We start from the raw sequence: 71,818 nt of genomic DNA on the forward strand, positions 1-71,818 counted from the left end.
AGCTTACCGTGTGACAGTGCTCTAGGTCGTGCCGGCAATCTTCGTCCAGAAACTTCAGCAGAGAACTGGTCTTTACGTTCAACGTCAGAAAGATAGTGAAATCGTCCTCTCTGACGGTAATTTGTCTATCTTCTTGTTATCGATTTATAAGTTTGTTCCTAGATGTACACGTCCGCAACAGCGGCTAAACATCCACGTCACGAAGCCGGCCCGGAACATTTGGCACATTTATTTGACCCTGTTCCCTCTTGAGCGCCGCACCTGTCTCAAATCTTTAAGGGCACATCCCCCAATCGCTATTTTTCAGGAAATATGTAAGTACACGAAAGAATAGGATCATATTTATTTATTTTTTGAGAAGCTATCAGCTTGGGAAGAACGCAGCGGAAACGATCCTGTCCCACACTTCCGTCGCATTATAGATAATGTGACGTCACATCCGATTAGACAGTAATTTCGTATGTTTAGTCAGCAGAAGTATGGTCGATCAACCTGAGGATGTTATCGACGTAACACATTAATTTTGTAACGCTGATATCATAACTGTAATTAGTAATTGCTTAGTAATTAATTAAAATCTAATCTGCACCGGGAATCGAACCTCAATCTCTCGGATCCACAGCCGAACGTTTCAACCAACTGCGCCACGCCTGGGATTGTGAAACACACATCACAATTCTCCTTGTCTTCCGTGAGCATGATAGTTGCGATGAGAATGACACCGCAATTACAGATAATGACGATGATTGCCGTAGCAATGATAAAACCGATGCGTTTAGTTTTTAAGGATATTGAGAGCAAACGTAATTTACCGTGCGCAGAAACAACGCTCCGGCTTTCGAATTTCTGCAGTGTAGATTCCACAGTTCTCTGGGAATTTATTTCGCCAAAGTAAATCACTGTATATAACTCCATTCTTATCAAGACGAGACGCAGTGGATGTACGCACTATCTGTACTTCTGTTCGTCCCTCTCATGTATATTTTTTTGCCAAGATTTTCTTGCAAACAGGAAAACGAACCGAACAGGTCATATTGCCTTCCTTCGCTAAGCCAAGAAGCTCGGGGCTTACTTAAACTTTGTAGCTTGAAAGCCCGCCATTCGTGAAACGAAAGGCACAAAATTTATAGAGCTTCCGATAACCAAATCAGCAAGCTCTGTGGGAAGAATGCGTGGAGTGTAGGACAGGAAGATAGTCAGCCACCATGGTGAATAGTAGCAGGTCTTTGGATCTGTCTCACGAATCGCTAGCACAATCTGATCCACGACTTCGTCGAGGTTGTTCCGTTTGATCATATCGAAGCTCAGGCTGGTCTTTTCACACCAGCGTTGAATCTCGTCCACGTTGTAGTCGGCTATCACCTCCGCCGACTGCTGCTGCAAATCCTTCTGCGTCAGGTCAATGTCGCCAAAATTTTCCGTGATGCGCGTCCTGCGAAGAAGGATAAGTAGAGAAAATGCAGTGTTCGACAATGATCACTGTTCATCAAAGAAAGCGCCTTGTCTGCCTTCGATCGCTTACTGATGCGGTATTTCTACAACGGTTTGGAATAGCTCCAGCTCCCTTACGTTAATCTCGAGCATATGGAAAGCCAACAAAGCAAAGCGCAAAAAACAAAAACGAAAAAGGACGAGGTGAGGACAGGGCAAAGCTTGTCCTGACTTCATCTCGTCCTTTGTCGTCTTTTTTTGCGCTTTGCTTTGTTGACGATGAACCAAAACGCACAAACATCTTTCCTTCTGAAGCATACGGAAGGACCTTGCACACAGAGTCGCGTCAGCAAATTAAGAAAAGTAGGAAATAGTCTGCGCGACGAAGAATGCACAAGGAATTGGTTTTATTAACATTACTTTATTTCTACTTTGAACTTGGTTTATTAATGGACTAATTTTATGGATGGAGGATAATTAAATAGAAAGTTGAAGAAACAACAATACGCCGCTGGTGAGGTTTGATCCCACGACCTCCGAATTTCGATGTCGTAGGATCAAATTCCCCCTACATCAGTCTGTTTATCGGCAATTTAAGTCATACATTCACAAACAGCGGCGCGCATATGCTGAAATTACAGTGATAATATGTTGTGGGTATTCTGTAAACTATGAATCGCACAATTTTTTTTTAAAGAAATAGACATCCACTTTCAAGCCTACGAGTTCTCCAATCCTCGGATGAAACTAGCCATTGAGAAAGGTATTGCTTATCAAATTTATTTAGGCTATATGATACAAAGTGGAAGACTGATGCTGCATTACAGCTCTACAAGTAGCGATGCCCTTGATTTAATAAGTGGTAACAGAATACAAAAAGCTGCATGTAGGCTAAACTTGTATAATAGGTTTTGAAACCTTTGCATAAGCTGCAGTCCGACCTCAAATAGTCTACGACGCATGTGTAATCACAAGCGCGATATATGAGGCGTTCACCAATCCTTTGCGTGTACGTATCACGCATCTGAAGCATCTGATAACATAGCAAGGCGCGCATGTTTAGTAATTGCTCTATGCATGATTTCTGTCAGGCAGTGTGATAGGCTTGAGTAAAAGCTCCTTCTAAATTCTGATACTGCCCTTTTGGACTCTTTGTGAAGGCACTGAAGAGGAGACAATCTTCCACTTATGAAGACCTGGTTTGAGGCATCGGTGCCTTAAAGTTTGACTGTGCGTCATCAGTTCAGTTCAGTCGTTCAGTCGTGTCCGACTCTTCGTGACCCTATGGACCATGTCACGCCGCGCTTTCCGGTCTCTCACTATCTTCCTAACATCACATAACTTCATCTGCAGTGCCTCGAGGATGCCATCTAACCATCGCGTTCGCTGTCTACCCCTTCTCCGGCGACCCTCAACCTTTCCCAACATCAAATCTTTCTCCAGGGACTCCTCTCTTCTCATCAGATGACCAAAGTAGCTGAGCTTTAACTTTAGAATTTGACCTTCCAATGAGCAGTCAGGGTTTATGGTCGACAATATTGACTGATTTGATCTTCTGGCAGTCCAAGGAACTCTCAAGAGTCTTCGCCAGCACCACAATATGGATATAAAAACGCATTACTGGGTTGGTATATGTAGGTATGGTATGTATCGGTGCGGTATGGCAAGGTTTAATAAAGTAGGTAAAGTATGATGTGGAAAGGTACGGTGTAGAGATATATATAATGAGGTGCGGTGCTAAATGATACAGCATTGTATGGTATATTTATAGAGACAGTGACATGAAGCCAGCGCCTTGTGTTCGATAGCTTCAGCTTTTCAGGAATAAGCTATTATTCATCGAAATTATTGCAGCTGGTAATAGAGAGATTTAGCATGCCGTGATCCGCGATCCGGCACCGTGACACTCTACCGCTCGTACAAGCTGATTGGTTCCGATGCGCCAGGTCAATGTGCCGACATCAAGTATGTGGCGCCATCTATCGACATGAAAGTGATCTAGACAGGCGCAATGGAACGCGCCGTGGCGGATCACGGTAGCGGATCGCGGATCACGGTGTGCTAAATCTCTCTATTAACAATGATATATGCTTTGTTTTGACATTTAACATCCAAAAGCGACTGAAGCTGTAGGGTAGTCATAGTGGAGAATGCGAGATCATTTAGCCGCCTTGAGTTTTTTAAAGAGCACCGATATCGTACAACGCACGGGCGCCTTACATTTCGCCTCCATTGAAAAGCAGCTGCCGTGACCGGAATCGAACGTGATATCGCTTCTGAATATTTGAAAATTTGCTTTTTATAAAAGGCATGTCTCTTAAGGTACAGCTGCATTTTTGGCGACGCAGCCAAGGTTAAACATGCCAACATTCCTGCGCTGAGGAATACAGTCCACAAATGTTGTTAATAGCTTAGTTCCGGTTATTTAGGGGTTATCTGGAATAACTGTACATTTTCAGCGGTATAGCTGCGCGAATAAAATAGTTATTTTATTACGACGAGTTGTTTAGACAAGTCCAGTGACAAGAAGCCTTCATAGATGGCGCCAGCTACACTAGCCACAGGCTATAGGCAACTGCACAGGGAGGAACGTGCTATAAGTAGCCCATTTGGGGTCCGATTCGAGGTTGGGCGCCACAGTTAGGGGCGCTTGCTTAATTGCCAAGTAAAGCCCTCACCATTATGGTATTATACGCTGCTTCATAATTTATGAAAATCAGGAAGGACCATTTTCCAGTGAAAACATTAGCTGTGGTTTAGCTTGCGGCTAAACCTGGAGTTACTCGAGAGCTATTTGTATGGCTACGCTTAGTTTCGGTTTCAAAGTTAAGACAAGGCTCTCGCACATAGTATAGTTTATTCTATGTTTTAAGCTTTATGACATAGGGGAATCATTTCCCGTACGAGCACCCCTTGCCTCCCGTCCTTAACCATTCTCATTCTGGTTCAAAAGACTTATAGTGATATGACATCGTCTCTACGTCGATCTCCCGGGTACACCGCCATCACAACGTTCGAACGAACCTTCTCGCTGTTGTCGTTCGCCTCTACAAACTACTGAGTTACCTGTCGTCGTCTTCTTCCTCTTTTGCTTCCTCTTCTTCATCTTCTCCTTTTCCTTCTTCTTCTTTCTCTTCTTCTTTCCCTTCTTCTTTTCTTCTTTTCCTTTACCTTTTTCTTTCTCTTTCTCTTCTTCTTGTTCTTTTCCTTTTTCTTCTTTCTCTTCTTCTCCTTCTCCTCCTCCTCCTCACGGACAGGTTCGGACAGGCACGGGGAAATGGCGAGACTGTGACCAATGTAGTTCTCGCTACAAAACATTTCTTATGGAGGGACTGTCCTCCTAAGCCCCCCACAAGTATACAACGACCGCATTTCTTCATTGGCTTCATTGATTTGTGACACGCTTTGCCAGCCAAAACTACCAATCCACCAAGTGCTGAATGCCCACCTATCAACCTTTGGTTAAGCTCATCTGCTGTTTATGATAGTTTGTTAGGTAACGCATATCATTTTTCATAAACTTAAATCAAGATTCGCGGTTAACGTGAATAGAAACGCAACGCGGGGCTCACTTGTATACGCACGGCTCGATGTTGATGAAGTCTACTCCTTTTCGTCGGCACTCTCTTCGGAGACCGTCCACCATCGACACCAGTGCATGCTTCGTCATGCAGTAGGGCACTGCCATTGGTATTGTATAGTGCCCTGAAGATGAAAAAAAAACAGATTTTTGTTTTCCGCTGTGGTAGTTGAAGGAGGGGGAGGAAGATGAGGAGGAAAGGCAGGGAGGTTAACCCGTAAAAGCAACCGGTTTGCTACCCTGCTCTGGGGGATGGGGATGAGTGGATATAAAAGTTGTGAGAGAGGGATAGTTGAAGTTAGTACTGTCACATAACAGGCACGCCACATCACATCACGTCACAGTCATATCATAGCAAACTCATAGTCTTTCGATTAGGCCTGTGGTTCTCATAAAGCGGAGCTGTGCCTGGGAGGCCTTCACCGCAGACGATCGCCGTGGCCAGGGACCTAAAATCTTAGTTTATACTCAATGGGCGTCCATCTAGATGCTCCAGCGTACGGCATAGACACTGCCTTTCCTCACTGTATATCGGGCACTCACAAATAATGTGGCCTATAGACTCGTCATTTCCACGGTTTGTACATGCAGGGCTGTTTGCCATGCCTATCATAAAAGAATACGAGTTTGTGAATGCTACACCTACCCACAGGCGGCACCGCAAAGTTTCTTCGCGTCGGGGTAGGCCAGGTGGAAGGCCGAGCTTCAGGTCAGGGTCGAGGAATTTTAAGCGGCAGTTCGCAAACTGTCCAGAATTCCACAAGGAGAGTGTGTGTTCCCGCGCAAGTGGAAGTTGGAATTTTAGTGACATATAGGGCGTGGTAAAATGCTAACAATAGCGGTCGGGTTTTCTAACTGTCGGCACAGCTGTAGAATGACTGCTTGTTTTGTGCCGAAACAGGAACAAGCGACAGGGTCACGGTTAAGGCTCAGCGAGTTCTTCGTCACGTCATACATGACGTCAGTGTATCCAGGCCCTGCGTGGCACACCCTTGAGACGTAGCGTAACGTCACTCCTTTCTTGCCAATAAGCGTCTATCGTAGTAAAGGATTTGCGCGGGGCGTGATTTGCGTTGCACCTGTCCAAAGGCACGTCCACCCATTAAGTGGAAAGTTGTCTCTAAGAGTTGGAGTTTTAAAAAGCGCACAAAGGAAGGACACGCCCTGTTGTGGAGTGTATTACATGACGGGATATTTTCTTCAGAAAGGGCGTTAAACAGGCGGCAACACTGCAACAAAGCAAGCACACAAGATTACAAGCTGGCGCGTTGGCATCCCTGTGGCTTTCTTATCTTCGTTTCATCCTGCAGTGTGAGACACTCATTGGTATTGATAACTCGGCATTATTGATGAGGACATCACGTGCCGGAATCGAGTGGGTGTAATTTTCAGACTATATTTTCTCAGTTTATAAGCGTCTGTTGCAGTAAAACAATCGCCAACGTTCCCTGAAAGAGGGAACGGCTCAGCTTGTATTGAGAACAGTAACTAGGCAGCGTTCTGCGAATTGCCCCGCTAAGGAATGTCTTTGGCCGAACAAAAACGCTGAAGAATTCATAACTAGTCACAGCCAGAAAGTACTGTAGATATACTTCGCAGCATACCGTATAACAGCTTGATTCTTACCTAATGGGCTGTTCATGACAATCAAACGTCCTTTGCTCTTTTTGAGCATTGGCAGAAACCTTTTGGTGACCCGTAGTGCTCCGAACACATTGATGTTGAATAAGTTGATGATGGTTTTCATCGTGAGCCACTCTAAGAGGCCATCGCTCCGAATGCCAGCGTTGACTACGACGGACCAGAGCACTGTCAAAGAAAAACAATGTAAATGGGACGGGGCCGCCTAGTTGATATCATTCGATGAAAATGCGTTGGCATTAGGTCCACCTCCTCTCCTGTCACTGCTTCCTTTATAATTATTACCTTGTGTTCTCATATTTTTATATCGTCTACCGCAATAAGGAATAGTACACGGAGTTCTGTTAGCGCGTACATTGCCGCGGCTGCCGGTTGTCGCCGCACAAGCCCACTTGTGGCTTCGGTGCTTCCGTTTTTGTATGTTGTTTTCGGTATAGTGAATAAAGGTTATTATTATTATTATTCATATTATTATTATTATTATTATTATTATTATTATTATTATTATTATTATTATTATTATTATTATTATTATTATTATTATTATTATTATTATTATTATTATTATTATTATTATTATTATTATTATTATTATTATCTGTCTACTTGTCAATATTATTTGCTCAGCATTGCTGAGAAAACTGTTGAAATAATGATTTGATGTAGCTTTTGCTGACTCATTCTGGGCCATATTTATTTTTGATAATTCATTCGTAGTTACTTTATGTTTCTTAACTGAATCTTTGTAATTTCCTAGTTTTACAGTTATTTTTTCTTTATTACTTCAGAGAAAATGTGCGCAATGTTCACGTTTGTGAGGAATTCTGATCCTTAGCCGGTGGCTATAGTTTCGTATCCATTAAATAACTCTACATTTCTAAGTACTCTATTACGGCTGCAACATATGAACATTTTAATACTTAGGGTGTGTGAACTTTCAAAATTGCATGCGTTGTTTGGAGCAGTTGCAGTGTCTGAGAGGGACCTAATGCTGCTTGGGATAGCATAACACATGTTAGCGCTAATAAATACTACTTTTCAACGTCCGCATATAATGTGTTTTAAATAGATTGCGGTTACTTCTATCAGCGGGCCTAGCCTTTCTTTCAGGTAATATGATTATGGAAACATTACAAGGTGTATTGGCCTGTGTAACACTGCTCACCAGAAGTGCAGTTTTGTACTTTCGAATTATGGGGCCGTATGATATTAAAGTCTGAGAGTGGTTGAGATAATGAGTGCCATGGTACCGATGCTATTGCTCCTAAGTCTCGTTTCTACAGAGTAATGAATGGGTCTGGGTAAGATGCGTAACTGAAGATGCTTGGATTCAGTATGGAAGGAGACAATGAAATGTACTAGAACACACGCAGTACATCAACGCTAAAATAATTTCTCGCTTCAATTAATGAGGTGCATACAAATAATAATTTCTTGCACAGTGTTTCTTTGTGAAAAGCCTAATTAAGAGAATAATCAAATATTATTCTGAAACAGTACATATTGTCTCATCGAGCATGCATCCGACCTTTATTGCATATATTTTAGGCGCCTGTCTCCTCCTAGTGGTAAAAACTATAAATTTAGTTCCATCATTATAATTAGCAGTCTGTTAATAGTAAAAAATTATATTGCTATGATTTAAAATCAAGCCGGCACACAAGAATTATTGCGCCGAAATAGATGAAGCGCTTACGGGATGACCGTGGGTGGAGATCTTTCCTTTCAATCTTCCACCCTGTCCCAATATACTCTGACTGTGGTCGAATCTGCAGAAGCAAAATAACTGCGAACGCAGGGGCCCTCCGTGCGTTGGCGGTCGAAAAGTGGGCGCGAGGTGAAAAGAACGGTCGAAGTGCACGGGGTTGTCTCGTGTCTGCGTCCCCGCGAGGAGACACCTAATTGCAGAGTTGGTTGACCGCATCAGTTGGGTGGCGGAGGAACAAATATACATTTTTTAAATTTTAAGAAAGGTGATTGGAGGAAAGCAGGTGGAGTATTCAGTCCGAGATCCTAGTGGCTCAGAGTGTAATTCAATGATGGTGGTGACCGCCTTCCTGAGCTTCAAGGGTAGCGCTCTGCAGGGGCGGCACTCGTTAGCTGCCCCTTTCACTACTCCAGACTACTCCAGGGTAGGATCGCGCCGCTTTGGATGTTGGGATTTATGCGTGCATACGAACATGTGATGTATAGTGTAGCGGTGCTTCACTCAGACTAAGCTGAATAGCACAAGCTTATACCGCAGACAGATGGCGTTGCCGCTGCGAACCCTGAACGCATTGCCGTAAGGAACGCAGTTAGGTGCGGTTTAGTTGGCTGGCTGAAAACTTTGTATATTGCAAGGCATTGTTTAGAACTGGCTTGATCATCTTTTATCCAGTTTAGCCTTACGGGGATGGAAGATATAATAGAAGACATTCTAGCAGAAAATACGGCAGATACACAGCGTCCATGACATTGCTCCCGATGTACCTGTCTGTAGTCTCTGCTGCGCCCATACGCTGTCGGGTCCAGTTTCTTCCCGAAAATTCCACTCCACCGCCCCAACACAGCTCATGCACTGCAATCTATTCGTAGCGTGTTATGTGAGCCTGATAATGAGCCTTGGCCACTGAGATTTTTCGGAGGCCACAACGGAGATGAAGGGTCAGGGAAGGCGTCGTGAGCACGCACTCTTATCACAGGAACTGAGGAAATTGAAGGGGAGCGTAAAAAGAGTTTGTCCGAACAGTCTAATAAGGCAACAGCACGGTGATTCTATACTGTGCTCACATGAGTCCTAGCATGGTTGTTGTATTTCGTGATGATAGCCGTTACGACGTTCAGTTCGGAATACCACTGTATATACGAAGAAGTCGTTCTAAGAACAATATCTACAAAACCTTTATTATTCTCTGGATCTTCTAGCGCGAAAACTAATGTTAAACTGTGGCCTGGAAACCCTGGGCAAGCTTTGTGTACTTAGAAACTTTTATAAGGTCATACTGCGCTTGCGCGCACACAGGTGCGCATTTATAAGGCTTATAAAAATGACACTATTAAACGTAATCTTCAGAAAACAATAGCTAATCTCCGCCGAAGAAACTGCCACATCGCGTGCGTATAGGCGACAAGGATGAGTCTCTTTTAACGCATGGGCATTTTCCTAGTATGTCCTATACTGCGATAGCCTCGAGGGCGCGATCGTATCCTTGAATTTGTACTAGATCAAGCCGCTTTTCCCACTTCCTGAAAAGCCTGTACCTGGCTTTTTTCATAGATGCCGTTCGTGTCCAACTGCTTACAACACGCACTCGTTATGGAAGACGCCCTAACCAACAGAACAACTGGCCTTGAGCTGCATCGCCGCTCACCATTTGATGCGTTCCGTCACTAACCAGTACCCGATCTCTACCAGCCTCTGCCATATACCTCGGAAATCCATATTGCGGTATACTGCACGCCAGGAGCTGATCGAGGGTGCTTATTAAATTTGTCACTTCCACTGCTACTGGTAGCCGTCCTGTCCTCGCTACTGTGAGCCTGACAGTGATTCCCACTTCTTTTCTTTACCTGAACATGGTTTTCGAGGAATACATAGGCGACGGGAATCCACGATACACTGAACAGGTACGAGAAATATTTAAGCAACTTCGACTCTCGCCCTCGCCGACGCGAGCTCCATATCCTGTGCATCATCCGCCGTCATAGGACCGGCCAATTTTTCCTCATCTTTCTCTTCATCTCTATCCCAACACTGTTCTTTCCTCGTTCGACTTTATACCTGCAAAATATTGCATCTGCACTGCAAATAAACACCTCTTTACTATTTCATCGTAACAATACAATACCGATAGAAAGAGCAATAGGAAGAGCGTTCACTCAACTGCCCTTCTCGTTTGGTCGTTATTATCCAGCTGGATAACATTTCCTATTGCACAAAGAAGGAGACAGAATTTCAAGTTCATGATACGCTACTGCGCATAGTATATTGTTCAGCACGGAAATAGTCGTGCGTATAGATATCGAGGAATCGGAATCAATGTGCCCTATCGTATGCATACTGCAAGAAACACCGTTGCAACTCTGCAAAAAGTTCACAGAGACAAAAGTACAGCACTCTATACGTTGCTTAGGTGGAGAGTTTTGTTTTCTATAACTAACTAGCAGTGCGCGCGGGAATTGGCGTTGCCATTTTTCGTGTATTTGTTTACTTTTCGTGTATTTGTGTACAATATCTTCAGAGATCTTCAGAGATTCAGAGATATCCCAAAGATGGCTTGTGAATATAACTTATCCGTAAATATATAGGCGAGATTTAATCTTAAAGGCATGCCGTGGTCCAGGCGGCACTAACCATCAACCCAATGTTGGTACTGTGTTAACAATGAACTGGTACTATGTTGGTCCATGCATTTCCAACACAGTACCAATACTGGACCAATGAGTCGTGGTGCCTGGGGACAGCGGTAATGGCTCCCTCCTCTTCTTCCCTTGCGTATCATCGCTTGCGTTGTTGCGTTTGGCGGCTTGCTTAATCACGACTTTCTAAAATTGCACCTCTATCATCCAACACACACTCATTATAATACAGTCGTAAACTACTACATAATGAGACAACACGACCTAGGTATAAAGGTATATTAAACAAAGCCGTATGAACGTGCCTGAGTGGCTTAGAATGAGCTTGTTTGACTGGGAATCCATGGGACCCGTAGGATTCAAATCAGGTCTCACCCTCCAATGTCGAAAACGTTATTCGATTTACCACCTATTGCCAACTCGGTGACGTCTTGTTCCATGATGTCACAAAGCCCACCGATCAATCAGTGCTCGCTCATACCACCTGCCATTTACCGCCTGCTTCAGCGAAATCGATCATAATGATTTTTCGCACACAGCGATGACAACGCAAGATTTTCTGTACAAAGCGGCCTTTAACGCAATGACGTTTAGACGAATGAAAATGATTTAATAAACACTAGGTATGACTTAGTTTGGTTTGTGGGGTTTACAGTCCCAAAGCGACTCAGGCTATGAGCGACGCCGCAGTGGAGGACTCCAGAAATTTCGACAATATGGAGTTCTTTAACCTGCACTGACATCGCACAGCGCACGGATATCTTGTTTTTCGCCGCCATCGAAAAACGGCCGCCGAGGCCGGGATTCGATCCCGCATCCTTGGGAACATTAGTCGAGCGCTGTAGCCACTGCGCCACCTCGGCGGAGTAATAAAAAATGAGGTATCGAATTATGTTAAGTACTTTTCAACAGAACGGGCTTTCTAATGTTCAAAATTAAGTAAACAATACGTTCCTTTCAGTGGAACTTGCTATCTTAAAGTGGACTGTACGCTTCGGTTCTTTAGCTGAAGCCATGAAATAACAGGACAAAAGAGTACGTAAAAAACAAATCCCGCATCTGACCTATATTTCCAGCTCTTGCGGAGGTTTTCAGCGACAGCTGTCAGTAATTGTACAATCCGTGCTCGTTTTAAAAAACTGCACAGCTCCGAAAAAAAAAAGCGTCAATACAGTACGCGTGAAATGCTTATTGTAATCGAAATGTTATAGCCAGGTGGACATAAAGCAAAAATTATGAAGTAGAGGTCCGTTACCTCGAGAGCCCAGTTCTTTCTTGATCCTGACGAAGGATGCTTCCACTTCTTCGTCTCGGGTGCCGTCCAACTGCAGCACTCTGACGTTCTTCAGTCGGCTCAGCTCCTTGGCTCCCTCGCATTGGGAGTCGCGACACCCAGCGAACACCAAGAAACCCTCACTGCTAAGGCGCTGGGTCAAAGCGAACCCAAAACCGCTACCGCAACCTGAAAATACGCCCACATCAGTGAAGAGCAGGGGATGTTATTATATACCACTCATAGCTGATGTCTTCAAGGCTACGGTTCACTTCATTCTTGTGATAGCTTTAACCATTTCAAGCGCAATTTGAAGTGTGTGCACGGATAAGTGTCAGATTTTCCAGAGTCTGATACACCTATCAGCGAGCACATTTCTGTGGTATAACCTAGCACTCTTCATAAGGATATTCGAGAGATCTTTGTTTTCTACGAAAACTTGTACACAACATATCTGTAAACTGTCACCTTGCGTAGAAATACTTGAATCATACTTGTCTAAACCCTTTCTTCGACACGTTTTTCAATTCTAGCATCACGAAACCTCATGTGGGCCATAGGAGACGCTGTATAGGGCTCCCAACTTGTCTTGACCAGTTCGCGTTCTCAAACGCATGCCCACAACACGCAGAACAAAGCTGACGTTTTGTCCATCGTACTCGCGTCTTTCAATGAGCAGAATAGCTGAGATTTCTTCAGTGGGGTCCTCAGTTAAACACCGAACCACGTGGCCTATTCAAAACTTGAGAATAAACCTAGAATCTGCAAACTAGGCATTAATCGTTAGACCATCTTATTTCCACATGTGAAGAAGGCACTGTCGCGGACAAGCGTCTGTGGACCACGCTAACTGCCACCAAAGCCCGTAACTTTCGTTTCAGTCTCAGATCATACTCGTTGACGTAATTGTTAAACTTTAGTTTTTTCATGGGTCCTAAGAAATAATATGGCTATTCCTTTACATCGTACTTGTAGTCCAAAATCACTTAACGTGCGGAACAGAGGCTTTTATCCCGAATAGTATATACTTAACATTTCATCATGGTCGTTCACCGTGTTCTTCGTGCTTTTTTTATGACGGATACGTTATTGTGCCCTTGCATGCTGACGTTGGAAGGCATTTGAGTAGACAGCATATCATCGTTGCACCTTATTGGCGGTTTTTCGTGATATACATATCTTGCTTTGCCCTTTCCAAGAGTCAAGCTAAGGTTGGGCTGTGCGTTATAACGGTGCAGTTTTCTGCATTGCCTAACAATGCATCTGAGCATGCAGATTCTTGTGCTAAAATTTGTTCAAATTGGGAGTCCGTGCAGCTGTACTAAAGAAAGGACGCACCACTAAAATTTATATAACCCATATTTTCCTCTCAGACCGGGTGAGCAGGGCTCTTTGCTGCCTCTTCCTAGTTTTGCCTTAGTTGAATTGCCGAAATAATGTTTTATCCTGGGCAGCACAGCAGTAGGTTAATTACTAGCGGAAGTACAACCTATCCATTCACTCTACTCTAAGGGCAGATTATCTCCTTGAACTGGGAACGTTTCGGTGTTGTTATGTACAGACGGATAAAACAAGCAGTCGGGCGCGCTGCTACAGCCCCTAGCAGCGCACATTTCCTCCGCATTCTTGGAAGCGCAAGTAGACGACCCATCCCCAAAATTCTTACTCAAGGATCACAGCTTCTGGTTCCCATAAAAAAAAAAGAGAGAGAGAGAGAGAGCTTTAGCAAGCAGTTCACGTTCCCACTAAAGGGGATAAGGAAAACTTTCGATAGCTTTCGAAGAATGTTTCGATTTAGCTGATGCCGTACTTTGCAGTGCGGCCGGTGAGCATACGCGGAGGAATGTGAGTGAATATCGAGTGTCTGGCTTTGAGAGTTACTGCTCGAGCTCATAGGATCGGCCAACCTTCCTTTAGTCACATAACTTCTCTTTTCTTGGATCCATCATAACGCACGCGTTTATTCCCCATGACAATAAATTTAAGTTAAAAGAAGACTTCTAAGGAAAGTTTCTGCGAAACAATGTAGCAATTTCTGTCTTGAAGGAACATTAGGTATCCCTTTTTGAGATGCATTGAAAATACGTCATGAAGAAATGTGCCGTATTATCGCCATATTTAGCGATTCCTGCAAGTATAGAGAATTTAGCAGGCATGAAGACGCCTGCCAATGTTCCAAATTCAAAATTCGCGTTCAGCTAGAGAAAGCGTATCACATCATAATTACATTCGTTGGGTGGTTAATAACATTTGGTTGGGCATTTTCGCACTGAATTAAACGCAATGCTTTTTTTTTTTAAATTGCACATAGTGTGGGCGAAGTCCAGGAGACTCACCAGTGACGAGTACACTCTTCCCATCGCTTGGAAGTTGTTTCACAAAAAATACTTTCCACGTAAGCCTTGCGAGCCAGTGTGCTCCGAGCAGGATGATGGAGACGGAGCCCACAATATTTCCAAGTCTTTGCAGAAACGGCACATAATCCCACAATTTCCATAAGAGCATTGTGAACGCCAGTAACAATGTCCATGAGGTTCTGATAGTCGTAACTGATACCAACAACACAGAAGAGCGCACACTTACTACAGGACAAAGCAGCTCCGCTTACCAGCCAAACTACGTCGGAAAGAGAACGTCACGGCCTCTTCAAAATTTGACGCTAGTACATAACCGTCAGCTCTATGCTTAGCAAGACTGACACTGCCTTTCACTGTGCACTCTGCTTAGTGAAACAAGTGCGCTAGTTTCCTGCTGCGATCGAAACCTGTTAAAGACAACACAGATTTAAAAAAAAAAAAAGAAAACACGCTCAAAGGTGAACAAATATGGTCTCCAACAGGTATTGAAGACACGACAGTGATTTCGTTGCCTGCTTAAGAGTGTCTGGAAAACAGGTTCTCATGTTCTCGAGGTAAAAGAAAAGAACGCCCAGTTTCGTCGCGCTGGTTTTATTGAGATTGCAAACACACCAGCACGCTACAGCAACGTATAGTCCTGGGAGGGAGAGTGGTGTATAATGTGCAACCTTGTTATGCTTCAATGTTGCGCAACCTATCTTCAGTGCCCGCTGTTGAAAGATGTGCGAAGGAAGCTTTATTTATATATGGGGACGGCAGATTGTTCACTTTGATCGTGGCGTTCCTCCTGGCTGTAGATTTAGCAAGACGTCGCAAGAATTGATAACGAGGTCTCAGCAAGTGGTTTATGCCCCTTCTTCTGTGGACACCAGATTGATTCAGCGAATTACCGCGTTTTATTAGCCTTTCTCATGAAGAATAAAATGGTCAGCTATACATCGCCTTCAAAAAATATCGTTCTGCGAATGCAGGTTCTACAATGTTTGGAACCCATTTACTTTAGGCGGCCCGTTTTCTTCTTCATATGCCTTTCCTGTAATATTTGACGGAGTGTAATTTACGGTGAAAGCACTCATTTAGCCGTCATACCTTGAGTAAAGTACTTGTATTGTGCCTCAGCCTACTTAGCATAGAAAATGTTTCTCTTGATTGCGCGACCAGCATCTAGGGAAAAAAGGATTTAAGGACTATTACGATATTCTCTAAATTGAAATAATTGAACGCAGCTTTTCTGCGATATATTTAAGTAAAGGATTTGTGAGACGCATGTGTGTGTGCGTGCGAGCGTGTGTGCGTGCGTGCGCGTGCGTGTGTGTGTGTGAAGCGTGTGCGTGTGCGTGCGTGTGTGTGTGTGCGTGTGCGTGTGCGTGTGCGCGTGCGCGTGTACGTGTGCGTGTGCGTGTGTGTGTGTGTGCGTGCGTGCGTGCGTGTATGTGTGCGTGTGTGTGTGTGTGTGCGTGTGCGTGTGTTTGTGCGTGCGCGTGTGCGCGTGCGCGCGCGCGCGCGTGTGTGTGTGTGTGTGTGTGTGTGTGTGTGTGTGTGTGTGTGTGTGTGTGTGTGTGTGTGTGTGTGTGTGTGTGTGTGTGTGTGTGTGTGCGTGCGTGCGTGTGCGTGTGCGTGTGCGTGTGGTTTAACGTCCCAAAGCAGCTCAGGATGGGAGACGCCGTAGTGGAGGACTTCGGGAATTTCGACCACCTGGGGTTCTTTAACATATGTATGCATGTATGTAAAACTTAAATACCTTTATTAGTGCTCTTCTTAGCGGTAACGTCGTCGGGACCACAATATCTGATCGTGAACTGCACAAATAATAAAATAAATTGTAATATGATTGCCGAGAGCGTATATGCTGGAAGTACGCATCCATTGAGCGGCCGTGAAACGACAGTCCGAGTGCATGCGGTTATTGAGATGTTTGTGATTCGCCGCTTTCCTGCAGATCCTATCTTAAATCTCTCGCGAACGTTTCGTGTAAACCAGGGAGACTTAGTACTAACGAGTCAACGAGGAGCTCTGGAAAATGATATACATTTCACTTCCTCCACCGCCGCAAACATCCAAGGCCGCACCGGCCGTGCCTCCCGCAAGCTCTCCACGCCAACGATACGCTGGATCACTTGCGCCAGCGCCAGAAGAGTCTGCTATAATTTATTGTTTACCTAAATAACAAGGTGACTGTCAAAAACAACTGTTCCTTGAAGATCGTTGACCTTTACCATGTTGTTGGTAGGATTGTTAATTGCAATTCAAGCAAGTCTCTGCTCACAGCCAGCTCCGCCGGTGCCGCGCGGCTCTGCTCCAGCACGCTTGGTCCACTAAGGCGTCACCGAAATTATTATATAGTTCTTTTATTGATACAATAGAATCAGTACTAAGACAGTTCCACGAGAGACCGTTTACTCTACAGCTGAGCAATTCTAAAGCGCCGTCAGATGTACCTCCTATGAGAAACTGATTGATTGATTGGAAGGGAAAGACACGGTAACTGTCTCACTTGTTTTCTGTGGACACCTCAACCGAGCTGTAAGGGAAGGGAGGAAGGTGGGAGTGAAAGCGGAAAGAGAGAAAGAGGAGCCGTAGTGGAGGGCTACGGAGTAATTTCGACCACCTGGGGATCTTTAACGTGCACTGACATTGCAGGAAACAATTTAGGCCTATCAACGACTGGGCAGCTGCTCCCGGCGGGAGCGCCGTCATCTGCGGCGCCAGTTGGCGGCGTGGCTTTGGTCAACCCGCGGCATTCACTGCTGTAAGTGTTGCCAACTTGTCCTCTACTTTGATGATGCAACTGACAACAAACGTGTTTTCACATTCCGCTCATTAATACGCCGCGCAAGCGATGCTGCAATGACTTCAGGACGGAGATACGTTGTTGTTGCGCGGTCGCGAACGTACTCGAATGCTGAAAGAAATTGCTGCTGGACGGTACTGCAGACACTGCTTGTTGTAAGTGCTTTCCTTGAAACGTGATTAGCGTGCAAAGTATACGTTGTTGAAGGCTCGAAGCGGCCCAGCTTGATCGTACGCTTTTCGCACTCGGGCGGTCAGCATGCATGCCGATCGCACTGCTTGGTTAACGACAGCAATGGTTACCGGTGTAACCGCGGTCAGCGCTGTCCACATATTAGAATTTACAAATGCGATATGAAGGCAGCGCAGTACTTAATGCAAATAGGCACTATTGAGAGAAAATATACACGGCGTGATCGAGTAGATGCGTCGCACTTGTAATAATAATAATAATAATTGGTTGGTTGGTTTGTGGAGTTTAACGTCCCAAAGCGACTGAGGCTATGAGAGACGCCGTAGTGGAGGACTCCGGAAATTTCGACCACCTGGGGTTCTTTAACGTGCACTGACATCGCACAGCACACGGACGCCACTCCGTTCACAGGAAGGGAAAGGCGCAGTATCTGTCACACTTGCTATGTGGACACCTGAACCGCGCCGTAAGGGAAGGGAGGAAGGTGGGAGTTAAAGTGTAAAGAGAGAAAGAGGAGCCGTAGTGGAGGGCTACGGAGTAATTTCGACCACCTGGGGATCTTTAACGTGCGCGGACATCGCACAGCACACGGACGCCACAAGCAGTGTGGCGATTCTCTTACGTGTTTGTTTACACAGTTACCCTTTCAGTTATAAAATATAACTGAAAATACATGCATTGTGGGCTTGGGTGCCGCTCGGCGGATACTTGGCCGCATCGACGCCCGCGCCACCTAGGACAGAAGTGCCGCTGAGCGAAAGAGTACGGAATTAAAGGACGGAGAAGACCGTTTATTTACATTTTTGGAGGATCAGTGAAAAACAACGATGCACATACACATACAGAGTAAATATTATAGGGTAAGTATTCCCCGGGTTCCCTAGGTGAAGAACGGGCTCGTCGCCCTTATCACTTCAGTATCGCTCACTTGAACACACTGTCACTCCTGAAGACACGCTCCCTCGAAACGGTTTGGATTTGGTGGTGAGGAGGAAGCCCTTGTGACGCTGTAGTTGGCGGCACACGGAGAGCTCGGTCGAAAGATTTAGCTTAGCGTGATCCGCGCTCCGCTACCGTTATCCGCCACCGCGCGTTCCACTGCGCATGCCCAGATCCCCTTGATGCCGATAGATGGCGCCACATACTTGATGTTGGCACATAGACCTGCCGTGTCGGGACCAATCAGCTTGCGCGCCCCGCCCACGCGCGGTAGAGGGTCACGGTGGTTGATCGCGGATCGCGGTAAGCTAAATCTCTGTCTGGCGGCGGCTCATGCTTAGGGCACACCTGTGTCAAAAGGGCCACCGCGTGCCGTAACAGCAAGGAGAAACGAAGCTAGAGACGACCCCTTTTGTCCCTCCGTTCGGCTTTTGAGCAGAGGAGATGCCCGTGGGGCCGCCTTGAGGGTACCGACCCATGCGGGAGCCACTTGAACCTTTCTGTTCCTGATCGCGTCGCGTCTCGCCGTCGCCGTTCTTGACCGCTTCTCCTCTTTCGGTCGTGAATTCCTGCCTCTGCGGTTCAAAGCGGCAACTCTTGCGCCCAACTCGTTGTTGCCATGCTTAACAACGGTTATCTGGTGCGCTCAAACAACATAAAAATACAGTACCGTGGTGCCGATCGAATAGCTTTCACAAGCACCTCGCAGTACCCGTTGTACACTGCTGCTACTACAACATCAGCGGCTACACACAGCCCATGATGGCGTCAAGCGGAACCGGTGCGGACTCTCCCTGTTTGGCTCATACGGGGTGCCGGCATCAGACAAGATGGCAGCGACCACGAACCGAAACTAAAATCGTCTATAGAAGCCTTGAAACAAAGCGCACTAGACGTGCAGTACAGAACACGAAGTAAACAGACACGGAGTGTTCTGTGTACAGCCTCGTTCTCTTTCTTGCGAGAACACCTATATCAACTTGGACAGCTGGCGGCTGTTTTCAGTCGACCATAGGTTGAAACAACACACAGGATACTTTTCCATGTTTCTTTGGAGAGTGAAACCGATGCTTAAAGTCAGATGTGTCACGAAACGAGAGTACTTTGTGAGTGTTCCGCCGGTACTATAGATTAATTCCAAGATTTTGTTCGGTTGGGCCGGAAGCACTGATTTTGGCTCCAGCTTCAAAGTTTCGAGCAGGTAAAACCATTGCGTGATTCTTGTAAAAATGGGACGCAGGAGAGGTAACCGCTATAGTGCCAATGCTTGTCTTTCCGTATATGTATATGCCTCCCCCCCCCCCTCCCCCTTCTTATCCTCTCTTTACGAAGGTGGATAGGAATCAAAGGGCACGGGTAGCTATCCAGTCAACACAGAAACTTCTCGGGCCAACGTCAGTGTTCGAGAGTTAGGATTTGCTGCTCCCACCGAAAGTAGCAATTCGCACTACTAAAGGCATCAGCCTTAGAATGGCTGCGATAGCCAAATCAGCAAGCTCTGTGGGAACGATTCTGGGCACGCAGAACAAAGGAGTACCCAATGGCCGTGGCGAAACGTAGCAGGTCCTTGGATCTGTCTCACGAATAGCTAGCGCAATCTGATCCACGACTTCGTCGATGTTGTCCCTCTGGACCATATCGAAGAGCTGCCTCGGTGTCTGCAACCAGTGCTGAATCTCGTCCGTGCTGTAGTCGGCTATTACCTCCGGAGGCTGTTGCTGCAAATACTGCTGAACCACATCCGGGTCCCCAAGGTTGGCCGTGATTTTGGTTCTGTGAAGGAACGGGAAGGTTAGAGAAATACTGGACTGGGGAATTAGAAAGGTTATGTTCAACTTTCTTTACTGATCCAAAGGAATAGGTAGGGCGGCTTCATCGAGTTATTGTTCTTAATGCATTTTATCCTTTGGCTCTCTCTAGGTATGATAGCGCTTGTCAGCCGCCACAGGCGTATTTACCGATGAGGAAGCTGAATTAAGAACTTTTCCTTTCTCCCAGTTCAAACTTGCTACGTCTGAACTAAGGATGAACTAAGGTGTTGTGGATCTTCTCCTGTGTTTGTCTTTGTTTGCGCCACATATCTGAATACGATGATGCACCAACTAGCCTCTCAAGCCGTTATTTTAAGGATGACTGTTTGCTAGTGTTTGACAAACAATAACAGGGGTAATGCGCACTTAGATCTGTGCACATAACTTGGTTCCTATGGCCACAGTTTACTCGAAAAATCGGAAGAGGATGGTCAAACATATATTTAGGTTTTTGGAACACTTTCTTATGAAACTCCGATATATGGGGGAAAGCGTTTAGAGTTATTATATGTTGTCACAATTAGTATATATATATGTATATATGAAAGGGGGGGGGGGACGAGGGAGGTGAAGAAATAAATAGTATATAATAGTTACTATAATAAATATAAATAATAATTACTAGGCGTCAGGTGCGCCGCACCTTCTTGTTTTGAGCTCAGGGAGTGGGAGGATTGCGTAAATAAGCATTTGTGTTGCTTGTTTACGTTTGCTATGTACTATTTTTAATATGTACTTTCCTCAAGAAAGAAAAGAGGAGGGGAAAATATTTTTTGCAGAGACTACGTTTGGCGGAAAGGCTGATGAACTATGCTTACTTCGCATTTGGATAAAAAAAAAACAAAAAACGCTTCTTTCACTCTTTTTTGATATTTTCAAAGCGTTAAAACAGTAACTAATTTAAAAGTACTTGCATTATTTTTCGAAATAGACGGCAACAAAATTTTATTACTTTTTGTGCGGATACAGAAGAGCAATTACTAATGCACTCTAAATAACTTTCGAAAGTAAGTTTCCCGTCAATATGATGCAGAGGGTCAGAATACGCATAAAATTAACCAAACTTTCGCGTTATTTCTCTCGAGTCACAACCCCTCCTGAATCTTCGTTTCATTTATTTATTATTTATTTATTTATTTATTTATTTATTTATTTGATACTGCCAACTGCCTCTTGGCAGTCCAAGCAGGAGTGAGTAAGTACAGTCGGCACTACAAATCAAGGTAAACAAGAATGTGAGTGACAAGAAAACATAAGGAAATGACTTGCAATACAGATTATTGCGCGGGCAAAAGCAGCTTATACAAAATTACAAAAAAGAACATTAAAAAGAACAAAAAAAAAAAACACACACACACATCTGCAAACTGCAAAAACAGGAGACTGGACACTCTAAAATTAACATACTTCATTGCAAAGAGTGCACAGCAGACGCAAAGGATTCGACCGAGGTCATATTGGCGACTTCTTGCGGTAGGGCATTCCACTCTGCTATAGTTCGAGGGAAGAACGAGAAGCGATAAGCGCTAGTCTTAGCCTGTGGCATCACAATTGTTTTGCTATGCTTGCCTCTTGTTTCTCTTCTCTTATTAAAATTGATGTAGATGTCGGAATGTGTACCGACATAAACAGTACACTTGTCTTAAACAACGCCTTGTCGAGGCAATTAATTAATTTTCTTCATTGGTTGGGAACAACCTGCAGTTGGCATTTTGTCGCGCTGCTCATCTGCGTATGTATTATCCCACTCTTGCTCGGGATTTTCTGCACTATTGTGTAAATAAATAAATAAAATATTAAATAAATAAATAAATATTGTGCGGGGTGAATGTTCCTGCATGTGAAAGAAAGCAGAGGCATATTTTAAGGTCGCTCTCTGTTACTCATGGGGTTACCATTCGAGCTTATCGGTCTGTATTCAACGATATGTGTCTAGAGCCTCTTTCGCTGAAACAAACAAAATGAGGCAAAGGATGCCTTCCTATGTAAAAATTCTCGCTTGGGAAAGTGGGGTCGGTGTCGTGAATGCATTCCTTCCCCTTATAAATCTACCTTTGAATGTCAACGGGCATTACTGCGCACACGCTTATTGAGAGCACAGTAATGCATACAACAACCTCTTTCCAGCCCGAGCAAGCAGCACCCTAGATGCAGTGACATGTGATCATCTTGATGTTATCGGTAACGAGAGCGCTTCCTCAAGGATAAATTCTGGCTTAGCGAAAATATGGTGGCTGATGTGTGTGACAAATATATTTACTAGGTTTCTATATGACTTTTGATATATGACTTCGGCAGTTACAGGATCATCTACTTCTAGCTATAACACTGTCACTGCTTTCAAAGTAACACTGCATCCGACGCAGGCACATATTGATGCAAATCGATTCAAGCACACAAGGACCCGGGCATGATGCTTCACATGGCCTGCCACTTCCATTTATTGCTTGACCTGGCTGGACGTAATGACGCTTTGAAAGCAGTGAGCGTGTTACAACTAGAAGTGGGCGAGGCAACTTTCATCTACACTTTAGCTGTTCGTACTGAAATTTACTTGTTTTTTGATGACAATGATTTCACTTCGATTTACAGAGATATTCATCGCACCGCATGCCTTATACCCACCTTCAAGTGGTATAAGAGAATGGAACAGACACAGCGCTGAACTGACAACGTAAGTTTATTCAGGGTGCTAACGCTATATATACCCTGGTGCCGCAGAAATAACATGAAATTGAAACATGGGACAGCACAGTCAACCCGTATCACTCTGGCGTGCAGATATGTTTTTTTTTTTCAAGTCCGGCAATTATAGAATAGCAGATAGTTGAGCTCTTTCTCTGATATGGCAACGGATGGTGTGCCGACACATTTTGCACCAAGCTGCTTAATCTCCGATGCCTCAATAATCTCCCTTGTTAGCTTATCTTTGTGGGTGGTGGCAATCTGGCTTTTGTTCAATAAAGGATAACACGAGCTGTCACGAATGCGAATTCCTAAGTGGCAAGCAGCATTATTAACATTAGTACGATGTTCCCTAAGTCTGTCATTCAGACAACGGCCAGTCTGGCCGATGTACGAAGAACCGCAGGAGAGAGGGATTGAGTAAACAACATTATTCATACAAGACACATATTTGCTAAGATGATTTTTCTTACAATTCTTAACATCATCTTCTCTATTCTTACCAGTTATATTCACACGCGAGCACATGGAACTTAATCTGACAGGGGTTGAAAACACCACATCAACACCAGCTCTTTTTCCTATTCTTTTCAAATGATGGGACAGAACATGGATGTATGGTATAACGGCCACATTCTTTCTAGGCTTCGTGCCGTTTGCTGCACCACTTGAAGATGTCAGACCAACTAGCCCTCCAGTCCATGTTGTATAGCTTATACCCACCGCTAGCGTTTGAGCGAATGACCAATTGTACACACAACAGTCTTGTTCAGTCCGCCAGTCATTCAATATCATGGTAGGATCTGGACACATCTCATTTTTCCCCAGCCTTCTTTACGTTTTTGGTTTAGCGTTGGTATAAGGTCAGCAAATACTCACTTGTATACGCCTGGTTCGATGTTGATGAAGTCAACGCCTTTTCCTTGGCACTCTCTTCGGAGACCGTCCACCATTGACAACAGTGCATGTTTGGTCATGCTGTAAGGCACTCCCATTGGCACCGTAAAGTGCCCTGGAAATAAACAAAAAGCTTGTACGAAGAAAGCACACAGTGGGGGTAGGCAAGCAAATAACTAAAAAAGAAAGCAACTTTAAAACGGAAATACGCAGGGGTATAGTATCACTGGCATGTGAAGAAGGGCCAATTTTTACATCCTATTGTTTTTTATTGTGAGCTACATTTTTGCTTGTCCATACTTCTCGATTGAAAATAAAAAAGGAAAAAAATTGTTTACAATGAAAAATCTCAATTTAATAGTGAGAGTCATAAAGTTTTCCAAACGTTTTCCAATATATTTAATTTAAAGCTATATTTAGAGTCAGTTCCGTTCTTAACACATCATGGAGAGCGATCTCAGCCCATGTTTGAAAATTTACCTTTCAGTGGAGGCAAAGTTTCTGACTCTCCAGTGGTAATTTTTCTAAAATTCTGAGACTTTTATATTTGCTTACATACGATGGAATGAATGTGGAGTGTGCCTGAAGGAGCATAGACAATTAAAAAATTAACTGCGCTACTTTATAGAAGCCTTTAGCAGGAAGTTTTCTAAACATACTCTGCAACATGCTCTGCCAGCTTGATCCCTACCAAATGGGCTGATCACGACGATCATCCGCCCTTTGCTGTTCTTAAGCATCGGCAAGAACTTTTTGGTTATCCGCAGCGTTCCGAAGACGTTGACGTTGAAGATCTTTATGATGCTATCCATCGTGAGCCACTCGAGGAGGCCGTCATTGCGCACGCCAGCGTTGGCTACGACGGCCCAGAGGACTGTAAAAGAAAAAAAAAAGAAAAACAAGACAACACCCGATATAGTTATTTGGGCTGGGAAACAAAAAATTGCCGACGATTACGTTACTTCCTAATGCGAAATTTGAGCTCAGCTCATCAGCTGTTTCACCTTTTCTATAGATTGAGGCATAGAATTTCAGCAAGACACATATATGTGCAATTACAGAAAATGTTTTTAATTTTTCAAGAGACACCCCACTAACAGTTCTTGGCTGTCGTGAAAGAAGTCGGAGAAATGAAGAGAGCAATTAAGTTATCGGGAGGTTGCGGGGGGCAGCGCGTGGGCCCATAGGAACGTTGCGGGACGAGCAGATAGCAGCGACTGACTGATGCCGCTGACGCCGCTAGCGAGGGAAGAGAACGTGACGCTGCCTCTCGGCTTTTGATGCACGCTTCGTGATCCGCTGATAGCGAGCCGGCGTTTCGGCAACCGAACACCCTCGCCGCCGCGCAGGAAGAGGGGGGGGGGGGGGGGGGGAGTGCAGCAATCCGGTAACACGCGCGGTCGCCGCCACGGAGGAAGCGGGAGGGGGGAGGGGGGAAGGAGCTCGTGCTGCCCCAGCTTTGGAGCTGGTTACAGGTGAAGCCCCTAGGTCTAGGTTACATGGACAACGCCACCGACGCCGACGCCAACGACGACGCGAAACGCAGGAACGAGCGCCAAAGAGCTGCGCTCTAAAATCAAACAAAACAAGACCCGTTATAGTGATAGGGCTGAAACTCTCTGCCTAAGATTTTTATAGGTTTAGGCAGCTTCCTGAAATTAAAGTTCTTCCCGAAAGAGAAGAACAGAAAGAAGAGAAATTTCTCTCTATACATCCGCGGACAGCGTTATACCTTTCGTTCTTGCTATCAAAACTTTTCCACTTTCTGGCCATATGGTACAAATAGGGATTCCCAGCAAGAAATAGGTACTTCAATCATGGACGTTTCTTGTTGTTTTTTTCCGCTCAGTGTTTCAGCAACTCGTGAAAAGATTTCTGCGGTTGTTTTCCTGATGCTTGGAGTGCGCAAGGTACTTTCACCTATCCGATTCGGTACATATGTAAATGTGGGGGGAAAAAAAAAACACGCGCCATATCTGCATATACTCTTTGCGCGCAGTTTTCGGGGCTAACTAAATGTGAGCGAGGAGGAGCATAGAGCTTTTTCAAGAAAGAGTGGGAGAACTCAGGAATGGTGTGCTTTGGAAGGCGCGTCTTACCTCTGGAGCCCAGTTCGCTCTTCACAATAGCCAAGGATGCCTCCACTTCCTCTTCTTTGCACACATCCAGCTGCAGGACTTTGATGTTCTTCAGTCGGCTAAGCTCTTTCGCCCCCGCGCACTGCGAGTCGCGGCAGCCGGCGAACACCAAGAAACCCTCGCTACTGAGGCGCTTGGCAAGCGCAAGTCCAATGCCATTTCCACAGCCTGGGCAAATATGCACTTACTTAAGTGGCGAAGAAGGCAGAACAAAAAAAAACGAAATGTTTGAGCACTGTATTCGGCTTGCTCTTAGCGCCTTCTTTTAATGGGTTCGCTTTCGCCACTACCTGCTGTCCTTAGTCGTATCTGAGTGGAATAATGGCTTCACTACGTCCGCCTCTAAGTTTCCCTATACGTTTGTCGCTCTCTTTTCATTGTAGGCGCGTACAATCCGGCATTTAACACTGCCGCTAACGCCTGCCAGCTTCGCCTCCAACAGCTCCACTGGTTCAAAACAAACCGTCATCCCCTACTACGCATGCGTAGTCCATGTTGGCGAAAAGAGTGCGATCAGCTAGTAAAATAAATTGCCCTGCCCCACAGCCGAAGGGACAGCAGGCTAGAGGCGCACGTATGTATATTGCGGGTGCTGCTAGTTGCTACTTAAAAGGCTCAATTTGCGTCTCCTGAAGCAGGGTTGCGCTCGCGTCTTTCATTTGTGTTTTTATTGTGATAACAATACTGCGCCAAGTTTCGGCCCGTCGCGTCGTCCCGGGAAGGGCCACGTGAAGAAGAACAAGAGAACGGAAAAGAAGAAGAAAAAGACCAAGAACAACAAGAATAACTACAACAAGGAAAAGGAAAAGAAGAAAAAGAAAACGAAGAAGACGAAGGAAAAGAAAAGGGAAAAGTAGTAGAAGAAAAAGAAGAACGCTCGGTCACCGGCAGCCAATGCTTTCGCTCCACATTCGGTTCAGCAGCATTGAACCCTTCTCATTTATATGTGGGCTGGTAGCTTACGCTCTCGCGTCAAACTCTTAAAGGATGAGCTTAAGTGTCCCCAATAATGTAGCATATTACACTGATAGGGCGTTATAGGGGAATAATGTAGCAGGCAAAAGAAGCTTCCGCCGTTGCTATCGCAATTCAACCAGGGTTGATCGGAGTTAAGCCACAGCTAATGTTTTTTTTATCTAGCTTTCTCCCATTATTCTCAAGCTGTCGCACCTCGCGGCACGTGAATTCATGCACATATGTGTGCGTGAATGTCAAAGGGTTAGAATACGAATCCAGTAAGAATAATTGACTTCATTTGGAATACCAGCACCAATTAAAGCAACGTATATAACTTCAGGAAGGTATAAATGTATTCAAAAATTGTTTATATTATTGCTCACTAAAGCATGTAGGGGTGGAAAGCGGGAAAAAAAATACTGCAATGCCAAGACCAGAGCTCGTATCTGCGGCCTTATTGAATTAGATATAGCATTATTCATTAGAATACAGTTATTAGCTTGTCACAATCTGAATATTCTGAAGGTGGAAAGGAAGGGGTAGACGTGAAAACTTAATAAGCAATAAAGAAATATTTTCCTGCCCATAGCATAAAGTGGCAAGAATTATCAGAAGCCCCCTGCAACGAAGTTTAACTCTGTGAGAAAGAGCAGATAACTTGTAGTATCGCGCCCGGAACAGGTTACCCGCATCCACCGGTTTAATTTGTCGCTTCAGAAAATGTAGTACCTCATCACTTGCCATGAACAAGAATACTCAGGTATTTGCGGGGAGTAACATGCAACCTGTCTCGGTTATTTTTTCACTCGCGAGTACTACAAATACATCGCATAAGCAACTTCACAAATTAAAAAGGATAATTATCGTGTGACATTCGAAAAGTTCGCATTCGAAATTGTCGAATATTTGCAACTCTAATTCACGTTTTCTCTGACATTTTGCTCCGAACTGCGGTGTTCTTGTCTCGTGTATTAATAGAGAGATTTAGCATACCGTGATCCGCGATCCACCACCGTGGACCTCTACCGCCCTCTACAAGCTGATTGATTCCGATGCGGCAGGTCTATGTGCCGACATCCAGTATGTGGCGCCATCTATCGGCATTAAAGTGATCTGAGCATGCGCAGTGGAACACGCGGTGGCGGATCACGGTAGCGGATCGCGGATCACGGTGTGCTAAATATTCTATATTGCTTGCACCGTAGCAGCTAGAGGTGGCAACAGGTGGGAAGAAAAGAGGAGAAAAAGAAGAATAACAAAAAGCAAGAAAAGGGCAAGACGGAGAGCTGCTTCCATGTGAAAACCTCGAACTGATTGGATGCGATATTCACCATTCCAAAAATCAAAATGCGGAGCTGCATTACAACCTAGGAGGAAAAAAAATGTACGACGAGTATTGCATGAAAAAAAAAAAAAAACTGCGCTGATAGTATGCGCCGATTGTATCGTCTTTCGTCTTCGTGTGCGCTGTGTAGCTCTTAATCCAAAATTGCAAGCACGTCAACCCCCACAGCTATTTTACCTTCAGATGCAGCAGCAGTTTTTTTCTGCGAAAGAGATCCGTGACATAGCATCGCAATACTTCATCTTGACGTATCTTAGATTTCATTTTCCTTTCCTTATTTTTTCTGGGGGGGGGGGGGGGGGATGAAGGTGCAGGGGAAACTAAATATTTTCTTTGTGAAAAAGGCATGTCGTAATCTGTTGAAGAATATTCACAGCGGCTGCACTGAGATCATATTCCTTCACAGGGAGACCAATAATACCTACTGCGCAAAACAAAGAAGGTAGCGCCGTACAACACGTGCGGATCAATAAGAATGAAGCAGATAGTCTGACAAGTTTATTCAATGTAAAGTTTTTTGGGCAGAAATACGTTATTTCTCCACCACTATTTCTACGCGCGGAAGGATTAAGACTTGATTTTTGTCGGGGTGGAGGCACCATATCCGTATCCACTTTCTCCAGCCTGTGGTATATGGGGAAGACTATAGCCGTTGCATACTTTTTCGAAAGACAGCGCAATACACAAAGGACAAGCGAGTAGAGGGAACAGCTGTTGCATGCTGTTGCATATAATACGCGAGTGTGTACTGAGCTCGTTGTGTCCAAATGTCGTTGTCGCTCCCCATAATTCTCAAGAAAAAACTTGGGACTGCACCAAAATCGCCGAAATAATTGCGCATGTGATTTCGTACTAAAATTATTACTCAACCATGCCATACCATTTACCTTCCTATTTAGCATGCATTGTTTATTTAAGGTGGAAGCTAGTTTGCGATGGGGATTATAACCGACGACATACGTACATCTGACTTGGTTTTTGTTTATGGGGTTTAACGTCCCAAAGTGACCGAGCCTATATGAAAGACGCCGTAGTGGGGGGCACCGGACATTTGACCCCCTGGGGGGTTCATTTAGCGTGCACTAACCCCGCACAATATAAGGGTACTCTCCGTTACACCTCCATCTAAACGCAGCCGTTAGTGGTCTGGTTCGAACCCGGGTACTTTGGAACAGTACTCGGGCATCTTCACGCTTGCGCCACCGCAGGGGAGAGTACATCCGACTGTATGCCGGTAAATGTAAGTGTTGGTGTCCACTGAGACGTGAAACAGATACTGCACCTTCTTTTGCCGAAAACCCAACTTAAGAAAAAAAAAAGAACCTCCGTAAAAATAAACAATTCGCGGATTGTAAAGGAGATGTTAAAGGCGTTTTCTACTTATATAGCGATGGTTTTGGTGCCCGCCTAATTTTTGTAATGAAATACATTCAACATATTCTTGATCGATTAAAAAGCAAATTTCTACAAATTTAGGCTTTTTTCTTTTTCAAACATAAATTATTATGTCTCGTAGCAAAATGTCGCCAGAGGATCTGTAAGAACAAAGTGAATTATTTTTTCCATAGGCAAATGGCGGGAGATCTCCAGATGTTTGAGAAATGTTTTCAAGATATGCGCAATATTTTACTAAGGTTGACTCGTAATTGCAAACTTCTCGATATTCATCAAAATTTAAGGAACATGCTGATTTTGTAAACTTTGAATATTATTTGAGCTTTTGAAAGGGTGGCATTTCTATGTACAGCTTTGGACTCTGCATCAACTGATGCTGTAAGCAGTAGCATATAATTTGCGATGTCATACCCTCCTTAAAGTGTAATGATAAAAAGGACCGAACGTTATCTCTAGTAGAGGGACCGGAAAGATGTCGATTCGAGAGTGCGTTTGTTTCTCTGGCAGTTGAGGATGAAGACACTACCTTTTGTTGCCTGTTTCTACGACCTATCAGTAAATCGCTTAGTTACGAAGACAACTTTTCGAAAAATGTCACAGGAGCCGGTTAAACTCACCAGTTATCAGCACACCCTTTCCGTCGCAGGGAACTTGCTTTACAAAAAGTATTTTCCACACTTGTCTTGAAAGCCAGTGGGCAGCAAAGAGGATGATGGCGACGCACCCCACTATGCCTCCGAAATATTGGAGCAGTAAGAGAGAGTCCCACAAGTTCCAAAAGAGTAGCGTGAACGCTACGAACAACGTCCAAGACGTTCTCATGGTGGTGGACTAAATCACCAGCCATTTTGTCATGTGCGACATTTTTGACAACGCTAATGCTGCCACCTAATACGTATTCATTGCAGTGAACAAGCAATCGTCCTAGTATGAAGCAAGAGTAGATATAACACTCCGTGGATAAGCGGTCGAGAGCGACTCATAAAAACTTGAACCCTCAAGGTTCGATACATATGCGTGAGCAGGGTATGATAATAAAGGCAGAAAACCCGTCACCTGTTTGTAAGCAAGGTAAACGCGTTGCCATCACGGCCAGAGGCTTCGCGGCCGTGGTGGATTGCGAGGCATGTGGCATTGAAAACAAGAGGCTACTATGTACAAGGAGCAATGCTCGCACGAGGTTTGGAGTCAAGTTTTCCTCCTCGGAGCTAATGCCTTCCCTCTGCTCTCTCTCCCTGAATATTATACGCAGAGAAGTTTTAACGTGCGCTGACATCACACAGCACGCGGAGGCGAAACGAAGAGGCGTCCACATGCTGTGCGATGTCCCCCTCTCTTTTTTTTAACAGTGCGAAGAAGACCAGGACGTCTACACACACAACACGAGCGCTGACTTTAAACTGAAGATTCATTATCACGAACGAGATTTATACATTTTCCCACCAAAATATACATAAGAACCTACTTATCCTATCGTAATCCTCCTGCAACGCCTTCTCAAGAAAGGAAAATTTACTATTAATAAGTGACAACGACGGGTTTGCGACACATACAGAATGTGATCAATGTGATACACTTTTTTCTACTAGTTCTCTTATCGTGTGATATTTGTGTTTGGAAATGACAGACGTCTCTTGAAGCAAAGGGGTATACAGTGAGTTCACGTTGTCTGCAATGCAGATAGTAAATGCAAGCATAAATGCTCTTTTAAATGAATTTGTATCCATGGACATCAAACAGAGTCCTAATTTCATTATTAGCTGCGAAATACCATTCTAATTAGTTGCAGTCTCTGCACAAATGTTAGAGGCGAAAATACCAACCTCAAAGCTTACTCCAGTGTTTTCACCGTTAATCACCTCGTATGCTTCTGCTTTTCTAATCGAAATTTGGCATTGCATCTAGGTAAAACTGGCAGTATTTAATATCTTCTCTTTATACCGACACTAGGATAGATGATTCGGGAATCGCACGATTCGTCCTAGAGGTTCGGCGACGACTTATAATGAACACGTTAGTTTTGATAATTTTGTACGATACTTCGCTTCAGGCTTACCTTTTGAAAGCGATGAAGACCCGTGAGCCAGAGAAAAACAAATGATAGAAAATTGAATAATATCGTAAATATAGCCACCTTATTTGCTATATGATCAGTTAAGTAAAGCAAGTAGATTGTTAAAAATCTTAAACTACACTTTTGCAATCGTTTCTATCGGTATATAAAACAGACACTTACGAAGACTAGTGGGTTTCACGTGAGTGTCGTCTTCGTTCGTGTCGGTTTTTTTTACCGCTAGAAAATTATTCCAGCAAGCCTTCCGTTCCTTCCCAAGAAACGTCCTTTCTGACTTCAACATCCCCACTTCAAGTTAGCCGTACGAAAGTGCCTTCTTGGCATGGGGGCAATGTGCCTGATTTAGGATTGAAGAAATGAAGCATATGCTCTTGATTTCTCGTTCACAACGCCGACTACTACACCGACGCCAAAAATTTTTATAATGAACATGCCACTTAACGCTATCGCATTAACATCTGAAGGTTGAGGTATTTGAGTGTTGTCAGAGGTCCCGACATTTTGCCTCGCGTTCCGTTGCTCCTCGGGACCGCCATCGAATTCAGCGAAAATTATATGCTCTCAGCATGTGCTTTTCCTATCGGCAGCAATATATCGGGAACACAAAGTAGCTATACTCTTTCTTTCTTTCTTTCTTTCTTTCTTTCTTTCTTTCTTTCTTTCTTTCTTTCTTTCTTTCTTTCTTTCTTTCTTTCTTTCTTTCTTTCTTTCTTTCTTTCTTTCTTTCTTTCTTTTTGTCTCTCTTTTGCAATGGCCACGCGCGCTCGACCGCGTCACCAGCGTCACGCAGTACAGAGCAGTACTGGAATTTCCACTCCCGCGTTGACCGCTGGCCCGCCGCGGTAGCAGGGCGCGGTGGGCGTTCAGCGATACTGACTTAGGTCTGTCTGAGCTTCGGCGTAGTAAATCGAATATTCGATGGTTCTGTTGTTGTTGTTGTTGTTTTTTTTCAATCCAGATTTATCGACATTTTATGTGTGTCGTACTGGTGAGCAAGACTTGGGTATCCATAACATCGGAAGCCATGAATTTCGACTAGAACTGTAACACGAATCGACGTAAATCAGTGCCCTAAAATTAACATTTTGTTGTTTCGATGAATTAAAAAAAAAGTGAAGCAGCTTTCATATAATGTCATCATCATGATATAATCAACATGTCTACGTGCACTGCAGGACAAAACAGTTATTTTGCCTTTTGAAATAATCTCCTATGCCAGCAACGCCCACGTAATCCACGCAAACATCGCAATCTCAGCCATCCAGCTGAATTTCGGTCTCCCTACTACGGTTTCCTTTTTTTTTTTTGTTTTTGCAATCCAGCACGTTAGAAATAACCTTACCCGAACTTCATGAACTACCAATGCTAAACACCCTTCGTTATTATTTTTAGAATGCCATCAATTGATAATTTTTTTTTTCGTGCCCCACTCTTTTTCTTCCTGTGTATGGATGTCGCACTCGTAAGTTTTCTTTTTATAACTTCATCACTGTTCATAAAAGTTGAACTCTTTTTTCCTGCCCCCTCGTTTCCGCCCGTGAGTGAATACCTATCAAATACTAGTGCTGTGTCCTTTTCTTCTGAGGGTTACTAGTATGATGCTAGTTACTCTTCACTAATGGTCCCTCATTAGTGTCATGATTAGTATGGATTAAATGTAGTCTGTTTTAAAGCCCTAGGGTACCTAAAACAATCTTTAAAATATTGGTAACGGCATTTCCTGCCTTGTCCCACCGTGCTTACCTTAAAGTTTGACCAAGTTTCTTGTTGGCCACACCCCGCTGCGGTGATGCAGTGGTTAGGGCGCTCGACTGCAGTGTCCAAGGATGCGGTATCTAATCCCGGTCGCGGCGGCCGCTTTTCGATGGAGGCGAAAAGCTAGGTGTCCGTGTGCTGTGTGATGTCAGTTCACGTTGAAATTCCCCAAGTGGTCGAAATTTCTGGAGCCCTCCTCTACAGCGTCTATCATAGCTTCTCATAGCATAGCGCTTTAGGACGTTAAACGCTATAAACGAAACGAAACAAAACCTGTTTACCGCGTAAGGTTTTCTTCTGTCCTTAGATCAAGCGCTATTTTCTCCAGATTTTACTTCCTCATGACGGTCACCTTTTGGTTAACTTTCATAACTTTGCCAATTCTCCCCGTCTGTATGCTTAGAGGTTCTCATGCCTTGCTATTTCTTAGATATTTTGTTTCCCAAGTGACCTTACCGGTATCCTGCTCTACTCTCCCAGCACATTCGAATGTGCAACCGCTAAATATGTATCTGGTATAATAAATATTTGCTTGAACACAATACAGTCTTTTCTAGTTGAAGCTCAGTGTCAGTTCCGGAAGTCAGTTCCTGATCCGGAATTACTCAACTTTCTCATTCACTGCTATCTCTTTGATAAGTGTCTTTCTTAGAAGTTTTCTATGTTTCTTTTTTTCTATATAGGTTATACTGAGATCTTACCAAGCTATGGTCACGAAATGGAACATTTTGTAGCACCTTGTGGTATCCCACGGATTAGTGATTTTTACAGTACACTCAGGCCGCTAACTAGCGCGAGTTCCAGCTTCGCGTCAGCCTATGGCGTCGCCTATACTTTTTTATACTTTCACGCACACTTTTACCGCTGTAGCGCATTAGACCTATATGCGCAAAAAGAAGAACGATTCGCCGGAAGGTAATGTTCACAAAGGAAACATTTATTTTCGCCATGTTCCAGTGACACATGATCAGCATAATCTCATCCCTAGTGACGTGAGGGGGCGGCCCGTAGTGCGCTCATGGAGCAAAAAAGAAACACATTAGCGTAGCGCAGTCACAGGGCAACGTTCCGACAGAGAGTCCATGGGCAATCAGCGCAAAGTACACCTGTCCCTGATGGGTAGACTTCAGTCGATATGCTCAAGCCGCTGTATGTTACAGGACTCCGATTTGACAAGTTCTAGTACGCACTGATCAGTGCTGACAACGGGACCAGCGGACAAAAACAGTAGAATACGCACCTTGCTGCGTCTTGGAGGAACCTCTCCCTCTCTGGATAGTACCTGAATGGGCGCGCAGCATGACATCTACAGCGCACAGTGTTTAGCTTAACGTGCAATAAGAAGTCTGCATGTAATGGGACACTAGTTTTATGGCGAACTGTGAACATGGCAACGTTGTGTAGAGAGCCGAGGATATGTTGAAGCACTATGTTAAGAAATATCACCGATGATCTCTTCACAGATCATGCTCAGGCATCGACACATCATTTCGTTAGAACTACGGCATATAGGCAACTCCGCAATACATGCCATTGACAGCCAACGCTATTCGAAAGGAGGCGTAAATGAACACGTCATGAATTTCGATTCCGATAACGTAAACGCACATTAAGTGACATGAAGAGGCCACATATCTCCACAGCTTATCAATGCGCTGTTTCCTTGATGCTACTCTTGGCTCTTTATTCAATGAGGTTTTGTCCCGAGGCATCTCATTTTTTACGGTTCATAGGCAAAAATCACGGCACCAACGTCAAATCATTGGATATTTAACAAACATCCCGGAATTCCAGAGGATAGTTCCAATTTTTTTATAAGACCGAAGTCAATTACACATAGCGGCCGTCACTTCATTTACCGTCGCGTTACATGCTGTGCCCATGCCGACAATTTCCTCATTTCAGCAAAAGTTTCAATTCTGTAACTTATCTGCTCTGCATTCTTCGTCTCATGATGACACCTGTCATTTCCAGAACCTCTCCTCTTGTGTGTGTGGTCCTCAATTTATGTTTATCAATGCTCATTATCCTCCACGTTACTGCCCTCCAGGTGAGTACACCACCCAAATTTTTCACTGGCGCGTGCGAGAACCGCCTTTTTTTGTTTTCCTGCGCTTTAGGGCGGAATAAACTTGCCGGAAAATCAAGATTAAAAAGGTTTTGGTGAGCCCTTGTTTAAACTACTTTTCGCAGGTTAGTTCCTCTTTAACGCTCAGAATCACATAAAATACGGCCGCCACGTACGCCAGTTAAATATTTGGGCGGCTGTACATATAACACACACCTATTACGTACTTTCCTCCGAAACGGTACTGGTAAACTGCCATTCATAATCTGAGGAAACCTGCCACATTAACTCCACCCCAAGCTTATTCTTCAAGTTAACCAGCCAGTCAAAATAACAGCAACCAATAGCTCGGGCGCTTTAGGACTAGAGCTTCTTCGTCAACTACGCACCAATAAACCTAACAAGGCAGGACGATTAAAACTACCTACTACGCACTCTAAGCTTGAGACTATAAGTCACATCAGAACCTATCCTCTTTGCCAATAAATCGTTGTCTTTTACACTGGTGTAACTTGTATGAGGTCGTAGAGGTATATGAACACTACGAGAAGGGCTTACTCTAACTCGAACAGCTGGCGAAGAAGGAAGGAGATGACAACGCCAGGGGGCCGGGCAACAGCAGCGTTTATAAGGTTGGTGCGAAGACATTGGTTATTTGAGCTCGTAGGACATTGTAAGTCATAAGGAGTGAATAAAATTACAGAATGAAGGTTCAAAATGGGCTTTTTCATATGAGCGGTTCACGTGTATCACAAAGTCACAAGGTGTTGTTTGCCTTGACGGCAAGTTTGGCTTTGAGCCCTGCCTTATTTATTTTATTTATTTATTTGAGCATACTGCAGGGCAAGCGATGGGCCCTGGCAGGAAGGGCAACAATTGCAAAACAAAGGTCAAAACATAAAGTACAAAAACATGAACATAACATTTAGACATTACAAAGCAACATGCAGAAAAAGAGCAAGTCTAAGAACGGCCTTTTCAGAGGTATTAATGTCAAAAACCCTACAACCCTAGCTAGTGAAGCTAGTTTAGCAGTGCTGTTAGAAGAACTAGAGGGTATGAAATGGGATGTCATAGGGCTTAGTGAGGTTAGGAGGCCGAATTAGGCATATACTGTACTGAAGGATGAGCACGCACTGTGTTATCGAGGTTTACCGGAGAGGCGAGAACTAGGAGCAGGTTTCCTTATCAATAAGTATATAGCTGGTAATATAGATGAAATATATACTATTATTGAGAGGGTGACAGGCATCGTAATTAGGCCTAATAAGCGGTATAAACTGAAGGTTGTACAGACCTATGCACCTACATGTAGTTATGATGACCAAGCAGTTGAAAGCTTCTACGAAGATATAGAATCGGCAATACGAAAAGTAAAGACGCAGTACACTGTACTAACGGGCGACTTCAGTGCCAAGGTAGGCAAAAAGCAGGCAGGAGATCAGGCAGTAGGTGACTATAGCATTGATTCTAGGAATAGCAGGGGGGAGTTACTGGCTGAGTTTGCAGAGCGCAATAACTTTAGAATCATGAATACCTTCTTCAGCAAACGGAAGAACCGGAAATGGACACAGAAAAGCCCTAACGGGGAGACTAAAACTGAAATTGACTTCATACTGTGTTCAACCCCCGCCATTGTGCAAAATGTACAGGTAATCGGGAAAGTGCGATGCAGTGACCACAGGATGGTGAGGTCCCGAATCAGCCAATATCTGAAGAAGGAACGCAAGAGATTAGTAAAAAAGAAACCCATCAACGAATTAGCGCTGAGGGGGAGGGCAGAAGAGTTCAGCATCTCGCTACAGAATAGATATCCAGCTCTAACCGAGGATGGCGACATTACCTTAGAAGCAATGACCAATATTTTCAGAGATATCATTACTGAGTGCGCTGTAGAAGTAGGCGGTAGGATAGTTAGAGAGGGTACTGATAAGCTGTCTAAGGAGACGAAAGATTTGATTTAGAAACGCTAGAGTATGGAAGTTTCCAGTCCAACAGACCAGATAGAATTGGCCGAGATATCAAAGCTAATAAATAAGCGTAAGATGGCCGACATAAGGAAGTATAACATGGAGAAAATTGAGCATACTGTAAAAAATGGGGCAAGCCTAACAGCGGTAAAGAAGAAATTGGGCATAGGCAAAAACCAGATGTTTACGATAAGGGCCAAGGCGGGCAACGTCGTCACGAATATGAACAAGATAGTCAAAGTAGCCGAGGAGTTCTATACAGATCTCTACAGTAGCCAAAGTAGTCAGGACCGTAATGCGATTGGCGGTAGGGAAAAACAGTCAGACGTTTCAGACGTTCCACCAGTGACGAAGGACGAGGTCAAGAAAGCATTTGAAACTATGAAAAGGGAAATCTGCTGGAGAGGATCAGATTACTACAGATTTGTTGAAGGACGGGGGGGGGGGGGGGGGGGGATATTGTGCTAGAAAAACTGGGCACCCTGTATACGCAGTGCCTGGTGTCACTGGCGGTACCAGAACCGTGAAAGAACGCAAACATTATCCTAATTCATAAGAAAGGAGACTCTAAGGACCTTAAAAATTACAGACCAATCAGCTTACCTACTGTTAAGTATAAGGTATTTACTAAGGTAATCGCTAATAGAATCAGGACAACCTTAGACTGCAATCAAGCAAAGGATCAAGCAGGTTTTCGGAAACGCTACTCTACTATCGACCATATCCATACCATCAACCAGGTGGTAGAGAAATGTTCGGAATATAACCAGCCCTTATACATAGCATTCATTGATTACGAAAAAGCATTTGACTCAGTTAAAACCTCGGCAGTGATGCAGGTATTGCGAAATCAGGGGGTAGACGAGCCGTACGTGAAAGTGCTGGAAGATATATATAGTGGCTGCACAGCAACCATAGTTCTGCATAAAGAGAGGTATAGTAACCGCAGATCCGGACCATGAAAAGGAAATAACAAGAAGAATAAGACTGGGATCGAGCGCATTTGGCAAGCACTCGCAGATTATGACTAGCAGCTTACCGGTATCGCTCAAGAGGAAAGTATACAACAGTTGCATCTTACCTGTACTCACCTATAGGGCTGAAACGTGGAGGCTAACCAAGAGAGTTCTATATAAGTTGAGGACAACCCAGAGGGCTATGGAACGAAAAATGGTAGAAGTAACATTAAGAGATAGGAAGCGTGCAGAGTGGGTAAGAGAAATAACACACGTTACTGATATTCTAGTGGAAATTAAGAAGAAGAAATGGGCATGGGCAGGACATGTAGGGCGAAGAGAGGATAACCGATGGTCGCTTAGGGTAACAAACTGGATTCCGAGGGAAGGAAAGCGTACCAGAGGGTGGCACAAAGTTAGGTGGGCGGATGAGGTTAAGATATTCAGAAATGTGGCGCAACAAGCACAAACACAAGAGAAGATACACAACAGACGCGCACATGTGCGCGTGTGTTGTGTATCTTCTCTTGTGTTTGTGTTTGTTGCGCCACATTTCTGAATACGATGCAGCACCAACTAGCCCCTCAAGCCGTTATTTTGGGATGAGGTTAAGAAGTTCGCAGGGGTCAAGTGGTTGCAGCTAGCACAGAACCGGGTTAATTAGAGAAATATGGGAGAGGCCTTCGCCCTGCAATGGGTACAGTCAGGCTGATTATGATGATGATGATGAATGTCAAGAAGTGATGATAACCGTAGCTTTACCATTCGGTTATGGTGCGCGGGAAAAAGGAAAACTTGAAGATGTCAATTCTGGCAAAGTAAGATGCTAATGATTCGGTGTGTGTATTTATTTTTGCCCCATACGTAGGCATCGACCAACCAATCCAATGTACTGGCACCTTCCTATCTACATGCTCTTTCCCTTTCAAAGATGAACGAAAAAATCTAGGATGTAAATCTGTCCTCACAACAAGGCTTCTTACGCAACAGAGACCCTCTTTCAGATGCACTTAACTTTGCTTTGAAATTAATAAATTGGGAGACTATAGGCAGAAGCTTTACGGTGGCTCCGATCACTAAATCGGCAAGCTCTGTGGGAAGTACTCGAGGTGCGTAGAACAGGAAGCTGCCGAGCCGCCATGGTGAAAGGTAGCAGGTCTCTGGATCAGTCTCGCAGATTGCTAGCACGATTTGATCCACAACTTCGTCGAGGTTGTCCCTCTCGATGACGTCAAAGAACTGCCTCGGCATTTCCAACCATCGTTTGATTTCGTCAGCGCTGTAGTCAGCCATGACCTCCGGAGACTGCTGCAGCAGATCTTTCCGCACCATATTGTGGTCGCCGAGGGTGGCCGTCATCCGCGTTCTGTGAATGAAGAAGTTCAAATAAATCGCAGGGAAGCAAAATGTGCTTATGCAAACCAAAACAAAAAAAGTTAGGGGACATTTCATCACAGCACATCTTAGGCATGTGACGGAACTAAACTTCGTGTCCTCTGGACCTAGTTCTACTCCTTCGTCACTGCTGTTCGTCGCGCCCGGTGAGCTTGAGCACACAATGATTCTCAATCTTCAGCAACATACTTCCGCTGTCGCCCTCTATGGTTGTGGGAGTTTTCCACTAAGGTATAGACACAAGCGGCACTGTCTCCTGGAGCCATTCCAATCTGGTATGCTGAGCTTCCTACAGGCACGTCACCACGCAATCAAGTGCAGCTGGCAGGTGGCATCGAGCCCGTCACCGCCTTTGGCTTTGCCCGTGACAAGAGCACCTGGCAACCCGTTCAGATAACATGCCCTGATGACGTCCCACACCACACCTACCAATAAGAGATTTCTAATGAAGACGACTCGCCAGACGCTGCAAGATTTTTCGACGACGAAGTTTTTAGAGGAATGTTAAATACTAATCACACTGCCAACAAATAGAGGATCCGTGTTTGGGAGTGTGGGGTGGCATTGGTCAATGTATTAGGAGGAGAGAGAAAGAAAGCAGAATAGTTTAGAGAGCAAAAAGCGTTAATGATATGTTTTCTGCGGTAAAAAAAAAAAAAAATTACAGGCCTTTTCTTAAGTCTGCCTAAGAGCGGAAGTGAGAATGCATTTTTATAGGACTGTTTTCAGAAACTGCATTGGCATTGTCATCGCTACCTTCATCATCATTATTATCGTATTAACCTCATTACTAACTACCTCGCCGTGGTGGTGCAGTGGTTAGGGCACTCGACTATACTGTGCCCAAGGATGCGTGATCCAGTCCCGGACGCGGCGGTCACTTTTCGATGGAGGCAAAAAGCTAGGGACCCGTGGGCTGAGCGATGTCAGTGCATGTTAAAGTACCCCAGGTGGTCGAAAGTACTCAGTAGCCCTTCACTACGGCGTCTCATAGCCTGAATCGCTTTGAGATAAACCCCAGAAACCAAACTAAACTTTATTATCATCCTGTTCTGTGTACTGCGTGATTGATGTCAGTGCACGTTAAAGATCCCCAGGCGGTAGAAATTACCCCGGAGGCCTCCACTACGGCACCTCTTTCTACCTTTCCGCTTTCACTCCCGCCTTCCTCCCTTCCCTTACGGCGTGGTTCAGGTATCAACAGAACAAGTGTGACAGATACTGCGTCTTTCATTTCCTGTGAACCAAATATTATTATTAACCTTATTATCAACAATTGCAACGTCATTGTCATCTCTACTACCATCATTATTAGCAACTGCAGGGCATTATGATTGTTACTACCATTATTATTACTATCACTACCTGCATCGTCATATTCGTCGCTACTACCATCCTCACGCTAGACAATGAGAATTACGATCTGTCTCTCACGAGCCCAACGACAAGGTGTAACAGATTGCTTGGCTGAGCATCGAAAGGATAGTGACTGGATTTCCGGAGGACGTAGACTTTTTTCGGATATTTACTGAAGACATTTCGTGTGAACATTTCTGCCGACACCACCTACGAGTGTGGAGGTCGTAATACAGACGAAATGCGGGTGGTCGGTCAGTGCGACGAAGTTCGTTGCAAAGGAAAAGAGAGGTTATCAAGCTGACAACGATGTACGTAACGAACGGGAAGCAGACATGACAGCGTTAATTATCATATATTTATGTGATAATTTAATTTACACTAAGTTACATTACTGAGAATAAATTATTATAATGATTAATGCAAATATTTATAATTACATTACATCAACTTACCATGCCTGCATATTTATGTCACACTCAAAATAACGCCTTGAGGGGCTAGTTGGTGCATCATCGTATTCAGATATGTGTTTGTGTTTGTTTGCGCCACATATCTGAATACGATTATGTCACACTCCTTCTCAACGCATCGTCCACGACTCTCTATATGAAACAACACCAACGCCGGTGTTTGACAATACGAAACGGCTCACTCGACCACAAGAGATATTTCTTAACAAAGTAATAGCAAACCCAGCCTACACACCACACATACTTGTCAAGTGGTTTGTCGGTAGGCACGAAACACGCAAACCGAACAAATGCACCCACTGCCAGCAACGCTGTACAGCAGACCTAGACATCTCATATGGCAATGCGCATCTTTTTCACGAGGAAGAACAAAATTGCGCATATTCCACATGACGACGTACCCACCCTAGCACAACAGATATCTATAAAGCACCGCAATACAGCATGTCATTGCCACCTATACCAGTGAGAGCGGCATGCTTCGAGTAGTGTGAGAGAGGTCGACGTACAAAGCGCAGATCGGTAGCATGGCAAGCAGCGAGAAACAGCTTGAAGAACCGTGAAGAAACGAGAAGCTACGCTGCCATCCCTCCTTATTCCCTAACTACTCAAGCAGCGGCCGAGAGCCATCCCTTCAATCAAATACCGGCTTCATTCATTCATTCATTCATTCATTCATTCATTCATTCATTCATTCATTCATTCATTCATTCATTCATTCATTCATTCATTCATTCATTCATTCATTCATCTTTACTTCTTACCTCGTGCAGAGTAGCGGGTCACATGATCAACTTTCCGGCCAACCTCTCTGCCTTTCCTTTCTATAAACACATCAATCTTTCAGTCTAACACATCAATTTAGCTTGGCTGTATTCGCATTTACCTCAAGCTTATAATTGGCTGGCGTTGTAACTGGAATCAACACAAAGATTATAACATTTTGAGGCGACAAATATACGTGAATAGAAAACGATTCTCGAACGCTATTAGGCCGCGCTTTATTCCGTATACTGTAGACAATTATCATGGGCTGCTTAACAATTCCTGCGCAGTGACAATTTCAAGTATTGAGCAATGCCACTAAATATCATGGCATAATAACCTCCGCACGCCTACACGACTGCTACAATTTTGTTATCCGACCGTTCTCTGTAAATGGACGATGCGGGGCTTGATTTCCAATGCGAATGGGCGATAAAAAGATTTGGGAGCTTTTGTTTGGTTGGTAATAGGTTTTTAGCGGTTAAATATGCGTCGTAAAATCTTTTCTATGCCCGACCATGCTAAGACCTAAAATGTATCACTCGTGGGTGCTTTTCTTTTTTACATGTAGCTCATGATTAGTTAAAATATGATCATGTCAACGTTGTATTACACTAGCTAATACACATGCACACTTCCATTTTGCATCCTTTTTTTTTTACATGCCTTGTCTTCCATGCAGCTTTCTGTGCCTTCTGGTTAGTTTATAATACCCACATAGCGCTTAGCCGGCGCAGCTCTAGTTCGCCTGTTATTAGACCATCTCGTGCACAACTTAACGGCGCTAAAATCTTCTCAGCTTAGCGTTCAGAATTTCTAGGTGAAAAGGACTCACTTGTATGCGCTCGGCTCCATGTTAATGAAGTCGACGCCTTTTCCTGCACACTCTCGACGAAGCCCGTCGACCATCGACACCAGTGCATACTTTGTCATGCTGTATGCAACTCCCATTGGCATCGTAGTATGCCCTGAGAAAAAAAAAGCATTAACATGCAGTCACACCATTGCGCTGCTTTCACAAACATTCTTTGGGACCTCCTTCTGTAATACCAATAACCATGTACATGTATCTAACAATTAAAATAAATGTGAGGTGTGTGTGTGTGTGTGTGTGTGTGTGTGTGTGTGTGTGTGTGTGTGTGTGTGTGTGTGTGTGTGTGTGTGTGTGTGTGTGTGTGTGTGTGTGTGTGTGTGTGTGTGTGTGTGTGTGTGTGTGTGTGTGTGTGTGTGTGTGTGTGTGTGTGTGTGTGTGTCATGGAACACAAGATACGGAATCCGCTCGATTATTGTTTATTTTAGAAAAAGCAAAACAGAAGAAGGTTCTATGTGAAACGGGGGCTTCTAGATGAAATGAGAACTGAATTTTATTGAAGACAAATTCCCAAACAACTTGTTTCGGCTGTTCTCTAAAACGAGTAACTTTTGCCTCCAGAAAATTATCGAATACGCTCTGTGGCGCAACTCATTCTTACCTAACGGACTATTCACGACGATCATCCGTCCCTTGCTCTTCTTAAGCATCGGTAAGAACTTCTTAGTCACTCGCAGAGTTCCAAAGACGTTGACGTTGAAGATCTTTATGATGCTGTCCATCGTGAGCCACTCGAGGAGGCCGTCATTGCGGACTCCGGCGTTGGCTACGACGGCCCAGAGGACTATCAGAGGGAAATAAAAATAACATACTTTATTATTATCGGCCGGGTAAACTCTGCGTCATCATGAGTAAACATCTTCTTTACATATTCTATATCTTATAATTGTGTATCAGACGCTCTCTCGTTTTTTTTCCCTTTAAATATCAAACCCCAATTGAATATTTACAGCACTATTCAGTGATATGCGAATCGGACTTATGTGAACTTTATACCTATCGTTGTGTGCCAGTAACACTGAGTTACATACAAGGAGAGCTGAAAGCCCCTGATACCAAGGAAGGCATTAGGGACTTTTTCGTTTTTATCAATATGAAGTAATATAGTATTCGTTGAGATAATTAACTAAAACAAGAAGAAAACGAACCACATGCCGCTGCATGAATCTGAACTCTAGAACTCCTATTTTCACTTCCAGTGCTCTATCAACTTAGCTATAGTGACGGCTGATTAATGGTCTACCTGGCGAGGTATTAGTTTTTGCATGAGATCTATCCTCTTGAAAGAGTGTGTCACCGCCGTCCTTGTCCATAGCGGTGGAGCTGAAACGCCCTGTGGTACTGCAACTGTCACTTGGACAGTGATATATAACGGGGAGAAAGGAGATGCGTGATAATTCACCGAATTAAGCTACCTATGTAGCATTAAGGCTGTAATATTAGACGTCAGCAAGACACAGGGGCGCAAAAAAGGAACCCGGACGTAGAACAGGGAAGGGCAGGAGCACTCGTCCGGTTGCATTTCTACGTACATGTATCACTGTTGCGCTCTTATGTCCTCGTGGATATACACCAAAACGACCAGGTACAAGCAATTCCCAGATTTGAGGACATCGGTACGCTAATCAGCAAATATTACTTTATTAGTTCCCATCGATCAGCACCAAAAATAAAATCAGCTTCCTTTGTAAGCATCCCCATAACGAGCTCCTCATTTTACTTATATTCTTCTTTGCTGCAGCACTGTGTGGTTTGAACGTCTCCATATCTGCTGCACGAGTGTCTTGTATCCTCTCTGTTTGTTACAACGTTGCGTAACCGGCAGAAATACGCAATCTATTTCAATTGTTTTTTGTTTGTTTGCGAGGTATGACCGAGGTACAGAATTCGGAAAGCAACTTCCACGAAGTCCACTCTCTTTGCGTACTAATGAAGGTCACTCAACTGTACCACGCTTCTGCAAAAGCGAGGGGGCTGAGGAGATTAAGCAATAAGGTAGACACCATTTACCCCGAGGTCCGAGTTCTTTCTTCACACTGGCCAAGGCTTCCTCAACCTGCTCGTCTCGGGCTATGTCCAGCTGCAAAACTTTGATGTTCTTGAGTGTGCTGAGCTCCTTGGCACCCTCGCATTGAGAGTCGCGGCACCCGGCAAATACCAGGAAACCCTCACTGCTAAGGCGCTTGGCTATTGCGAACCCAATGCCGTTGCCGCAACCTGAAGAAAAAAAAAATGCAAGACGTTAAGAGAAGAACAAGGTTACACAAGAAACACTTCTTTTTTCAAAGTTTACTGCCTTTTTATTTCATTTTTTTCTTTGTCTTCTTCCGACATTACGTTCGCAGTCACACTATTACTTTCACCTCTTTTTACCAGCTTTCGTTTTGGGCAAAATTTATGCTACCCAGACACGGTGCAACTGCCTTCGGTGAGGGATGGACAGACATTTCATCCCATAGCATGGCGAAGCTCACATTATGGCATTCCCCAATATGAAAACCACACCAACCAAAAAGTGGGAACCAGCGCAATCTAGCGTGCACCTGGAAGACCAAAGAAGAATGATTTACCCGGCCAATATCACCGGAACAATCCCAAGGCCCTGTACGAGGGGCTCTACCCATCAAAGTCATCAAGGCCTAAATACAGCTAATATAGTTTTTAATAAATGGTAATTAATTCTTGGCGTGTGCAGTCCTTTGAACGTTTCTGACAAATTTCGCAATCTTGATACGCTAGCTGGAGCAATAAATAGGACGCATCAAGAAAGGTAGCTAGGAGGAGATCGACGCAATTGTGTTGCTGAGAGATTTTGTCACATGCCATTTTACTATCTATTTTTGTTTGCTCAAGTACTCATTTAGAAAAAACATATTTCGACTTCGACGTTATAGTTTGGTATCTTAGTAAAACATCATATCAAAGTTTTTCTCATCGCTCTAAGTAAATATTACCGCTAGTACAAATATCCCTAACTGGCTTTTTTTAAGCCCTGCAGCTATCTCCATAGAGATCGAAGCTATAGCTAGTGAAGACAAAATGACCAAATGCATCTGAAGGGGCTATGGCAGGACACTAAAAAGTGCAGTGTATGATTTGGCGGCACCGTACATCTCAATTTCTTTATGTTTCTTGATTTAGCGTCACTTTCAGAGCTGTCTACAGTTGCCTGCTGCTTTTTCAAAATAGATATTATGAACTTTCTGGCAGGAAAATGAATAAATACAACACTGACTAACTCTACAGCATAACATAGAGAGTGATCACTATCGCAATTACGCTTAATTAGAGGTATGCACTGAAGTTTATACAAGCCTAACCACTTACCTGTAGTAGTCAAGACTAGGTACTCGAAAGCTTATATGAAGCACAGATTCTGAAATGTGCAGAGTTAAAACTCATTACAGTCAATTGCTGTGCGACTTCACTGCCAGGTTAAGCAAGAAGCAAGCTGGAGACCAGGCCGTAAGACAATATAGCATAGGATTTAGTAATAGCGCAGAGGTAGTGGGAGAGGGGGCGGGGGGGAGGGGGTAGTAGAGTTTTGTGAACAAGGTAAATTACGAATAGTAAATACGTTATTTAGAAGAAGCATGAATTAGAAGTGAACATCATGGAAAATTTTGAATGGGGAGTCAGAAATACATAGATTTTATGGTGTCACGTGACTCTAATTTTAGCATTTTCCAGTACGTGGATATTATCGTAAAGAAGTAATATGGTGACAACAGGATGGTCTGGTGTCGAAAATCTATATTTGAAGAAGTAATTGTAAAGGCTAATAAGAAATCAGCGCATCAACGAATTACCTGTAAGTGGGAAGCTGGAGAAGTTCGGTATCTGGCCGTAGAACAGATGCTCGGCTTTAACAGAGCAAGCTGATTCTTGTACAGAGGTATAGATAATGTGACAAATACAACTGAAGAGTTGGTAGGACAGTTAGGCCGAATAGATTTAATAATAGAAGACACCTGGTTCAGAAACGCCATAACATGAAAGCGTCCAACCAAACATATAGGAGAGACTAGCTGCATATGTAATGAACAAGTGTAATTAACCGACACATGGAAGAATTATCATACAGATAAATATCAGCATGCTCTAAAGAGCGGCGGTATCCTTGAAGCGGTCTATATGTAATTACATGAAATAATTTTTAGATGTAAGCGCCACGGGATAAGGCAGGTAATACCATTACCAATACAGGTAAGTTGTAGGGGAGCTCTGCAATGATCTACACAGTAGTTGAAGCATTGCGAACGATAATAAAAGAGGCAGCAGTACAAGGCAATCAAACGTTCCATAGGTAGCGAAGACTTAAGTAAAGAATGTCTTCAAAGGAATGAAAAGAGATTAAGCAGCTGGGTAAAACCAGATAGCAGCAGACTTATTTAAGGACAGTGGAGAGATCGAGCTAGAAAAGCTGGCCACCTTGTATACGCATATCCTCATGACCTGAAGAGTATTGGAAGCTTCAAAAAACGGTGATATTATTTTTATCGATTCGAAAGAAAGTATTGGTGGCTCAAAAAATTATAAACCGACCAGTGGGAGAATAGGTCATATCCACACTATCAACATGGCAATAAAAAACTGTTCGGAATACAGGCAACCCCAAGGCATATCATGCATGGGTTCTGAAAAAGCATTTGATTGAAAGGAAACAGCAGTCATATGGGAAATGCGAAATCAGGGCGTAGATGAGCCCTATATGAAAGTACTGTATACGATATTCTATAGCAGCTGCAAGGCATAATAAAAAGAATAAAAAGAACCAATAAAATAACCATCAGGAATGTGTGGGACAAGAAGCCACCGTATCTCCAGAGATATTCACCGCTTGCTTAGAGGAAGTATTCAGACTCAATTGGGAAACATTGGAGCTGGTTAATCGAGAATACCTCCGTAAGCTTTGAATATCTGATTACATTGCCTTGTTAAGTAATTCAAGGGACAAAGGGCAAGGAATGATTAATGAACTAGATAAGCATAGCAGAACAGTAGGCCTAACACATAATATGCAGAAATTACAAGTGGCTATAAAGTGTTCAAAGGAAACAGCTATTGATAATAAGCAGTGAGAAATGCGAAGTGATAAGGCAATACGTATACTTAATTAGGACTGCATACCGAGGCATGATAGGGAAAGCACTAGGCTAATAAGAGTGGGATGGAGTGTGTTTATCAAGTACTAACAGGTCATGAACGCCAGTTTGCGAGTACTCCTTTAAGTGGAAAGTATATAACAACTGTACTTCATCGTTGCGCACTTTTGAGAAAGAACCGTAGTGGATAGCGAAAAGAGTTCAACTTAAATTATGGACAGCGCAGAAAGCATATGAAACAGAAAACGATTGCTACAACGCTGTGAGATGAGAAGTGCATTGAATCGGCCAGATGATAATCTCGAGTCACTGACCTTAAAGCGGCAATCAAGAAGGTAAGCAAAGAGCGATCGCGATATCACCAATGATAGCTAAAGGTAACAGACTAAGTCCGAGGGATGCAAGAGCAGCAGGTGGCAGCAAAAAGGTAAGTGATCGGATGAGATACGAAGTTTGCGGGCATTGTGTGGATACACTTCGTACAGGACCTGGTTAATTTGTGCAGCCCTTTGCCCTGCAGTGCATGACGTAGAGCTGATAATAGTTTGGCTTGGTTTAGTGGCTTCAACGTACCTAAGCGACTCGGGCTATCACAGATGCTATTCGCAGCGAGATCGACCTAGAAGTGGTGCCACCGTCGCTCCGGTAGTGTGGTCGGCAGCCGGCGGCACTCGCAGAAACGCACGCGGCGTAGGTCTGCTTCTGAGTTTACGGCGGGTTTGTTGGCAATAAAAACGTGTCTTCTGCAGTATTTCTGCAATGTTGCAGAAAAAAATCCAAGGACTTCGCCAATGCAGCAGAAAAAGCGCGGATCTTAGGAAAAGAAGGCATGCAACCACCAGTCTTCTAAATTTACTTGGCACGTTTCTTGCGCAGTACCACGCTCACGCGCCTAATACTTTGGCCTGCCTAATGAGAGCTTTGTTTTTCTTATCGACTTTTAAACAGGGTGCGCGTTTCTCATGCGAGTGAGACAGGCGAATTTAATGTCAAGCCCACGCAGATACAAGGTTCGTGCTCTGAGCTGCAGTATTTTAGAATGAATCGAGAAAGCCTGGTTCATTATATTGTGCTTAAGTCGAGGATTAAGCACGTTAAATATAGCACTGACAGCGTACTGAATAGCGAGTTGCTTTAGACTAAATGCACATCAACTCTTGCTAGACAACCACGCACAAGTATTCCAAAAAATGAGATCACGCCGACACTGTACAGGAAACCTCACCGCAAAGGAAAGCTGATTGCTCACATGTACAGCGCTGAGTGGATTAAATTTGCCGAGCTCACAAAGACGCGGATGCTTTTTGCGGCCACTGTCATAGAATGTAATAGTGTATTACTGCATGCGCCAATAACTGTCAATGATTTCCTGAAACCGAGGAAAATATAAGGGATTTGTGATGTGTGTGATGTTGATATATAATGGTAAATTAGTAGTGTAATTATTTTGCTTTGCAATACCAATAAATTTCACCGTGTGAGAGAACTTTTACACCCATTACAAAATTTACGGTAATCAGCGATTATTTTTCAGTAACGTTAAAGTGCAAGCTATGAACCGCTCGCTTCGAAGACATCGTCATAAATTGCGCATGGGCACTGTCATGTTCTGGCAAGCAATTTTAAATGCTGAAGATTTCTTTATCACTAATTATTGAGCAGTGAATAAATCTTATGCGAAGTAAAATATCAGGGTTGATTCCAAAACAGGTGCCGGATATAAAACTATTCCGAAAGAAATGGAGGTCATCTTATCATGCGACTATAAAGATGTATTTATTCCCTAACTAAACACTGATAATCAAGTCCGCATGAAGCTGTTTTAATCCCCTTGTCAGAAACGATGAGTTTGCTCGGAAGACAGCACTTAGACGAAAAGGGATTTGAAGTACATTGATCTAGGCGCATTTTCCAATATTTAGTGGAATAATTAGGTGCAGGGAAGATGTTTCCCAAACATTCGAGCATCTTTTTAAAGCAAAATGTGCTCACTACCACTGTTACGAATGTGCAGAAGCCTTCAACAGAAAAAAAAAAAAAGAAAAGCATATTGGCACGGGGTTTAACGCATGAAAGCGCATCGGCTATGACGGATGATTGCACAGCCTGGTCTTGGTGTAGTATTTTTTCTTTTCATTATTACCACCATATTCACCACGGGAGATTGTTTAATGTGCAGTCAAATCCCACAGCAGAGGAGCACTTTTCAAAACAGTCGTGACTGAATCCCCCGCTCTCGAAATCAGCCGTCGAGCGCCCTTACGTCTGAGATACCGCGACAGAGATTTAAAAGCAAAAAAAAAAAAAAAAAGTACTCACACAACTCTATCATGCATACAGAAGGCATATAGCAGGCACAGAGTGGCCTGTTCAAACTGCATTCTGCTATGAAGCAGTCTGCGGTGGAATATGTTTCAGTATCTGTGGTATTCCAAACAGAAACGGGAATATGCGACTTCTGAGCGTTTGCATTAACTTTTACTGACGGCAGCGACCTGTTTTGCTTTGATACGGCGCTAACGACAGTACCACTTCATTTGAGACACCGCGTGTCAAAGGATCTCAAGCGCCGAAGACCGTGACGGATGATGTCCTTATCCAGCATGACATACTCGATACGGACAAGTATTTGTTTTAAATAGAGCGTGGGGTAATAGCCTGTTCACATTTTTTTTTTTGCAAGAGGCATATAGGTAAGCAAAAGCGGACAGGAACCACGAAACAAACAAAACACACCTGTACACGCCGCATGCACGCGCGTAAATCACTGCGGGCTGGCACGCGACGCGAAAACGCATCCACACTGAGTAGGTTTCGCCGCTGAGCCGCAAGGTGGCAACTCTGCTCGATCTCGAGGCCAATATTGTAAGGCTCCATGAATTTCGACAACCTGGGGTTTTCTAACCTTCCTGGAGATCAGACAGCACACGGAGCCTTGCTTTTTGCCTTAATCGAAAGGCGGCCGCCACTGCAGGGACTCAATTCCGCATACTTGGCTACAGCAGCGCTCTAACTACTGAGCCACCGCGGCAGGGCTAAAGCAGATAATGATGAAAGCAGGCTTACAAGTACAAAAGAGGAGTGGTTTTTTTCTGCCGGGATGGTGGGGCCTCGGTGATATTTTTTTTTTTAATTTTTATTCTTCCTTTTCTTTTTGTTCCATCCCTGATGAAGAGTTGGCGATTGGGACGAACTGTGTCATGTTTTTTTGCTTAGGTTGGCTTTCAAAACCTTGTTTTTCTTTTTAAATTGTGTTGGTTTTTATTATTTAGATTTCACTCCCTTCCATTTCTTCTATATTGGATTAAACACTGTGGAGAATTGCCCGGCTGCGCTTCTTCTTTTCTCTTTTATTTCTTTTTTTTTTCTGATAAGACTAATATGACTAAGAACGGCTTCTTCCCGAAAAATATAGATAGACCGACTTCTTTACATTTTGATGAAGACTTCGGGTTCAGGTTAGTAAATTACTAACCGGAACCCAAAGTCTTCGAATTCGAATTGTTCGAATTCGAACAATGTTTTGCCTTAGTGGACACTTTCTGTTTTGTTTTTCAGTTGTTTTGTTTTTTTACTGCTTCCAAAGAACCGATACTTTCCTCCGGTATCTAACGTCCACCTTGGGGGGCGAATTTTTTTTTTTTCATTATTATGCCACCTAGTTTTTGGCTTGTGCTTAATTTTAATCACCTGTTGCTTTTGCAAAACGAATTGCGAGTCAAGATAACTCAACGTTACATAATGAACTTGAGCTTTTTCAGAAAAAGAACAAAAAACTCGGCTGTAATATTTCCTGACCACTTCTAGTTACACCTCTTCGGCTAAGAATTGATATTCATTAGAAGTCGGCTGTCAAGCACCATCGCAGATGTTACATTTTCGTGTTGAGTGTGCCGGTTTTATTCTTTGATTCTTTTTTTTTTCCACTTTAGCACCAATTGGATAAGTTGGCCAAATTTAATGCTTGCTTTGGAGAACTAGTTTACCCTCCTGTGCCGATAACTACAGACTACGTGTCCGGAAGCCTTGACATAAGATTGGAAGCTTCGGAGATATTGTTTCGGTTTAGCCCACCGCACCGCGACCGTACCTTCCTCTGCGGGCGCCCGCAGTATTCACCACGCCTGTATTCACCTCTTCAAATAATCAGCCTCAACTCTTCGACACTAATCAACAGGGTTTAAGCTGCAGATCAAGTGGGTTTAAAAAGGCGGAGGGGAGGTATAATGTTCGTCAAAAACATTACGCTGCAACCCTTTTTGTGCCTCTTGAAGTGTACACCTAGTGTTAATACCAAATGTGAGGCTACAATATATAGTTCAGCCATTATTTTCTCTACGAGAACGATAGCCAGTTTACGTTTGTAAGTATCTTTCTTACGGTGGAATGATCCGCACTATGTTTTGTCATGTGTGGCGCAATGCGGCTAACTCTTGGCACCCGTACAGCTAATTAAACCACATTAATGCTGTAGAACGACTGGCCCCTTGCCAGAGAAGAATCTGCGTGCTTGTTTGAAGGAATGTGATACCGCAGCCTTCTTTACAGCAGCCGCCTGTATCAGGTCGGCGACCTCCGCTTATCCTGGGTGGTTTAAAAGGAAACCGCGTCTTACAATACTTATTTTCTGGCCAACATCTTCACCCTGTCTAATTCGAAAAGCTTTTATGAATGCGGCCTTATCGCTTGAGTAAAAAGCAATGCAACTATTGTGTAACCGTCTTTTGGTGTTGTTAGGAACCAATAGTGGCTACGTTGCATAAACTGATTCAATGTTATTGAAAAAGATGATGCAAACGCTGCAGCCATGTAGCCTGACAGCCGCCCTGTTGAATATTTGTTTTTTTTTTAATTTTTTTTTTCGAGTTGTCAGTACGTACAGTGAGAAATCTAGCGATTGAAATTAAACGAGGTAGTGGGAGCAGTTTTCCGCACGCTGCAATACTTTATGTCGGTCCAAAGCACCCCAGAAAATTACGGGGCCTTTTTCGTAGCCTATCGGTTGCGTCAGGTTGTTTAGTTTTTTTAACCACGGCAATGAAGAGTTTTTGTCCTTTTTAACATCTTATTCATGTAATTTTACCATTTATTTCTCTGGCATAAAAATAAAAAAAGCATTACCTGATAAGTAACCATAGATAAAAAAAAAATGAAGTTTATTTTTAAAAGTAACCGTCGAATATAAGTAGGGATTTCGAAACACATATGCACAGGGGTTTAAAACCAATATTCTGTCAAATGCCTATGAATACATGGAGCGCAAATTTAAGGAGAAATCCTTACCCATATACACTCTCAAACTTCAAAGGCATGTTGAGGTATAGGGGGCAATAGAGATCGATTGGAACAAGATAGCGGAAGTTCGCCTGGTTCGTTCAGTATTTCCCAAACTTTAGTAAATATCGACGGATGCCTTGTTTTGTTTGTAAACTGATCGTGCAGCCAATGAGGTTTATTTTCTTTATTCACACGTTGCCCTAAAAGCTACGCTCTTCAGGCGCGCATAGGAAGCTGACTGCTGCCCGGAAGACTCACCGGTGACGAGTACACACTTTCCATCGCTGTGCAGATGCTTCACAAACAGCGCCTTCCAGACGAGCCTGGAGAGCCAGTGTGCAAGGAACAGAATAATGACGAGGGATCCCACAATGCATCCGCCTTGTCGAAGCAACGGCACAGAGTCCCACAAGTTCCAGAAGAGCAGCGTGAACGCTAAGAAAAGTGTCCAAGAGGTACGCATGACCACACCCTACCGCAAGCAGAGAAGTCGTCTGCAGATGAAAACCGTTCGTTTTGTCCGCGATGGTTTTGCGCGGTAAGAGAACGCCAAAGGTTAAAGAGAGAGAAAGCAAGGTAAACACGGAACGCTCTTTGAAATAGGTGGCGCTAAGGCCATGTTTTTGGTTATACTGTTATTGAGGCTGCCTGCGTCCTTCGGTAGTTACTTCCATTAAACAAGCAAAAGAGGTCGCCTGAACAGGAAGAATTAAGAGCCTTCGCCGAGAACCGGTCCAAGATAGCTCAATAAATTGTCGTTCAAGGCTCCACAAAAGGCCGAGGAGAGATTATTCAAAGGCGCCTGCATCCGCAAGATTGCTTCGCGCCCCGTAGGCAGATTGGTTGCCTGCGCCGTCCCTATAGGTGTCGCGGATCGCGCAACCGTCTTGACAATGGGCATTCAAAAGTTTGGCTGCCAGCCCCATTCAGATTTTTTTATTGTTCCCCGACTACATGCCTCTCTGAGTCTACTATATTCGGACTACAGATATCCTCTTTTCTGTACTGCTTCCTGGACAGTCGATACGAATTATTTTAGACCATATTAATGTCTCTGTAGCAGAATCCAGCTTGGAAAAATAACACTTGACAGTCGCCAGTAGACTTCATGATGCTTTATTGTTCACAATATCAAATGACAAAACATATCTAGATCGACAGTTCGAAGTATTTTTTTTTTTTTTGCGGATGATTTTGAGCATATTAAAACTCCGGCGTTTTTAATTTGAATTTTATTTATTTCATTTTGTTTTCTTCAAAATACTGCAGACAAATACTCTGGTCTAGTGCGAGTGCCATACGTATAGATTCACCTGGAGACAATAAAAATTAAACACGTCGCCCTCAAAAGCTACACACAGAGGCAATGCAAATGCATGAATTCAGTAGACTACTTTCGCCTTGTGACTGTATATATATTCATTTCAAGTACTAAGAAATAACATTGGTCTTTTCCACATGACAGCAAAACGGCCTGTGACGTCACTACTCTCGGAGCTCACAGCATTATCTGAGCTTGAACGATATACAAATTCAGGTAAGCATCAATATAGGAAGTACGAACTCCTATTAGCTACCAAGTTTCAATCCAAATAGAATGGTTTAAACATCATAGAAAATAAAATTTCCCAATATGAAAGGCTTAATAACTGAAATTAGAGAAGACGCATTCGGGTCATAAAAGACCCCATTCTGCAGTTCAAAGTGTTCTTTCGTTTTTGTTTATTATATTTGTTAAAGATTACTAGTGCTTGCTTTACTCCCAAGATTTCCCAAAAATACCTACCCTGAAATACTGAGCAAGAAAACCGCCCTCCAAATCTCTACTCAAAAGATAACTGAAGCAAAATACAAGATAGTGGGAGAGATAGGGAGGGGGGGGGGGGGGGGGGGCAAGGTTTTTTGCTCGGCTTTGCCATCAACATTCAAGACGTCAACTAAACAAAACGGCGGGCGCTGAAAGTACATAACCCGCGCTGCACTGCTATAGCAACGCGGCTTTTTGTATGCTCTATCCGACACCTCTCCAATCCATAGAAATGTGCAGTGGAGACCGACCCAAAAACAGGGTCAATCACATCCGTTCTTCAGCTTGTCGGGGCCACGGCGCCAATGTTGGTACGCTGATTGTACAACTGATTATCCTCAGCCCGTCGAACGCGAGTGGCTTTGTACTTCCGGTCTCATTAAGAGACTATCTTGATACTCTCTCTTGATACTATCTTGAACGAGATATCCGATACACGTTGTTGCTATTCAGCCAGGGCCATAGGCGACCTATGTATTGATAAGCACTGCACGCTAATGCAGATTTCATGGAAAAACGTTATTGATCAATGCAATAGATAATGGGCGGGATGGGCGGGGGAGAGGGACGCGTCCCTATTGGCTCGGATCGTTGCTTACTCTCCAAAACAAAAACTTAGAAAAGAAACTTGTTTGACTCGGAACCGCAAACTTGGCAGTGTGCGGGAAAGTGAGGTTCGCCGATAACCGAAAGTGCGATCGCGCGCTATTTTGCGGTAGAGGTAAAATGGCTTTTTCAATGGTATTCACGGGAATGTCGGGAGGTGTAGTCTGCGTCTAGCTTAACCACTGATATCGAGAGTTGGTTCAACGCTAGCTGTATACTCTCGAGTCAAACTTTCGGTAAATGCATCACCATTACTCCTTTCTAAGCAATAAGGACTTTTATTTAGAAATATATCAACGCGTTCACATGCAGTTTGCTATTTCTATTTAAAATACACCTGGTTTTGTCTAAGCAGAATTACCACGCCTTCCGAAAGATAATTATGCCTATCAAAGCCCTAACCACTCATTTGAACGGGAAGCTGAATTATGTATTTTATGCCCTGCGAAAAATTTGCAAAAAATGGGCCATGCACAGCAGAGGAGGAGGAGGAGGAAACAACTTTATTTAACGCATTACATTAAGCGTTAAGAATGTCCTGGGCCAGGGTCACCAAGCCCCAACTGATCTTGCAGCTGGTCAGAGGCTAACCAAGCCCGCCACGTTGGGGGAGGAGGGTGTGGAAAGTGAGGAGATTGGAGGGCGACAGGGCATGAAAAGATGCAATGCTCCAAGTTTGCATAGTGTTCCGGGCAATTTGGGCATGCAGGAGAATGTATGATTCTGTATACAAAAGATCGGGCAGGAGTAGGCAGTGTATTTAGTTGTATGCGTCTAAGAATGCGGATTTGCGTGGTAGTGGGAGATTTATCAGGAAGAGGAAGTGTACGGAGAGTTTCTCTAATGTTGTCGTAGTGAACGTTGATTTCTTTTTTGTAGTGAAGAGTAGTGTCCCACGTTGGTGGATAAGGCCAGGAAATCCCAGGCGCCCGGTGTTGAAGTTCGTGGGCGAGGCGATGCACTACCTCATTGCCTGGGATTCCAGCGTGACCAGGAATCCACCTCAGTGTTACAGTGTGTGGACGTAGTTTCGTAAGAGCTCTGTGTAGATCATCGTGTAGTTCTTCAGGAATGCGACCCGTGTGAATGGCGCGTATAGCTTGTATTGAATCAGTGTATATGGTATATCCTGAAGGGTTAGGGGGTGCTTGTGCGAGGTCTAATACTGGTAACTATTGGTAGGGTCTCGAGAGTCGCTGTAGGAGGAGGATCTATGTAAGGACCGAGGGTATGCGTCACTACATCGCTACAGCTCTGAATTGAGTAAGCAGCCGCTCCGACGTTAGTTCGTGATGCATCTGTGTAGATGATCGTGGAATCTGTTGGGTGAACATGGTTGGAAACGCGAGCGGAACGTCTGCCTGTGTTAGTGTCGGGTGCAACGTTTTTTGGAATGGGGATTATTCTGAGGTTATCCGGGAGCGAAGAAGGAAGGGTAATTATAGGGAGGTCTATAGGTTTGAGTGCAACTTGCTGTAGTATCCAATATCCTTGTTTGGTGCTAGAAAGACGTGCCATTTTCCGGTCGCGATGTTGTTGTATGAGGTCTCCCAGGGGCAAGAACAGCCCCGTAGAGTATAGGCGCTCCGTGGACGTACGTACAGGGACGTTAAGGGCGGCCTTGTACAATATGTGAAGCGCAACCTCAATCTGATGTCTTTGGCGACAAGTTAGGGTAAGGTAAGGAATCGTATATAAAATTTTGCTAAGTGCTAATGCGTGGACAAGCTGCCTGACTTGACCCTCGCCTAGCCCGGCGTGCTTATTGACTATGCGGCGAACTAGATGCGTAAGCTGATTGCAAACTTTAAGGATTGTAGATACATTGGCCTGATTGGTTGACTCATGGATATGAAGTCCGAGGATCCGGCAGGATGATACACGAGGGATGGGGTGACCTGCCATTGTGAGATTGATCAGCTGGTTATGTTGGCGTTGATAGCGAGTTTTAGCAATCAGCAGCAATTCGGATTTTTCAGGTGCGGGAGATAGCCATACTTTATTTATCAAGGTAACTAACGACTGCATCGATACCTTGCTGTAGGGTCTCCTCTACTGCTCCAGGAGACCCAGAAGTGCACCAAAGAGTAAGGTCGTCTGCATAGAATGTGTGTTTTAGGCTTGGGATAGACGCTAAAATACGAGATAGAGGAGCCATTCCAAGGTTAAAAAGGGTGGGTGACAGAATAGCGCCCTGAGGAGTACCACGTGTGAGGGGGAAAGGATCAGATATCGAATCGGGGAGACGGAACTTGGCCGAACTAGAGGGCTCGAGTGGCGTCTCCTATACTCTGAGCGATTTTTTTTTGTAATTACCGTCGTATGAGGCAAGCGATAGATCTGGAAGATCGCTTCTAATTAGTTTTTTTTTTCTACTTATTCAGCTTTATTATAGAGCTACTGGTTTTTATTTCTCTTTTTTTTTGTTTTCCTTTTCTTACTTTTTAAGCTGCTGCTTTTCAGACGCCACACTCATTGCTTGGAGTTCTTTTTTTGTTTCCTCTTTATTGCATTGCGGAGCGACGTCTTGAATACGCAGACTACGGGATCATCTGTTGCTTTGTCTTTTGTCTTTTAGAGTCCTGTTTTTATATCAAAATGTCTATTTTTGTTTCATTCAAGCACTTCTAGTCTAGCAAACATTGGCTGCTTTGGGATAAACCTAATACTTCAATTTAGCACTTTTTCCTGGTTTTGCTTAGGGCCTATCGGACAAATAGTAATTAGTGTGCGGGCACACGTTAGAAGATAGCAGTCGGAGAATGACACGGAGAGGACACCAGAGCAAAAGGGCGATGTACTAAACGTATGTGAGCTGAGAGAAAGAGAGGCAAATAGAGAAAGATGATTATAAGAATTCCAGTAAGCCGGAGCAAATGGAAATAAAAATTTACAGAGGGCACTTATAGGGCAGCTTATGTTCTGTAAGTGCGAATACCTCAAATTAATTACGAAACGCATTAATTTTTATTACGAGGTTACCTAAGATCGAATATGAGTTAGCTACAGTACATTAAATTAATTACGAAACGCATTATTTTTATTACGAGGTTACCTAAGGTCGAATATGAGTTAGCTACAGTATATTAAGTTCGTGGATTAAGTCGACAAGTAGAAGTGAAGTGTATACATTGCGCTGCCTTTCTGTAAAACGATTCGACCAGAAAACTGTCTCGATGGCATCACTTTAGCTTTTACGGACCACTTGTCTGCACACCACCACCGCCGAGTCGTTTTATAATAAAAAGTAAAACTTCTGCTTTATTAACCAAATATCCGCGCTAAAAGCGAAAGAAAAACTAATTAAGTAAATGAAGAAAAGGGGGGAACTGTGTGTTTAGGTCAACGAGAAAATGTCCTAATGAAGGAAGGATCTGTAAAAGCCAAAGCATTTTGGTGGAAAAACAAGCATACGCTTTTCCCTCTACCGTGCTGTAGACATGATAATAAATATGGAGGAAAACAAAACGCTAAGCAGTGCAAAGATAGAGGAAAAAATTGGCGACGATTACCGTACTTCCTAATGCGAAATTTGAGCGTAGTTTGTCAGCTGCTTCTCCTTTTTCGATAGACTGAGGCAAAGGAATTCAAGCAAGACACGTATATACAATTACAGACAACTGGTTAAGAGGTACAAAGGCAATGGTGACGCGAAGCCCAGGAACGGGCGCCGAAAAGCTAATGCTAAACGATGCGACTCGAGACAGTTTTTGAAAAGCGACGTTTTATTCTTTTTTTTTTTTTTTTTTTTACCGTGGGTAACTAGGCAAGCTACATCAAAATATGATGCTTTTCTCTATAAGTGCGTATTTTCTTGGTTACTGCACTTGTTACCCTGCAGTTCGGACTGGGCGCTCGCATTATTTATGAAATATCTTTGCAGAGTGTACCATGTGTGGTCACGTCTTCCACTTGAGCTCTGATGAGTGCCTTTCGTAATTGGTTCACAGGAATGGAAAGGCGCAGGTTTTGTCACACTTCTTTCTATGGACAACTGAATCGCGCCATAGGGGAAGGAAGGAAGGTGGGACTGAAAGTCCACTTGAGCTCTGAAGCATGTGCCCCGCCGGGGTGGTGCAGTGGTAAGACGCCCGACTACTGTCCGGAGTTCCCGGGTTAGAACCCGACCTCGGCGGCTGCGTTTCGATGGAGGCGAAACGAAGTGGCGTCCGTGTGCTGTGCGATGTCAGCGCACGTTAAAGATCCCCAGGTGGTCGAAATTACTCCGCAGCCCTCCACTACGGCTCCTCTTTCTCTCTATCCACTTTCACTCCCACCTTCATCCCTTCCCTTACGGCGCGGTTCAGGTGTCCACAGAGCAAGTGTGACAGATACTGCGCCTTTCCCTTCCTGTGAACCAATTAAAAAAATTAAAGCTCTGAAGCATGCCTTTCATAACTGCTTCACATGAAGGGAAAGGCGCAGTATCTGTCACACTTGTTTCTGTGGTCACCTGAATTACGCCATAAGGGAAGGAAGGGAGGTGGGAGTGAAAGTGAAGCTGGTTACGAGGGACAATCTGTCAAAACTTTTAAGCGCCACAGATACGACACACAGACAAGATAGGACAGGACTTGCGCTTCCTGTCCTGTCCTATCTTGCCTGTGTGTCGTGTCTGTAGCGCTTAAAAGTTTTGACAGCAATGCACCAGCCTGCCCCGCTAAGTGTTTTACGAGGGACAACACCGATGCAGCGAAACCCAGGAACCGGTGCCAAAGAGCAGCGCTCTAAAATACAAAACTGAAATTACTAGTAGTAAACAATAATTGTAAACGACGGAGGCACCAAAACGTAAAGACAGCGTGGCTACAATGCGTTGCCCGAAGCAACCCTGCACAGAATTAAAATATTATATATATGTATATACACACGAGTACGAGTAAGACGAATGGAGGGACGTACGAAAAGCAACATCTTTTTCATTCCACTCCTACAACTCACCGCTCCCTCTATTGCGTGTGTCGGTACTAATGTTTTACCTTTTTTAATCGATGGCCACTGGAATATGGAACACACGAGAAATTCAAAGGGAGCACTGCTGCCCCTTCAAAGGCCACTGTCGCTTTCAGTGCGAACGCCAAGGTCGCTGCTTGAGGGAAGGCTTATCGGAATCAGATCGACTAGCAGCTTGGAATACGGAGATAGTTATACGACGCTTTGCGAAACGTGCCGGGAATGATCTAGGGGTGTACGCGTTGAGAATGAGCACATTTTTTTCTTCGCATTAGAAACAGATAAGTGCTGTCCTGTAAGCCGATACCTGCCTGCCGCTACTCGGAAGCAGAAAAAGGAAAGGTGAAATAGAGGTTAAGATGACCACATTAAGGAATCTTACCGTTCAGTTGTCCGTTACTATATATAAAATTACAAATGCTGCGCCCAAACGTGCGCGACAACCGATTTGAGGCTGTGCATCGCTTTGTGCCACCGGCGCTGTTCGAAGACAAGTCCACTTGTCGAAACGTTGGATCATCTGCGAACTGAGGCGTACCCCATTTACCCTTGCTCAGTTCTTCTTCATATCGTGCAAACCATCTTCCTTTCTTTCTACCCGGCGCTGTTCCATCACTTTATTTTAAGTGCAGGAGGTCATTATGTTCACTATGATCTATTCTGCATGTGCGACGCCACGACTATGCCATAGGACTGTATGAAAGTGTGTATACTGGAGCGTGGGACAATAAAGCAACCTCCTTTTGTGAGAAAATCCTAATTGCGTTATAAAACCAGATGCGTGTACGCGAACACCTTGCAAATTTTTTATACAACCCACGTATTTTACGCTCCCGTCGGCAGTTTAGTTGGTCTGCTTTGACGCACGGCCAGTTAGGTATGTTATGTAGCCTACCGCAGGATTGATCAAACGAATAAAACTCAACTAATGGTATCTAACTGGCACCCATACATTAAAACCATAATTTTTTTTTTTATACGTGAGTCTTTCTGACGTTTCTTTTCTGTTGTATACTGCGAGTTTTCATTATGCTTGTATTATTTCTTTGTTACATTTTTGTTGACACGCTTGCTGTGTACGCCATGCCTTGCAACGGTTTCCTGGACTTAGTCAAGCTGCTCCAGCAGCTTTTATCCAGGAAACCTTCCAGAAAAACTGGAAAATAAACAAACTGAACTGAACAAGTCATGCTCCAATTAGCCCAACGAGAAGTTCTAAACACATCAAATATCTCAAGCAACTCAAGATCTAGGCCGACATCAGGGGTCAGCGAGGCCGTCGCTGTGAGCAAGAATTCACGTGCATGTCTCAGGCTCATTGTTTGATTTGCAATCGTTTACAAAGCTTAACATCCCAAACTAACTTAGGCAATGAGGGCCTTTACAGAAGAAGTCGCCGGAGGGTACGACCACTTGAGGATCACTAACGTGAACTAACAACATGGCTGCTTGCTTCGGCTCCCCCGAAAAACTAAACGACAGCCGAACCCCCTAACCACTGAGCCACTGCGGCACACGTCTGCCACAATGTAGTTAGCAGGTGACATTAAGCCATTAACGCTTTCTAGTCAAAATTTTAAAGACGAAGCTTTGGTGTCGCCAAAGATTGTATTTAACTGTGGTTATTTCATATTGCAACTACTGCTTCAAAGACAACTATGTTCGCGAATAAGCCAAGATAAGCTATACGCGACCTTCAAGCTGACCGAAGTGACTGATATGTGATATATTACTATATATCACATGTTATATTATGCAATAGTATATAATGTGTTGTATAATGCTATATATTTTCAAAACTACATGCAGAAACGAGACACGCCTAGGTTGTAGGGCTACCGACCTCAGCGGTCGAAACGCCCTTGATTCAATTTTCTTGCATTACGATATCTGTTTGTACCTACGCACAGTTTCAATATTGTAATAATTTATCTAGCGAAAACACAGATTTTAAGTCACGATTTGTAAAACTTTGCACTCTCTGCTTTCGATTGCGACACTTGGTACTACCGCATCATATAGTGTCATTTCCTGATGTCAGCAGAGAACTGAGAAGTTCCACAAAGGCTCATAAATAGACCTCCTTTCCCCCCTACGAAGTATTTAACCGGTGAATCATCGGAAACAAAGGCAGTGCTCAGGATGTGGAGGACAGTTCAGATACTGAACTTATCTGCTCATGCTTTCGCGAGTTCATAGTGATATCTAGTTGTTTGATGCCACTACCTCAGTGTTGATGTATGTACGAGCTTCCATATGCCCACCTTAACGTTTTGCTTCTTCACTCCCTACTTCTTTTGTAATTCCTATTCGTATGTGCGTCTCGATTCCTAGAAGTATTTCTAATTTCTGTAGCCTTATACCTTAACCATGTTTTACCAATACCAAGGAAATTACCACTGCATGAAGTCGAATCCTAAAACTCTTAGAGGTCTTGTAGTGCAACAGTAAACTAAAATTTGTCATGCAATCTCAATACATCCCATTTCTTTAGTATGAACCGGAACTAAAACTAATTTTGCTTTCCATGTATGGTATATTGATTGTACATACATTGTTCATTGTATTCTATGTATGTAATATAGTGCTCGTGCTAGCACATGACTGCTGCTTGGCCCAGCATGCTCAAGACCTAGCAAGGAGGACTTTTTTCCTCCTTTAGTCCTGCCTAGGAGGTAATGCCTATGTATGTATTTAAATCTGGCTTTGTCAAGGCTGTAGTATTTGGCTTAACATAAAGCAGTTTTACATAAATGAGCACTTTGAACAAAATCTCACAAAAAGCTATGTGCCGGGCATAGTTGCTGCGTGTGAGAATACCGGGCTTCATAATATTCATGGTATTGAAGTATTAGGCTCCGAAGTCGAAACGCTTGCATACGCTCATGGTTTGGCGTGACTCGACATTGACATAACTATGGCCATTAAGTTTGACATCGTCCCTGGCGCTGAAATTGCTTAAAAAGATCGTTTTAATTCTCTGGCTTCTAGGCCACACTACTACCTATTTGTGCTGCTGTTGTTGGGGCTGTAGGAAAGAAGAAAAGAAAATGCACGGGTCTGCTACTGGATCTAGCCGAGCCACCACCGCTGCCTCTTGCGGACAGAAGAAAATAACAGATAGAATAAAGAAAGAAAGCAAAAAAGGACGCGCGTCGCAACAGCCGTTGTGTGCCACCGAAGCGGCGGTGAGTGCAATGATGGTATGCACGGCAGATGCAGATATACCAGTGGCAAGGAGCCTCCGCTTCAAAGTACGAAGGGCTCTAAATTCCCAGCCCCAGAGAGCCGGGAGCAGCCACCTCTCCCCACTCTGCTCGAGCTTAGATTTGATTGTCGTATGTCGCTCTTAAATACATAGGTGTTTCACAGAGTGAATTGCAGATTACTTGACTGAAAAGTTCTAATTGTTTACACTTTTATATTCCATACGCCTTTAGTTTGCGGTCGTGCATATTTTCTAACCTGCTTTTGGTAACCAAAACAATTTATGCAATGCAGGCCATCCCCCCACCCCTTATTGCATTAGTCATTACATCCACTGCATTCATTGGACTTTTGCAGTTTTTTTATGAAGCGTTCAGTTTTTATGAGCCAATGCGGTGGGATAACCTTTCCAAACATGTTTGCGCGGGCACACAGAGTTTGTCGCCCTTATTTGGGAGGTATTATAGAGAAAGGGCAAAAAGCTGGAGCTGTTGAAAGACGCCAAAGCATTCGAACGAGGGTATAGAGGTAGCCTTTGTTTGCTGGTCAATGTTTTGACAAGATAACTTTTGTCGAAACACTAAGGTGAAACGAACGGGGCATTTGGTTGATCAGCTCTTTTCTTTAGTATAGCTCCCACCTTAATATTACGGCATTTTCGCATCTTAACTATATGAACCCACCTCCAAGCCTCTGAAGTCTGAGTGACCTCGATCACTCCTTAATAGAGTTCACGGGCGAATTTATGTATATGTGCATATTTTAGCGATTTACTTGTCCGTAAACACATATTATTTTCGCACACAACTCTTTACAGGGAAATGATAGGCATGATATTTCCACTTCCTTCCATCGCTTTCTCTAACGTGGCCTTAGGAGCATTATGTGTTAACAGAAGTAGGGAAAATTAAAATTTTCTCTGGTAGATATGTCAAATTATATGGCTCCATGGGCAAAATATTTTTTTCGTGGAGCTGCAGTCTGCTCAATGTACAAGAAAGCATTGCGATATGCTTTCGGCATTGTATGCGAGATGCCCCAAATGACAATTCCCTTTCACACGGCATTATATTTCAAAATTACGTATTTGCACATGAGGAATATATGCAACATTCAGAAATCAAGCATGCCTTGAGGATACACACGGGCTGCAAATCCTTGGTCTACAACGAAAGGATGCCGATAAGGTTACATTTAGGATACTGGATCGTCTGCTGAGATTTGGGGGATATGAGTTTGAGATAACGTAATAACCTATGTTCAACGAAATGAACGCAGCAGGTGACGCACGTTCACAAATACCTTGCAAGACAAGTTTTTGACAAGATTAGAATGCTTCTAAGCGCCTTGCTAATTCCTCAGTAGTATATTAACTGTCATACAAATTGGAAGAGATTCGCAAGACAAATGCTGAGTACGCCAGGCTTCAATAGATAAATGAAAGAATGTTTGCCGGCACATTACGCAGTGCTCCGTACAGAAGGGATACTTTGTACTTATTGCACTACATCAAAATACATATGTATAATAAATGTGTGTGTTCATATATGCGCATTTTGATGCACAACGAGTACAAAGCGTCGTTACTCTACGAAGCTCCGCGCGTACACATGTGCGCATATACACATGTATCTGTATCACTAGTATGCACATACATTTATACACATACATGTGTTACACCCAGTCAAAACAAACTACCGAACTGTGTCCAAAATACGACAAAATATCCTGTAGTTCTGTCGCAACCATAAGATTTTTCTGCAGTTCTGTAGTACATTTCTGTAGTTTTGTAGTTTTTCTGTAGTATATTTCTGTTGTCTGTAGTTCTGTAGCACTTTTCTGTTGTAACTACAGAAATTTCTGATGTTACTACAGAATATTCTGTTGTCACAACAAGTTTCCCGTCAAAACTCGCACATAAATTCTGTCGTAACATCAGAAAATTGTGTGTAGTTTTTTCCGACTGGGCACTACTGAAAAATGAGTTGCCTACCTACCTTGGAGTCAGAAAGATTCTTTAATGAAGCTCCAGAAAAACGCATCATAGTGTGATCTCTGGAATGGTTTTATGTACCGTCCGTCCGCTAAAACATCAAAGATGTTGCAAGCTCAAGCGTAGACAACACTGCCAGCATAACCCCAAGCAGATAGAGTATGAGCTCTTTCCCAACAGCGTTTCTCTACACACCATTGTTGAAGAGAGGATGCAGTAGATATTTATTTCAGCAAACGTTAACCTGCTTAGTGTTGACCGCTTCAGCAAGTATTTCAAAGTACAAGCAATATTAAAATGCCGCTGAGGTGATTACTTGGAGTAGTACGTGTCCGCTCTCTCATATTCTCAAGCACCCCTGTGTGATATTCAACCTTCACCAAACGCAGCTAGGTTCAAGGCATTGTCTTCTAGACGAGATATCACTTACAATCCTAGTTCACACATTCGCAGATAGGCCAAGAGAAACGATAAATCATTCCGTACTAAGAATATTACACGTTGGAAAGGACAATGCAATGACGCTCGAAGTACACCGAAGAATTGGTTTCAGCAATCACTGCATCTACAAATGGGCACATAATTCTGAAAAAAGGTATAAATGCATGTCACCCTTCCCCAGGTGCATTACAAAGCCGCTGAGGATGGAATTAAAAAAATGTTTTCGTGCTCGATGAGAATGTCACAGTCAGCACGATGTTACAAAAACGTACCCGTTGAACACTTCAGCGGAACAATGGAAGGTGTAATTTGAAACCCAAGGCTAATGGATACGTGGAAGCACATATATACAGTCATACCCTGATGCCGATAATATCTACTCATCACACCAGTAGTTGCCATCTATCGCAGCAACGGTTATCACATATTACATTCATTCTATGCCACTCAAGTCCTAGTTGCTACACCAGAAGAAAATGACATAACTTCCTCCACCTCAATCGCCATGATCTTGGCCACTGCTATTACGACATTCACGTGTTCGGGTGGCATCACCATTATCCCTCAGCAGCATTGCATATCCGGCGCCAGCATTTTATTCAGGGGCATAGCATGCTCCCTCAGGATGCCGGGCAGTCAAGCAGTAAGGTGAAGTGAACTACGAACTTCTAAAAAATTAAGATTAAGTTTTGCCATAACTTCTTAAGCCACTATTTGTGCTTAGGAAACGGAAGTGTCATGCACCTTGCGGCCCGGCACTGAGCAGCTGCACATTGTCATGCTAAATGCAAAGAACACAGTAGGCTTCCATGTCATGGGCTGACTCTACACAAGCTCTAAGATTGATTCGTTAACTTCTGAGAAAGAAGACAGTTCTGAGACTGAACTTCTTTAGCTCACAAATACAAAACCATGGCTGATGGCGGAAAGGTTACTGGCTTTTAAAATCACTCCCGCCTTCAAAGGCCAAGAGAATGAGTCTGCAGCACCGCGTCGGTGCTATTATAAGATCTTGAGCTTTGCCCTCCGTATCAGGTTGACAAAGATGTCGGCGACCTCGGCTGGCAGGGATATGAGCAAGAGTAGATAGGAATAGTCACTTCCCCAAGGAGAGCGATATCGGGTCATTGGATGCGTTTCTTTGACCGCCCTCTCTATCACACTGACGCATTCTTCTGGATCGTCCCTGATAAGAGCCTTGGAAAACTCGGCAGTCATCCTCAACCACTGGGTGATCTCTTCCTCGCTGTAATCAGCGATAACATCCGGTGCTTGCAACTTGAATTCCCGCATCACGACGTCTTTGGGAGGGTCGAACATTGTTATAATGGATGTCCTGCAATAAAAGACAAGAGTACACAATAAAGAACCACGCAGCAAGAAGTATTTTGCAGCGTCAGCTGTTTCCAACCTTTGGCGGAAAAAGCAACGTTTTTACTAAATAACGCTATCATATTATGAACGCAATCAGCTATGAAATTAACGTGCAAGGTCGATTGCATTCAGCCGGGTTACAGATCATGTGCCGCTTTGTAATTATTACGTAAGACATTACAACCTTAACCTGTCACTATAGGTCCTGTGAAACGCTAACAGTCTGTGGCCCTTTCCCAACATAATCTGCATGCTCAGGCGATAAAGTGAACGTACAATTATTTTTTTCAGCAGACCTACAATCACAGATAACATGGCTAAATGCAACAAAAAAAAAAAAAACAATTTCTCCAAGACATCAGTAATGTAGAATGGCATGACAAAAAGAAATAAATGTTGGTGAATAATGCATTTGCGTAACTTTAATTAATGAAACCAGAAAGCTCATGATTGTGCAGCCTGGTTCACGATAAAGAAATATTAAGCTGGTCATGTATTAGTGTGGTTCAGGTGAAGATGGCGGCGAAAGAGGTCGACAGATTGAATAATAAAGAGATGAATTCTTAGCTGCCACAGTAACTCGTTTGTTGCTGGGAAACCTAGTGAGCAGCCGGGACCATGAATTTGCTAGCGAGGATGAGAAGGGGATAAAATATATGCCGTCGAAATAGTGACAATGAACACACACACGCACACGCACACGCACGCACACGCACACGCACACGCACACACACACACACACACACACACACACACACACACACACACACACACACACACACACACACACACACACACACACACACACACACACACGCACGCACGCACGCACACACACACTTACGGCGCTCGACTACTGTTCCCAAGGACGCGCGCGATCGAATACCGGCCTCGGCGGCCGCTTTTCTATAGAGGCGAAAAGCAAGGCGCCCGTGTGCTGTGCGATGTCCGTGCACGTTAAAGAACCCCAGGTGGTCGAAATTTCAGGAGTCCTCTACTACGGCGTCTCATAGCCTTAGTTGCTTTGGGACGTTAAACCCCACAAAACCAAAACCAAACCAACACACACACACACACACACGCACACACACACACACACAAATACACACGCGCGCGCGCGCACACGCACGCACGCACGCACTTGTAACTACCTGTAGGCTGAAGGCTCCACGGTGATGAACTCGACTCCCTTGCCGTGGCATTCTCTACGAAAGGCGTCCATCATGGAGATAACGGCATACTTGGACATACAGTACGGTGCAGTCATGGGTACTGTAAATCGTCCTGTAAGGAAATTACGAAGTTCACTTACGAGGAAAAGGGAGGAAAGGATCGTTGGTTGAGCGATACGCTAAAAATGTCGCGCTGACACAGAAAGTGTAGTCTTAGAGCTGAAACAACACGCGTGAAGATATATTAGTACCAGATCTATCATCCTCATCAGGCATACTCATTACAGGCCTGAGTGCATTATCCTTGCACAACAGACGCCCCACCAGCTGCTCTCCACTGAAGCGTGCACTATGCCACCCAAGTGCACATTGTCCCCGTAAGCTTCCCAAGCTCATATGGCCTTTCTTTCAGTCATCATCCGCTATATTACATGATCTGTAACCTGATTCTTAATTCTCATTATCCAGAGAGGCCGCCAAAATCACCCAAGCATTTTATTGCACTGAATGTTTTTATTTGGTGTAAATTTTTGCAGTCACTTTTATCGGGGAAAAGAACCCTCGACATGAAAGGTTAGGTATTAACTGAAGCATAACAGTATCCGAACAAACACTAGCGCTGAAAGCGCATCTCTTATGACTTGCTATCATGTTCAATGCATGTGGTGAGGCGTCATTGGCGCCTGTAGCATTCCAGGCTCTTCACCATTTTAACCGCCGTTCTAACCACCGAGAACGCTGCTAAACAATCCTTTAAAAAAGGAAATCAACTTGTTTTTCGCGAAGCATCACAGTGTACTTTGTTTACACATATTCAAATCATGTCTAAAGTGCGGCTATACTAGAACGTTTCAAGATCGAACTGACAATTTACTGAAACTAGACCAGCCTTTACCAATGAAAATTCGAAATTGCATGTGTAAGATCGCATTCCGTTCCGAAGACGCCCAAGTAAAACTGCACGTCATAAAATGATTATACTAATAATATGGGCTACAAAACATTACGAGATGGCTATAAAACTTGCTGAGGTCCTTTCAATCAGTATTTGCAGCTTTCGTTATAGCTGAAATCATAAAGCTGCTTACTTGAGATATCAGAAGGGCTGGGTTGTTATGAAAAGCGGCCAAATGAATTGGCAATCAACTCGCTTAAAGCCCGAGCTGTACCGAATACAATCTATGCTGCTACTTACACCTTCAGCAAGTTATCACAACTGTATCCTACTATCTATAACCTTTCATTGATATGTCATTACCAAGCGCCTGCAGGTGGTGTTTCATGCAGTATTTTCTCATAAACAATCTTTCGTTTTAGCCGAGGATTTGTACAGCCTACATTTAATTATAGCCGATGTTTCATTATCGACAGCGTCTTTATACAAAATACGACTTCAACGTCGCCACCGACGCAACACAAGTTTCGGTGTTAGGCACTCCTAGTGTAATCCCTTAAAAAAGAAATTATCACCTCGTGCATCCTTCGACCTTGGAGTTTTAAGGTGAATCTGAGTGCTTGTATGAAATACGTTTTCTCAGTGTAGTTTTGCGTTTACCAAGTTACGACTTTCAGTTAGGAATTTCGACGTGAAAGTACACTACTGGGCGGCGTTTTTATTTGGACCGCGTGGAATTCTGTAACGCGCAATTATATCGCACAATAAAATCGGCTCAATCGCATTTCGCGTTCACCTCAAAACTCTTCCTGAGGCCAGGAACTGAAGGAAACACTCCCGGCTTAGTAAGAAGTTACATCGACAAAATCACTAAAGCGGGACACCGGCAACCCTTGATTCCGAAATTAAATGCAGCAAAAGATATCATATTATATTTGAACGCCCTTCACATTGGCTTACGGCTTTGGCGCTCGTTTCCCAGGCCCGAAGACAAGGAGTGGAATCACAGCCATGAAGGCCTTATTTTTATGGCTGTTAAATATAAAACCGCCTTGCCTTTTCGACGTCATTATATATCAAAGATTTACAGCTAGTGTTAATTCTTTCGGAGCGTTCAACTGCCGCATCGCTCAAAGCTCCATGTCCCAGATATAAAAGCGGCGTACCATGGCCTTTAGTCTCGAGCGGTATAATATCCCTGTTTCGTTTATTGCAAAAGCAGTACTACTCTAGGTTGCGAGCCTTCAGCGTAGCGCCGCCGGTAGCCACGTCTTACCCACGTGACACTGTGACGTCACACTCCACGTGACACTAGGCAAAGTGGGCTGGCAGGAGCTGCCAACTTGGATCTCTCGTTTCACATGGGACGGTTATGTTAGAATCAGCCTGCTAGGACCCTGGCATTTACGTTACCCCTATAGGCCACAAAGGCACGTTCATACGGCTTGGTCAAAGCGGTGCTTGATATGTGGGCTGAGGAACAAGAAAAAAAGAATAGAAAAACACTCGGTCACCCGCAGCTAATGCTTTCG

General features: G+C 43.8%; 4 protein-coding genes across 4 annotated transcripts in view; all 4 read right to left on the minus strand.

The window, feature by feature from the left end:
- Positions 1-988: 988 nt before the first annotated feature.
- On the minus strand, positions 989-17,678 carry LOC146173458 (D-beta-hydroxybutyrate dehydrogenase, mitochondrial-like). The gene is made up of 6 exons (XM_084585202.1): positions 17,612-17,678; positions 14,603-14,815; positions 12,249-12,455; positions 6,638-6,820; positions 5,004-5,136; positions 989-1,432 (listed from the first exon to the last, which is right to left on the minus strand). The coding sequence occupies exons 1-6, from the start codon at positions 17,676-17,678 to the stop codon at positions 1,069-1,071; spliced, it is 1,167 nt and encodes a 388-aa protein (XP_084441328.1). The 3' UTR covers positions 989-1,068.
- A 2,190-nt stretch (positions 17,679-19,868) lies between these two features.
- Positions 19,869-30,595, minus strand: LOC146173459 (D-beta-hydroxybutyrate dehydrogenase, mitochondrial-like). The gene is made up of 5 exons (XM_084583283.1): positions 30,391-30,595; positions 26,038-26,244; positions 24,630-24,812; positions 23,921-24,053; positions 19,869-20,318 (listed from the first exon to the last, which is right to left on the minus strand). The coding sequence occupies exons 1-5, from the start codon at positions 30,593-30,595 to the stop codon at positions 19,955-19,957; spliced, it is 1,092 nt and encodes a 363-aa protein (XP_084439409.1). The 3' UTR covers positions 19,869-19,954.
- An 8,946-nt stretch (positions 30,596-39,541) lies between these two features.
- On the minus strand, positions 39,542-54,301 carry LOC146173460 (retinol dehydrogenase 7-like). The gene is made up of 5 exons (XM_084585203.1): positions 54,097-54,301; positions 45,467-45,673; positions 44,058-44,240; positions 43,421-43,553; positions 39,542-39,962 (listed from the first exon to the last, which is right to left on the minus strand). The coding sequence occupies exons 1-5, from the start codon at positions 54,299-54,301 to the stop codon at positions 39,542-39,544; spliced, it is 1,149 nt and encodes a 382-aa protein (XP_084441329.1).
- A 12,069-nt stretch (positions 54,302-66,370) lies between these two features.
- Positions 66,371-71,818, minus strand: part of LOC146173461 (retinol dehydrogenase 7-like) — a 12,645-nt gene continuing 7,197 nt past the window's right edge. The window contains exons 4-5 of the mRNA XM_084584961.1: positions 69,371-69,503; positions 66,371-68,181 (exon numbers count right to left, since the gene is read on the minus strand). Of these exons, the coding sequence (XP_084441087.1) occupies positions 67,848-68,181; positions 69,371-69,503 (467 nt within the window). The 3' untranslated portion in view covers positions 66,371-67,847. The remainder of the gene's footprint in view (positions 68,182-69,370; positions 69,504-71,818) is intronic.

The sequence above is a fragment of the Amblyomma maculatum genome, chromosome 11 (genome assembly GCF_055883805.1).
Source record: "Amblyomma maculatum isolate TAMU_Amacu chromosome 11, ASM5588380v1, whole genome shotgun sequence".
In the NCBI taxonomy this organism is placed as follows: domain Eukaryota; kingdom Metazoa; phylum Arthropoda; class Arachnida; order Ixodida; family Ixodidae; genus Amblyomma; species Amblyomma maculatum.

Excerpts from the sequence above, each read along its gene's own strand:
- LOC146173458 (XM_084585202.1), bottom strand. The coding sequence starts at position 17,678 with ATGCATGCTGACCGCCCGAGTGCGAAAAGCGTACGATCAAGCTGGGCC. Across the intron at positions 6,821-12,248 it reads GAAAGAACTGGGCTCTCGAG|TGCTCTGGTCCGTCGTAGTC; the intron begins GTAACGGACCTC and ends TTTCTTTGACAG. Across the intron at positions 1,433-5,003 it reads ATCGAGCCGTGCGTATACAA|GACGCGCATCACGGAAAATT; the intron begins GTGAGCCCCGCG and ends CCTTCTTCGCAG.
- LOC146173459 (XM_084583283.1), bottom strand. The coding sequence starts at position 30,595 with ATGAGAACGTCTTGGACGTTGTTCGTAGCGTTCACGCTACTCTTTTGG. Across the intron at positions 26,245-30,390 it reads AAAGGGTGTGCTGATAACTG|GCTGTGGAAATGGCATTGGA; the intron begins GTGAGTTTAACC and ends ATATTTGCCCAG. Across the intron at positions 24,813-26,037 it reads GAGCGAACTGGGCTCCAGAG|TCCTCTGGGCCGTCGTAGCC; the intron begins GTAAGACGCGCC and ends TTTCTTTTACAG.
- LOC146173460 (XM_084585203.1), bottom strand. The coding sequence starts at position 54,301 with ATGCGTACCTCTTGGACACTTTTCTTAGCGTTCACGCTGCTCTTCTGG. Across the intron at positions 45,674-54,096 it reads AAAGTGTGTACTCGTCACCG|GTTGCGGCAACGGCATTGGG; the intron begins GTGAGTCTTCCG and ends TTTTTTCTTCAG. Across the intron at positions 39,963-43,420 it reads ATGGAGCCGAGCGCATACAA|AACGCGGATGACGGCCACCC; the intron begins GTGAGTCCTTTT and ends CTTCATTCACAG.